This window comes from Dendropsophus ebraccatus, chromosome 5, assembly GCF_027789765.1.
Source record: "Dendropsophus ebraccatus isolate aDenEbr1 chromosome 5, aDenEbr1.pat, whole genome shotgun sequence".
Lineage (NCBI taxonomy): Eukaryota > Metazoa > Chordata > Amphibia > Anura > Hylidae > Dendropsophus > Dendropsophus ebraccatus.
Genome location: NC_091458.1, coordinates 145,459,423 through 145,531,307, shown reverse-complemented (window position 1 = coordinate 145,531,307; position 71,885 = coordinate 145,459,423). Strand labels below are relative to the sequence as shown.

General features: G+C 44.2%; 1 protein-coding gene across 3 annotated transcripts; it reads right to left on the bottom strand.

The window, feature by feature from the left end:
• Positions 1–33,287: 33,287 nt before the first annotated feature.
• Positions 33,288–55,401, bottom strand: SFPQ (splicing factor proline and glutamine rich). Of its 3 annotated transcripts, XR_011363225.1 has the most exons (12): positions 54,427–55,401; positions 53,997–54,185; positions 48,952–49,253; positions 48,749–48,844; positions 47,987–48,183; positions 47,585–47,669; positions 47,342–47,462; positions 47,152–47,197; positions 46,953–47,071; positions 34,386–34,437; positions 33,450–33,514; positions 33,288–33,339 (listed from the first exon to the last, which is right to left on the bottom strand). XR_011363225.1 is itself a non-coding variant. In XM_069971555.1 (10 exons), the coding sequence occupies exons 1-10, from the start codon at positions 55,318–55,320 to the stop codon at positions 42,955–42,957; spliced, it is 2,199 nt and encodes a 732-aa protein (XP_069827656.1). In that variant the 5' UTR covers positions 55,321–55,400; the 3' UTR covers positions 42,301–42,954. The 3 variants fall into 3 exon arrangements, 2 of the variants coding, with proteins under 2 accessions (XP_069827656.1, XP_069827657.1); XM_069971555.1 differs by lacking the exons at positions 33,288–33,339; positions 33,450–33,514; positions 34,386–34,437 and adding an exon at positions 42,301–43,104 and having other exon boundaries at positions 54,427–55,400; XM_069971556.1 differs by lacking the exons at positions 33,288–33,339; positions 33,450–33,514; positions 34,386–34,437 and adding an exon at positions 42,301–43,104 and having other exon boundaries at positions 47,348–47,462; positions 54,427–55,398.
• Positions 55,402–71,885: the final 16,484 nt, after the last annotated feature.

Sequence of the window (71,885 nt, the reverse complement as noted above, 5' to 3'; positions counted from 1 at the left end):
AGTCCTGGACAAAGCCAGGCCCTGGCTTCGTTCTGCAGGAACTTGGTTTGCTGCATCCTCTCCCTCTGGAAACTGAGATTAGGCTGCCCCCACTTTCTCCACCAGTCTAACTCCTCCTACAGGGGTATTATTAAAACCATCCTGTGAGTGGTGGGGCTGAGTGTGGGTGAGAGAGGGAGAAGATAGGATACATAAGAAAGAGCACCTGTGAGTGGTCAGCATATAACACATGGTACAGAAAAACTTAACCCATGACCTTCGGTTGTGCAGGAGAAATATAAATTCTAGTTAAGGACCCCATACACCTTAGACTCCAGGCAGAACCCACTGGTCGCGGTGAGTTTGGCCATCAATCTAAAGTGTATGGCAAGCCCTTAGCAACCACTGACAGATAATGTCATTGGCGATAGTGGTTTGCCATGATGAAAAATCACAGTTGACGTTTTTGTTTAGAGAGAAAAGCTGCAGTGAAAGCTCTTTTGCTGCAGCTTTTCCCTCTCCACATAGAGAAAACAGGAACGCTTAGCCATACTGAACAATCCTGTATGTGGGAGAGACGGGCAGCTGGCGGAATAGAGAACTGGCCGCTCATGTAAATAGTGTCCCTGGCCCTCTGTCTCTGCACTCTGTGATTACGGGAGAGTCATTCTGAGGTCAAGTTGCACTACAGAGTACAGAGGCAGCCGGCCAGGGACGCTGTTTACATAAGCCGTCTTGAAAGGAAGGGGGAAATGGAGAGAACAGCTCACACACAGTTTTTTGTGTCTTCAGCAAAAAGCAGAAGGCTCAAAACTGGGGGAAGGAGACTGATAAAAATAATAACATATATAGAACAAATTGTTAGTCTCCAGGAAGGGGCGATGATTTAACATGTATTTTATTTGACGGTAATACCCCTTTAGGCTATGTGTACACAACATACAAACAACAGCCATTGTTTAGCAAGTTCCTACGATCAGCATTGCAATGTCAGCTGTAGGAACATTACTTTAAGTCATTATTGATTGATGGCCTGTTTGGGTGTGTCCTGTAATAAAATTTCATTGACTTCAATCCAAGTGTGAACAAGTTAGAAAAAAACTGTGTGTGTATGATCACCCATATTTTGCATCAACTTCAATGGAAAAGATTTCCAATGGAAAAGTTGTTTTCCGAAAAAGTGGAACTCCGGGCAAAATCTATTTTTTAATATGTTATTACATAAGCAAAGTTAGACAAATTCCTAATGTACACTAATTATGGGAAACGTAGATATAATGCTACTGCAATTTAGTAGAACAGGAAGGATTACATTTCTCTTTAAAAAAGTGACACATGCCCGGGGTGTATGTACCTAAAGGGTCCAGCAGGGGGCGCAGTATATCTGCATGCCTCCCTCCCTCTTTGTGCTGCCCGGTGCCCGCTCATGTGCCTTCCTCCCTGCTGCCCACTTATGTGCCAGCCTCATTCCCTCCCCATGCTGCCCGTTAATGTGCCAGCTTCCTTCCCTCCCACCCTGTGCTGCCTGTTGCTGTGCAGCAGGATGAGCGCTCCTTACCTGCTTTCCTCTATCAGTCTCTGCTGCCTCTCACCCACTGCAGTAATTGATCAGCGTGAGAGAGGCGTCAGGGACCGCTAGAGAAAGGGAGGGAGGGAGGCACATGGGCGGGCACCGGGCAGCACGGGGAGGGAGGGAAGGAGGCAGATAGGAACAGGATAGATGGTAACTAAAGAGTTCACCTGCTGCATGGGAGAGGGCTGGGGACAGGGATGATTGCAATACATATATTTCTGCTTAGACTTCTACTTTATATTTCTCCATATACTGCACCCCCTAGTGGACACTTCAGGTACATACACCCGGGACATGACATCATGTTTTGGTTTTTTTTGAGAAATTGAAGCCTGTCCGATTTACTACATAGAGGGAAATAGCACTATATGTACATTTCCCATAATTAGAGTATATTAGCATATAGGGGATATGTACCCCAAAATTCATTATGTAATTTCTGCTGCTGTTAGGGCACACAGCAGGGCTCAGAAGGGGAGCAGCACCATTTTTAGTAAGATTTTGCCAGAATGGTTTTATATATTATATATTATGCAATTTCTCTGAAAATATGCCAATTCAGTGCATCCATAGAAAATAACATACATTTTCAAATATTATGTGATTGACAGCCAGCTCCTGCCATCAAAACATTTAATGCAACATGGTGGAGGTTGTTATCCTTGTGAGGCTGTCCAAAAATTACATTAATTATCAATGTAGGCAGCTTCTGGGCAGCCTCACATGCATTACCATGCTGCATTAAATTTAACTACCTGGTGGGGGTAGTAATCTATGTAAAGCTGTCCAAAAACTACATATATGATGAGTGTGAACTTTAGTTTACTTCAGTCTTCAGTCTGATCCTGGCAGCTTAAAGGGGTATTCCCCCCAAAATTATTTTTGCATTAATACGCTGCCCACCCGTAGCTTTCCATCTTTCCAATATACAGTTAGTATGGATTCTGCACAGTTTTGCGGTTATCCAGCTGCATTCACCCCCACGGATTGCATAGAATCATCAGACCTCAGTCCACACCGACACCGCTCCCTGCTCCTGGCCCCCACCCTCCGTGTCGGCATCACGTGTCCTCAGTCCAAGCAGTGAAGTGACTGAGAACACTGATGTGGTGGCTGCTGTTACAGAGGGAGACAGTGATCAGCGCAGCTGTGACAGCATCCCTCTCTAACAGCAGCCGCCTGGTCACCCCCTGTGTCCAGAGCCTCCGACACCGTCCAGCACTCACCCGCAGCACACAGCCCCCCGCCCCACAACCAACCGCCCCCCCATCACTCGTGGCATCCCTCACTCACCCGCAGCATAGCCTCTGCACTCACCCGCGGCAAGCTCCGCCCGTGGCAAGCTCCGCCCCCGCAATCACCAGCGGCAAGCTCCGCCCCCCGCAATCGCCCGCGGCAAGCTCCGCCCCCGCAATCGCCCGCGGCAAGCTCCGCCCCCCCCCCCAATTGCCCGCGGCAAGCTCTGCCCCTCGCAATCGCCGCGTCACCGCCAACTCAGCCCTGCTACACCGTCACCGCCAACTCGGCTCTGCTACACCGTCACCGCCAACTCGGCTCTGCTACACCGCCACCGCCAACACAGCTCTGCTACACCGTCATCCCCAACTCAGCTCTGCTACAACGTCACTTCCAACTCAGCTTTGCTACACTGACACCGCCATCTCAGCTCTGCTACACTGTCATCATCTCCTTCATTGTCTCAGCTCTGCTACTTCACCATCATCAGGCAGAAGCATTGCATGATGGGAAATGTAGTTTCCTATCTTGGATATAGATCGGCTTTTAGAAAAACTTGTAACTCAGGAACGGCAGCAGCTAGAAAGATAGGAAACGGCTCAAAATACTCAGAGGGACTTGGTGAGTAAGGCCAGCTAGGTTTGGGAGCATTTCATTTTTTTAGCTCTTGGGGGGAATACCCCTTTAACACTGTAGATGTCGCAGGACAGAATATGGGGCTGCAAACCTTGTTTTTCTTTACGTTTTTTAGTTTTGTTTTTTAAATAGTAAAAGGAAAATAAAACTATACAAATGCAGATGTGCCAAACAACGATGCAACAGTATATAACACTTAATGGAAGTTGAAATATACCATCAGTATGGCCTTCAAATGAAGTGAACGTGCCATCAGGTACATCACTGCTTTTTTGTACCTTAATTGATCTGCACCAGCATGGGAATGCCAGTGGCAGGTCCTTTTTTTTTTTTTCTTTTTTCTTTTAACATGTCACCCTTTTCCCACACTCAATGCCAGTCTTTTCCCGAGCACCACCCGAGGCACTGGGGGCAGGCCCACCCCTCTGTGACGCAAAACTATTGATTCTAATGGAGCCGCGTCACAGAGAGGAGGGGGTTTGTCACACTGGGGGGCAGTAGGCCTGCCCCATGTGCTCTGGCCTGGTGCTCGGGAAAAGGGCAACTTTTCAAAAAAAAAAAAAAACTGGCCACTGGCATCCCTGTGTTGATGCTGATCGATTTTGGTGTGGTACGTTCACTTTAAATATCCACATGGCCCTTGGCAGAAAAAGTTTCCCCATCCCCGCAATGAGCTAACAGGGTATGACTTGGCATCCACTTCAACCGTAGGCCACCAAAGATAATGACATTGACCCTATATAATAAACATGGCTTGATCAGACCTAGGGCTAGGTTTCCACATTCTGAATGCTTTGGCAAAGGAAATGATCAAATAAAGCAGAATTCACTACAGCAGATATTGCATGTTGGCTGGTGGGATTTCAGTGCCATTTACTGACTATTTAACGTACCAGATTACTAGGATCAGATGCTTATAATTCTTTTATATGCAAGTTATAGGTTTGCTGTTCTTTAACAGGTTTTCCCTCACCCCATTCATTAGTATTTGATGCCACTGAAATCTTAATTCCCACTTGTCATTTTCATTAATTAGTCATTGATGCCATCGTTAGGATTACGACACCTAACACTTCCTCATATATCAGTTTGGCAAAGAACAATCTACACAATGTATAGGGTTTCAAAGGACTTGAAAGATCCAGATCACGCACCTTTAGGGGCATGTTCACATATATCAACTATATATAGTTGCATCAGGCTCTGTTTTTTTTTTTTTTTTTTTTATAAAAACTCTGCACAACTGACGATAAAAGTGCATCAGTTGTCATCAAACTTTTTAACCCTGTTCTACTGAAAAACCATGAGTTGTCATTAGTCGTCATCAGTTGTCAGTTTTTACCATCATTTTTTTTCTGTAAATAAAGAATAGAGAAACGCGCAGCTGTAGTCCAATCGTTTGGCATTTTATTACCGGTGGCTGAAGAAGTTGGATGCAGCCCCTAGGAGTCTGGGAAAACACAGATAAAGCCGTAGGTCGTATGCATGTTTCCCAGGATACTCCTTAGGGCTACATCCAACTTCTTCAGCCACCGGTAATAAAATGCTGAACAACTGGACTCGAGCGTGCTCCAGTTGCCCTCATCTCTAATAAAGATCCCTTTTCCCAAGCAAATTTTTCTGTAGATTTCACCGAACCTTCTCAGTATATGTTGCCATCCGGTGAAAAGTGTATGCAAATGGCAGATTTCTTATTAAAGAAAAACTATGGTGAATTCTGCAGCCGTATTAACGAAAGCATACACTGGCCCCCAAATAATCCAAATTAAATGGTTTAAACGGCACCTACCCGCGCCTTCCTTGCTGGCAAGCAACCAACCAGCCTACCTGCTTGGTTGCCTGCCTGCAAATGAGCTGCTAGCCTTTCTGTCAGCTGTATATGTCAGCACAGCCTGGATGACATCACCCGCCCTGCCCTGGCAGGCTAGTGGTAAACAACTTTGTTGCCATGGCAACAGGCTGCCAGAGACAAACAAGTGTTTACCAAACAAACTTCCATTAGCAATACGCTACCCAACCAGTTAGACTCTGCTCCCTGGTATGACCAAGTCAAAGTGTCCTCTAGGTCTTCAGCCTTTATATCCTGCTCCATGTTGCTCCAAAAGCATGGCCCTGTTATGGAAACTGGCTGGACCTGAGAGCCTGACAGGCAATCTATACGTAGTCAGCAGGCAGGGTCATCAACAGGAGAATCAGAATGGTACCAGGGGAGGTCAGGTCCTAAAAACTTATAAAAGAGAGGCACAGCCCACAGAGCAGAGAACATGATAGGCAGCTCTGTTCTCCACACACTGTAGGTAGCGGTCTTCTATGTACACAGCAGGGGAGTGATGGCGAAGTGAGAGGTAGTGCAGGAGTCTGAGGACCCCACACGGCCAACTGGCCAATCCCAGATCTCACCCGATACTTGCTTATGCGGATGTCAACTTCTAGTCTGGACCAAATCCTCTGATCTTCAACGGAGACAGGAGAGAGAGAGAGAGAGCGGTGTCTCTGAAGGCATCACGGCACTGCCAGCTCAGAGCATGAGGAGACTTTCAGGGTATAAGGCCCAGAAGCTCCAGAGCAAGAAACCGCACAGGCAACCATTCAATCCACGCCCTCCGTTTGACACGGTTTAAAGCGACTCTGTACCCACAATCTGTCCCCCCCAAACCACTTGTACCTTCAGATAGCTGCTTTTAATCCAAGATCTGTCCTGGGGTCCGTTCGGCAAGTGATGCAGTTATTGTCCTAAAAAACAACTTTTTAACTTGCAGCCCTGTGCCCAACGGCATGGGCTTGGAGTATCTGTGCCCTAACTATGCACCGCCCTTCCGTCCCTCCTCCCCACCCTCTCCACCATTTTTCCTATTCCTCTGCAGTGAAAACTACACAGGTGTCTTAACGATCCAGCCCATGTGCCGTGCTGACACAGGCGATGAATAGGAGATAATCTGCCTGGAGCATTCCTAATGGTGAGGAGGGTGGAGAGGAGGGACAGCGATGTTGTGCCAGCCTAATGCATACATAATCTAGGCCACGGCCGTTGGGCACGGGGCTGCAAGTTTAAAAGATGTTCTTTAGGACAATAACTGCATCACCTGCTGAACGGACCCCAGGACAGATCTTGGATTAAAAGCAGCTATCCAAAGCTACAAGTGGTTTGGGGGGGTCAGATTGTGGGTACAGAGTCGCTTTAAAGGAGTTATCTAGCGCTACAAAAACATGGCCATTTTTTTCCAGTGTCAGCACCCTTGTCCCCAGTTTGGGTGGGGTTTTACAACTCAGTTCCATTAAAGTGTATGGAGCTTAATAAAGCGGTCAAATTAGGGAACCTGATAAGCCTGCTTGAAAAGATATGTTTTGAGGGCACGTTTGAAGCTTTGGGTACTGGAGGTGAGGCAATGCATTTCATAGAACAGGTGCAGCTTGGGTAATGTCCTGAACGGGGGTAAGAGGTGCGGATTAAGGTGGATGTTAGTCTTAAGTCATTAGAGAAGCTAAGGCACGGGTAGGACGGTAGACAGAGATGAGGGAGGAGATGTAGGGAGATGCAGCACTGTGGAGAGCTTTATGAGTGAGCAGGAGGAGTTTGTATTGTATCCTGGGCTTAATGGGGAGCCACAACAGTAAGGGGAAAAGAAGATTAGGTGAAGCCGGCAAATGATACACTTAAAGGACAACTCCGGCGGGACCCCCCCCCCCAAAAAAAACACAGACACACACAGACACCATACTCACCATCCCTCCGGTGACGATCGCCACTCCATTCGCCCGCCGTCCGCCTCACCGTCACCTGCCTCCACCGTCCAGCGATGTCTCTTGCTTCCGGGTCCATGAGAGAAAAGGCTGCCAGTGCGCTTGCGCACCGGCAGCCTTTTCGTTGGCTGGAGCGCATCACATGGCTTCCAGCAAGCTCAGCCAATCAGGGCTGAGCAAGCTGGAAGCCATGTGATGCGCTCCAGCCAATGAAAAGGCTGCTGGTGCGCATATGCACCAGCAGCCTTTTCTCTCCCATTCACTCTCAATGAAGACGCCGAGGAGGAAGAAGACCCGGACCGCCCCCCAGCTCTGACGTCACTCGACACCAGAGAAGAGGACCGTGACGACCGTAATAGGTAAAGTATATATTCTTTAACTTCCGGGGTGGGGGGTCGGGGGTCGGAAAGTGGGGGAAGGGGGCCAGACCGGGTATTTAACCACATTACAAAGTTATATAACTTTGTAATGTGTGTTAAATAAGCCAAAAAAATTTTTCACCGGAGTTGTCCTTTAAAGAGTGGTTAGAGATGTAGGAGGAAAACCAGGAAAGAGCAGAGTCCTTGAGGGCAATAGAGCGGTGCGTGGAGAGGAGGAGCTTGTGGTCTACTGTGGTGTCCCACTACGGGTGTTGGTTACACCCTTCATAAAAGCCTGTGCTTTTAAGCTTAAGTGGTGATGTAGTAGTACCAGTGTTTTGCCACAAGATGTTGCTATTGTAAATATGTATGCTTAGTAGTTGCACAGCTGTAGTACTCAAAGGGTTATTGTTTGTTTCTGTACCACATGGATCTGTACACCAATGAGAGTTCTTTCTTCTTCTCACCTATCATCTCTCTCTTTACTACTTCTTATGCACTCCTCACCCACTCACAGCACAACTTACAGGGGCTGTAGGAAGGAAGTCACATGGGTAGAGGAAGTGTAGAGGTCTTTTGCCTTTAGACTCTGTAGAGTAAGGACACCAGCCAGAACGCTCTCTACAGAGGTCCAGTTGGGCCCTGGCTTCTGCCAGGTCCCCAGTCTAATGGTGCATTTACACAGGCAGATTTATCTCTAAATATCAACAAAAAACGCCCTAAATAATTAGTCCTATAGGCAAAAATGCAAATCAACACAGAAAAAAAGGAAGTCTATCCAAGAGATCCCGAAAAGAATTTTTGCTGGACAATAAATAATGTATCACAATAAATTTTTATTAATTCATGATTAAAAACACATTAAAAAATGGAGACGAAAAAACAGTACCATACACAAAATAAGGAGAGGGGACAAATAAATCAGTATATGATAGTATATTGCACAAATTCACAGATCAGTTACGTGATAGTATATTGCACATATTTACAATAAATAAATAAATATATATATATATATATATATGTGTGTGTGTGTATCAGTGCAGGCAGATACCAGTAGATGACTATAGAGCCAAAAATTAAATGGATAAAGTCCTATACACCAAAAAATGATTGAATCAATGTGGGCAGAATCACAAGTGTGAAAATAGGTATACTAGCAAGTATGTATCAGACCAAAAAGGTTCCAATAAAAATCTAATAAGTGCCACTACAATCCCACAAAAGAAAAAATAATAAGTAAGAGGAAAAAGAAAAAATATATCTATATATACTACTGGTAAATGCACATGCACAATGTCCCCCCTACCTACTCACCCTAAGCACGTTTCGCGAACCTTTTTGGTCTGATACATACTTGCTAGTATACCTATTTTCACACTTGTGACTCTGCCCACATTGATTCAATCATTTTTTGGTGTATAGGACTTTATCCATTTAATTTTTGGCTCAATAGCCATCTACTGGTATCTGCCTGCACTGATATATATATATATATATATATATATATAATGTGTGTGTATATTTATTGTGAATATATGCAATATACTATGTGTGTGTGTATCAGTGCAGGCAGATACCAGTAGATGGCTATTGAGCCAAAAATTAAATGGATAAAGTCCTATACACCAAAAAATGATTGAATCAATGTGGGCAGAGTCACAAGTGTGAAAATAGGTATACTAGCAAGTATGTATCAGACCAAAAAGGTTCGCGAAACGTGCTTAGGGTGAGTAGGTAGGGGGGACATTGTGCATGTGCATTTACCAGTAGTATATATAGATATATTTTTTCTTTTTCCTCTTACTTATTATTTTTTCTTTTGTGGGATTGTAGTGGCACTTATTAGATTTTTGTTGAAACCTTTTTGGTCTGATACATACTTGCTAGTATACCTATTTTCACACTTATGATTCTGCCCACATTGATTCAATCATTTTTTGGTGTATAGGACTTTATCCATTTAATTTTTGGCTCTATAGCCATCCACTGGTATCTGCCTGTACTGATACACACACACACACATATATATATATATATATATATTTATTGTAAACATGTGCAATATACTATCACGTAACTGATCTGTGAATTTGTGCAATATACTATCATGTACTGATTTATTTGTCCCCTCTACTTATTTTGTGTATGGTATTGTTTTTTCGTCTCCATTTTTTATGTGTTTTTAATCATGAATTAATAAAGATTTATTGTGATACATTATTTATTGTCCAGCAAAAATTCTTTTCAGGATCTCTTGGATAGAATTCCCTTTTTTCTAGGCAGATTTATCTGACAGATTTTGGAAGCCAAAGACAGGAATAGATTTGAAAAGAGGAGAAATCTCTGTCTTGCCTTTATGATCTGTTCCCTGTTTATGGTCTGTTCCTGGCTTTGGCTTCAAAAATCTGTCAGATAAATCTGCCTGTGTAAACGCACCATAAGTTGTGGTCTAGACGCAGAACACATGTACCTAGACATTGTTTCTTCTCAAGCAGCCTCACTCAACACTATGCACTTGTCCACTAGAGAGGACAAGTCAGGGATCATCCTAACCCACGCCGTGGACCAGGAGAGACACAGAGCAGGACAGTATCCTTAAAGAAATTAAAGGAACTGATCCGGATAGAGCAAAGTTGCTAGAAGCCTATGAACTCTATCTCGCAGCGTGGGTGTAAGCATTCCCTCAGCATTCCGCTCATCCCAGGTAGCAAGGTATGGGGCTTGAGTCACTCTCTAGGATGGGTCACTCGACACTGGTGGGCAATAGGTGGTGCAAAGACCAAAGAGTCAAGACACAGGCACAAGTATTCTCTCTCTTCTGAAGTATTCTTCTATTTCTACCTCCGAAGTTACGGCAGAGCACAGTACTACATTGGGTTGGGACTCTCTCGACATCCTCCTCTCTCCTCTTCTGATCCTCTATTTCACCTCTCATCACGCAACTCAGTCAGCACAACTGTATCACTCCCTATACTCTCAGTGCAGATCTGGATAAAGTATTAAACGTTTTATCAAGTGTAAAGTATTATATCAAGGCAAAGCTGTATGACTTACTGCCTACCTCAAGTACTGTCAAAGTAAAAAAGATTCAGCACAAAATAGAGAAATGAATGGCACTCACCAGTCTACGGATGCAAGGCATTAATAAAGTGCATTACAAAGCAGGGAGGGAAGAGCAAGATCTAGTACATGTTACATTGACGGCCCGTTTCACACCTATCCAGCGCTTTGTCTGGCTGTGTCATCATTGACACAGCCAGACGAAGCGCCGGATAGGCGTGAAACGGACCGTCGCTGTAAGATGTACTAGATCTTGCTCTCCCCTCCCTGCTTTGTAATGCACCTTGAAGCACTTTATTAAAGCCTTGCATCCCTAGACCAGTGAGAGCCACTCATTCATTTCTCTATTCTGTGCTGAACTGTACCGAGTAAACTTTTCTGTACAGTGTGCACCCCGTGTCAAGTAATATCAGTGTGAACCAGGCGTAGACCCCACAACCAGCACCAACACAGTACACACACACTTCTTGGGTCATCTCCCCTTTCTGTTGGTGGCAGTGCCAATAGTCTGGGTGGGTCACTACTCCACTCCGGACCACCGTGATAAGTACTCAAGGGACCCCACAACAACCCGGCAGGTCACTGACCACAGGGGAACAAGGTATAGCCAACTCATTAAAATAAAAGCAGGTGTGCCACCATACCTGTGTGCCCAACCGGCACTGGTGTCACGACAAATTACCATGACTGGGCAACCACCAGGCTCGGACTGGGCCACCGGGGAGCCGGGGGATTCCCCGGTGGGCCCCTCCCCCTTCCTGCCTGTTGGTGGGCCCCTGCAGAGCAGCGTTAGGCAGTGTGTGCTGCTGTCATCTGACTGGGCCCTGGCTGATGTTTCCCAGCCAGATGACAGCAAGTTCCAGGGCCCCCTGATACAGGCAGATCCGTGGGCAGCTCTCCTAGGGCCCTCAGTGGGCCCCTGCACGCTGGTTCTCCTCACCCTCCCATAGATGCCGTTGTCGGGATGTGCAGGAGCAGGAGGCTGCAGCTGTGACAGGAGCTCTGGCTGCTCTTCTCCTCACCAGCCTCCTGCTCGGACAGAAGGGAAAGAAGATCTTATCAGCAGCGTCCAGGAGGTCGGATGTGGCTGCTGAAGAGTCAGGAAGAGGTCAGTCAGCTCCCCCTCCCCCTCCCTCCTCTGCTGTCCTGGGGTCCGAAGAGAAAAAGCTCCACAGGTATGGTGGTAATGGAAGGTCTGACAGGAGGTGCAGGGTAACTATACTGTATGTGTGATGTGTGACTGACTCCGCAGTGTGTGTATATGGATATAATAGTGTGTGGGGTACAGTGTGTATGGGGTGCAGTGTGTGTATATAGATATAATAGTGTGTGGGGTACAGTGTGTGTATATAGATATAATAGTGTGTGGGGTGCAGTGTGTATGGGGTGCAGTGTGTGTATATAGATATAATAGTGTGTGGGTTGCAGTGTGTATGGGGTGCAGTGTGTGTATATAGATATAATAGTGTGTGGGGTACAGTGTGTGTATATAGATATAATAGTGTGTGGGGTGCAGTGTGTATGGGGTGCAGTGTGTGTATATAGATATAATAGTGTGTGGGTTGCAGTGTGTATGGGGTGCAGTGTGTGTATATAGATATAATAGTGTGTGGGGTACAGTGTGTGTATATAGATATAATAGTGTGTGGGTTGCAGTGTGTATGGGGTGCAGTGTGTGTATATAGATATAATAGTGTGTGGGGTACAGTGTGTGTATATAGATATAATAGTGTGTGGGGTGCAGTGTGTATGGGGTGCAGTGTGTGTATATAGATATAATAGTGTGTGGGTTGCAGTGTGTATGGGGTGCAGTGTGTGTATATAGATATAATAGTGTGTGGGGTACAGTGTGTGTATATAGATATAATAGTGTGTGGGGTGCAGTGTGTATGGGGTGCAGTGTGTGTATATAGATATAATAGTGTGTGGGTTGCAGTGTGTATGGGGTACAGTGTGTGTATATAGATATAATAGTGTGTGGGGTACAGTGTGTGTATATAGATATAATAGTGTGTGGGTTGCAGTGTGTATGGGGTGCAGTGTGTGTATATAGATATAATAGTGTGTGGGGTACAGTGTGTGTATATAGATATAATAGTGTGTGGGGTGCAGTGTGTATGGGGTGCAGTGTGTGTATATAGATATAATAGTGTGTGGGTTGCAGTGTGTATGGGGTGCAGTGTGTGTATATAGATATAATAGTGTGTGGGTTGCAGTGTGTATGGGGTACAGTGTGTGTATATAGATATAATAGTGTGTGGGGTACAGTGTGTGTATATAGATATAATAGTGTGTGGGTTGCAGTGTGTATGGGGTGCAGTGTGTGTATATAGATATAATAGTGTGTGGGGTACAGTGTGTGTATATAGATATAATAGTGTGTGGGTTGCAGTGTGTATGGGGTGCAGTGTGTGTATATAGATATAATAGTGTGTGGGTTGCAGTGTGTATGGGGTGCAGTGTGTGTATATAGATATAATAGTGTGTGGGGTACAGTGTGTGTATATAGATATAATAGTGTGTGGGGTGCAGTGTGTATGGGGTGCAGTGTGTGTATATAGATATAATAGTGTGTGGGTTGCAGTGTGTATGGGGTACAGTGTGTGTATATAGATATAATAGTGTGTGGGGTACAGTGTGTGTATATAGATATAATAGTGTGTGGGTTGCAGTGTGTATGGGGTGCAGTGTGTGTATATAGATATAATAGTGTGTGGGGTACAGTGTGTGTATATAGATATAATAGTGTGTGGGGTGCAGTGTGTATGGGGTGCAGTGTGTGTATATAGATATAATAGTGTGTGGGTTGCAGTGTGTATGGGGTGCAGTGTGTGTATATAGATATAATAGTGTGTGGGGTACAGTGTGTGTATATAGATATAATAGTGTGTGGGGTGCAGTGTGTGTATATAGATATAATAGTGTGTGGGGTACAGTGTGTGTATATAGATATAATAGTGTGTGGGGTGCAGTGTGTGTATATATATATATAGTGTGTGGGGGTACAGTGTGTATATATAGATATAGTGTGTGGGGTGCAGTGTGTGTGTATATATATATATATAGTGTGTGGGGGTGCAGTGTGTGTATATAGATATAGTGTGTGGGGTGCAGTGTGTGTATATAGATATAATAGTGTGTGGGGTGCAGTGTGTGTATATAGATATAGTGTGTGGGGGTGCAGTGTGTGTATATAGATATAGTGTGTGGGGTGCAGTGTGTGTATATATAGATATAGTGTGTGGGGTGCAGTGTGTGTATATATAGATATAGTGTGTGGGGTGCAGTGTGTGTATATATAGATATAGTCTGTGGGGTGCAGTGTGTGTATATATAGATATAGTGTGTGGGGTGCAGTGTGTGTATATAGATATAATAGTGTGTGGGGTGCAGTGTGTGTATATAGATATAATAGTGTGTGGGGTGCTGTGTGTGTATATACTGTAGATATAATAGTGTGTGGAGGTGCAGAGTGTGTATATAGATATAATAGTGTGTGGGTGTGCACAGTGTATATGTGTGTGACTGAGTCTGCAGCGTGTGTATATAGGTATAATGTGTGTGGGTGCAGTGTATATATGTGTGCGGAGTCTGCAGCATGTGTATATAGGTATAATGTGTGGGGGTGCAGTGTATATATGTGTATGTGTGACTGACTGCAGGGTGTGTATATAGGTATAAGGTGTGGGGTGCAGTGTATATATGTGTATGTGTGACTGACTGCAGGGTGTGTATATAGGTATAAGGTGTGGGGGTGCAGAGTGTATATATGTGTATGTGTGACTTACCCTGCAGGGTGTGTATATAGGTATAAGGTGTGGGGGTGCAGAGTGTATATATGTGTATGTGTGACTGACCCTGCAGGGTGTGTATATAGGTATAAGGTGTGGGGGTGCAGTGTGTATATATGTGTATGTGACTGACTCTGCAGGGTGTGTATATAGGTATAAGGTGTGGGGGTGCAGAGTGTATATATGTGTATGTATGACTGACCCTGCAGGGTGTGTATATAGGTATAAGGTGTGGGGGTGCAGAGTGTATATATGTGTATGTGTGACTGACCCTGCAGGGTGTGTATATAGGTATAATATGTGTGGGTGCAGCGTGTATATATGTGTATGTCACTGAGTCTGCAGCGTGTGTATATAGGTATAAGGTGTGGGGGTGCAGTGTATATATATGTGTGACTGACTGCAGGGTGTGTATATAGGTATAAGGTGTGTGGGGTGCAGAGGGTATATATGTGTTTGTGTGACTGACTCTGCAGGGTGTGGATATAGGTACAATATGTGTGTGGGTGCAGCGTGTATATATGTCGCATCATAAGAGAAAGACCTGTCATATAGAGACACCAGCGCTCCACCAATAAATGTAGCAGCCAAAAAAATCTTCATTTTAAATAGTACACAACATGCAAAAACACCAAAAGATAAAAACAATAAAAATATGATAAAAACCAGGAGGACAAGATGTAACAACCGGCCCCTCAGACCAACCAACCCTAGTATGAACAGGAGAAAAATGGGAATTCTAATGTACTACTCCAATATGTGTGTAACCAATACAGCAATGTAGTGCTGGTGTGTGTGTGTGTGTGTATATATATATATATATATATATATATATATATATATATATAGCAATGTAGTGCTGGTCTATATAAGCATATATGTACCATGCAGCCTATAAACAGGATACATATATGCTTGTATAGGCCAGCACTACATTGCTGTATTGGAGTAGTACATTGGTAATAGCATTGGTCTTGTTTTTTTGGATTTGTTCAGTAACAGTGTGACTGTATGGTCAGAATATAGCAACAAGATTATATATATATATATATATTATGTGTGTGTGTGTAATTTTTTCTGTTATATCCCCTATTAGTGCTGGGGTCACTTCCATACACTCAGCCACCACAGAACTATTCTGTGTATTCTGGTCTCCCATTCAGCATCCAGTGTACAATGCACCCAGGATCCTCCTACTACAACAGCTGCAAACACTACAACTCCCAGCATTTACTGACAGCACACAGTCCTCAGGAAATGGTGGGAGTTGTAGTATATCTGAATAGAAAATCCCCAAATAGCTGGTGCTGTAGAATTATTGATGGATCTTCAGTTGTTAAAGGATTCTCCTCTCTGGAACTACAACTTCCAGTATACCCTGAGAGCTTCATAAGTGTAGGGCATTCTGAGAGTTGTAGTTTGACTAGTTGTGGACACGGATCAATCAGCATAGAATTGGGTCAGCACTCTTAATGGTTCTTCATTGGTGGGCCCCCAGGATCATTTCCCCTGGTGGGCCCCAAGTAGCCAGTCCGACACTGGCAACCACCACAGGACTGGCGTCACCATAGCCATCTGGCAAGTGACCAGCCGTACCTCCAGACCGGGGGTCACCACACTAGTGTCAAAAGCCGCAGATAGATACAAGAGAATGAGCAGATAAATGGTCACCTTTAGATTTGGGGGTGAGGAGATTAGAGACTTTAGTAAGGGCAGTTTCTGTAGAATGGAGAGGACGGAAACCAGACTGAAGGGGGTCAAGAAAAGAGTTTTCAGAGATGTAGCGGGTTAGGCAGAAATAGACAAGGCGTTCTATGGGTCCTATTCCATGGAGCGATAATTGGCCTGATTCGGCCGATTAACGCTCCGTGGAATAGAGAAAACGATCAGCCGATGATCATCGGGTGATCGTTTATTTAGATTCAAACCTAAAATCGGGCCCTGACCTTGCATCGCTGCGTGGAATAGCGATGCGCGGCGGGCAACCGATGATTTCAAAAGCACCATGCTTTACCCAAGCATGTTGCAGGTCTTCTCCTGCGCTCTTCTTCCTCACGGTCCCGCATGCAGCAGCAGCTTTGGCCTGTTTTAGCTGACAGACTACTCAGCCAATCACTGGCCAGGACCACCGCAGCCAGTGATTGGCTGAACGGTCTGTCAGCTCAGACAGGCCGTGCCGAAGCTGATGCTGCTGGATCGGGAGGAAGAAGGAACGCGGGAGAAGACCAGCAACATGTTTAGGTAAAGTATGGTATTTAAACAAGGGCTGCAAGGACATCAGTAACGATGTCCCTGCAGCCCTCGCTAAATGATTATCGGGCCATGTAATAGGCCCAAGTAAATGAGTGCCGATCTAGCAGATCGGCGCTCGTTTACATTATTGATCGGGGCCCCATCAGCCCGTGGAATAGGACCCTAAGAGTTTAGAGAGGGTCTACAGAGGGTTTTTTTCAGTAACACAATGATGACAGTGTGTGAGAAAGTTGAGGAAAAGATGCCGGAGGAAAGAAAGGTTTAAGATTTTAGTTAGGTAAGTAGTGAGAGCAAAAGAGAGACTGGACAAGGTGTGAGGAATTAGGGTCACTAGGGCAGGTGGTGGGGCAAGTGGAGGAATCTGTTTCAAAGGCTGAGAGGGATGAGGAGAAAATGTGAGGGAATAGGAAAAACATTACTTGGGGACTAGGAGATGATCTCCTGACGGATGGTATCTAATTTGTCCTTGAAGTAGGATGCTAGGTCTTCAGCGCACAGGTTAGTGATGGGTCTCTACCACTTTGATCTCTTCTCTTTCCCATAACCCAAAGTTCAAAGTAGGATTGCAGAGAACAGCATAGTAGCTTCAACTTATGTCTGCTGGTGTCTTGGATTTCCTCCACAGGCGTTCAGCACACCTAGAGCACCATCTAAGAAAACGAGTCCTAGATGTGTGCCAGGGTTGTGGCTGTCTGTGTCAGGGTGTTAGGGGTATAGGGGGTGCAAGTTTGTCCACTGTGGTTTTGAGGGGGCCAGCCGGATTAGGAGAGGAGAGGGAAGAGATGGGGGCATTGATGACTGTACACCAGGGGTCTCAAACTTTGCTGTTGCAAAACTACAATTCCTATCATGCCTGGACAGCCAAAGCTTTAGCTGTCTAGGAAAGATAGGAATTGTAGTTTTGTAACAGCTGAAGGGCCTGAGTTTGACTACAGTGCTGTACCCTGTCTAAGAGTTGTTGGGTTTAATGGTATGGAGGTTCCAGCATGTTAGTGTAGTCGGGGTGTCAAGAGGAAGATGAGAATTTATGACCATAAAGGAGAGGAGTTTTTGGTCTGAAAGCTCAGTGGTAAAGTTAGTAAAGTGGAAAACTGACCAGGTCCAGGGTATTCCCCTACCTTGTGGGTTGGAGAGTTAGAATGAACAGTACATGGGTGAAGGAAGGAGAGAGGGGCTGATGCGGACAGAGTCCACATGAGGGATGGGTGGGGGGTAAGTATGTAGACATAAGATTAGCAGGTATAAATAGCATGATGCAGATAGCAAAAAATTAAGTGGTCAGTAGGTCTATGGAATGCATTTGCAGAATTCAAAAGACCAGTGTGCTCACTAATATAGGTCTATGGCTTTAACTCCAAAAGGCCAAAGTCAGGCACCAGATGTCAATTTGGGAGGGGCGATTAGGGATGACAGTGAGGGGTCAGAGCTAGAAGGATATTACAAACAAGGCCAAATGAGGGATAGTAAAAATCATTGAGGATATACTAGACACAAAACAGGAAAGCAGATTATAATGAGTTAATGCAATAAGTGTGTACTTCGTAGAGGTTCTCACTAAACGGCGCTGCACTGCAGGTACCTGGCTACTGTGCTGCTATATAGATCTCGAGGGTTCCGAGTCCTCTATGGTGATGTGAAAAAACAATAGCAAATAATGGTGATCTAAAGCGCTGTAACTGGTACAAGGGTGTTATATTCCAGAACAATATATATATATGTGTGTCCTACGAGAGAAGGGACCAGCAAAGTCAGATGGATGCTTGGTGTATAAATGTGGTATTGTCTTGATAACGGTAATATCGGATATACTGGTATTGCACGTAGCAATGCACACTTGTACTGGTAGGTTTAATGTTGTGGCCCATATGGGCCACCCTCTGTCTAAACACTTCGTAGAGAAACACTCTGGATCATTTAAAAATACACAATTTGCAGGTATAGAGATAGTGGTCCCGAATTGGAGAGGTGGGAATTTTATTGAACAGATGTCAAGGGCAGAAACGGAATGGATCTTTAGGCTCAACAGTCTTATCCCTCATGGTCTAAATGCGGATCTAGAACTGTTTGCGTTTCTAAATTAAATTGGTTCGCAAACAACATATCATATTTTAAGCTTCTGACAAAAGAGTACACATTTAAGTATATGATAACTGCATTTTATATACTAGCAACTATGTCTTTTTACCCAGACAGTAAAAGACATAGGTAACACATTGAGATATCGTAGCGCAGCACAAACAACAGCGAACACCGATGAACACTACTTACTCCAACATGATTGCAACAAGAAGAGGAATGATAGGTGGACTAGTCCATATAAGGAGGAAGCATAGGAGCCTGTATCATCTCTGACGAGGGCGACCGCAAGTTCGCTGAAACGCGTTAGATGTCTTTTTGCCACACATCGGCCTCCGTATCCACTACAGTGACGTCACTCAAACGTGGACTCCTTTGAACTCACTCCACCGCGCCGGGTGTTAGGTAGCAGCAGAGCCGCCGGCCGGGGCTCGCTCCCAACCCTGATAGCAAGAACTTTCCTTTCTACACTTTACAAGATGGACTCTACAGCAAGATTACCATAGAAGGAGAACATGGTGAACAACAGGTAGGACACTGCCGCAACATTAAACCTACCAGTACAAGTGTGCATTGCTACGTGCAATACCAGTATATCCGATATTACCGTTATCAAGACAATACCACATTTATACACCAAGCATCCATCTGACTTTGCTGGTCCCTTCTCTCGTAGGACACACATATATATATATATTGTTCTGGAATATAACACCCTTGTACCAGTTACAGCGCTTTAGATCACCATTATTTGAGATTATAATGAGTGGCGATAGTGGTGCAGTGGCTAACATACCAAATACACAAAGCAGATACAAATGGCAGTGCCTGTTAGGATGGGAGTAGTAGTGGCATAGTTGCTAACATACCTGTGGACAAAAGATCTGGAGAAATGTCCCCCTTCCAGAAGCCCCTCCCACATATTGGATTGGCTTGATGGGCACTTTTTGCATACCATACGGTCAATTTGCTCCCACAACAGCTCAATGGGGTGGTGATCTGGTGACTGTGCTGGCCACTCCATTACAGATAGAATACCATCTGCCTACTTCTTCCCTAGTTCTTGCATCATTTGGAGGTGTGTTTTGGGTCATTGTCCCATTGCAGGATGAGATTGGCTCTAATCAAGCACTGTCCACAGGGTATGGCGTTGCAAAATGGAGCGATAGCCTTACTTATTCAAAATCCCTTTATTGTAAACAAATCTCCCACTTTACCAGCACCAAAGCAGCCCTTAACCATCACATTACATCCACCATGCTTGACAAATGGCGCCAGACACCATTCCATTATCTTTTAAGTTCTGCTCCTCACATATGTTCTGTGCAATCCAAACACCTTAAACTTTGATTTGTCTGTCCATAACACTTTTCCAATCTTCCTCTCTCCAATGTCTGTTCTTTTGCCCATACTAATCTTTTCCTTTAGTTAGCCAACCTAATATTGCTGTTTCTCTGCCACTCTGCCCTGAAGGCCAGCATCCCCGAGTCACCTCTTCACTGTAGACACTGGTGTTTTGAGGGTACTATTTAATAAGGCTGCCAGTTGAGGACCTGTGAGGCATCGATTTCTCAAACTAGAGCCTCTAATACTTGTCTTGCTCAGTTGTGCAGCGAGGCCTCCCACTTCTCTTGCTACTCTGGTTAGAGCCTGTTTGTGCTCTCCTCTGAAGGGACTAGTACACACCATTGTAGGAAATCTCCAGTTTCTTGGCAATTTCTCACATGGAATAGCCTTCATTTCTCAGAACAAGACTAGCGTTTCACATGAAAGTTTTTTTTGGTCAACAAAATGTAATGCTCCAAATTCTCAACTAGCTCATAGGAAGATCACTTTTTTTAGCTTCTCAGTTTTCAGCTGTGCTAACATCCAAACATCCAACAGCCTCCTCACACTGACCCACAAGAGGCTGTAACCCCATAACACACCCATGTCTGGTTGTGCAAAAGTGTAGCCCCTGAATCAGATTGCTCTGACAGGAAAGTTTATTTAATAAAAAAATAAATAAAAAGGAACCCATCAAGTGTTTCATGCTGCCTGAAGTTTGGGCAGAATGAAACTAGTGACAAAGTTGGAGTTTACCTACTGCCTACTTAGTAAAGAGCAGTACTTGTGTTACCAATTTAAAAACCCATGTATTCTTAGATTTTATACAGTACAAAGTGAAGCACTTTGCTCAGCCATCAGCATGTCAGCCTGCAGCCTATGAATGCCAGTGCTGTTCCACTGTTCCTGGTAAAGCTGCATCCAGTGCTGGAAACTCCTCCCAGTTTCCCAGGACTAGATCTAGCTTTTCCAGGAACCCGGAAAAGAGCAGCACAAAGTTCAAAGGAAGGGGGCTGACAAGCCAACAGCAGAACCTAGCAAAATGCTTCACTTGTACTTTAAATTTGCTCATCTCTAGTTGTAATTCTTGTGAACTGTATTAAAATGGGTTGGCCAATGTCTAATAAAATTCTGGTGTATGTTCACAGTAATGTTATGGCTCCTGCTTAGTGGCCCAGGTTTGACATACAAGACTAATTCCCCCATGTTACCCAGTCCTTGCGAACAGCAATCCTGTCCATAAGATGGCTGAGCATGAAGGAGCTTGTGACCTCCTTTGGAATCCTCCATAGACCTTATACCAGCAGTGGAGGAACACCAAAAGCAGCATGGTCACCTTATGGGTGGATGCAAAAATCAGATGTAATGGATTTGCTTAATCAGTCATTTGAAATAAGTCACTCCAAATATAAGAAAAAAAAATTGTTCTTTATTTAGAAAATAGACGTTGCAGAACATTCAATCACACCAGTTTAACTCCACAGCGATGTACCTGTTCTTTCATCTTCAAGTTACTTTCATAGTGACCGTGCAGTCTGGATGACATTTAGCCTATAAAATGGAAAGAATTTAATTTTTAATGCACTCGGAAATGTTTAAATAGGATGCTTACACACTGAGATTTAACCCTGTCATCTATAGCAATTGCAGCTTTTAAGGGTTAATGAGCTCACTTCATAATACTATAGCAAAACCATGCATACATGGCACTTCAAACAATGCACAGGACAGTACACTGTAGCACACATGGATGAATATCATACTTCAGTGCACAAGATGTTGGATAGTAAGGTAACCTCAGTTTTCAAGTAAGGCAATCCGAATAGTGACATTTGGTCTTTCCCTGAAGGTCAAAGTAAAATGCATTTGGATTACCTCACTTCAAGATTAACTTTTTAACCCCTTTATGACCAAAGGTCATTGATGTACAATGTCCAGGTCAAACTGAAGCAGTTCTTTTCTCAACTCCTAAGAGTCATAATGCTTTTATTTTTTCATCAGGGGTCTTTGGGGAATCTTTGCATCACGATCTATAGTTTTTTAAATTGTCTCATTTGTGTAAATGGAAGTTTTTTTTCTGATCTATAAGTTAAAAGCAATAGCAATCCTGGTCTTTATAAATCCTCCCAATGCTATGCCACTGTACTGTCAGCGCTCTTCCCAGCCTGCCTGAGACAGACTAAGGGCCCTATTCCACCGGACGATTATCGTTCAGATTATCGTTAAATCGTTCGAATCTAAACGATAATCGTTCGGTTGAAATGCAGTAACGATTAACGACCGAACGAGAAATCGTTGATCGCTTTATAAGACCTGGACCTATTTTTATCGTTGCTCGTTCGCAAATCGTTCGCATTGAATAAGACATCGTTCGGTCGTTCGCAATAGATACGAACGCAATAGCGAAGAAATACGGAAGAAGAAACGATCGCAATTACGATCATAAGTAACGATTATCGTTCCATGGAAATGAGTGAACGTTTTCAGGTCTTTCGCAATAGCGGTCGTTTGAGATCGTTAATCGTTAACGATTATGCTAACGATAATCGTCCGGTGGAATAGGGCCCTAAGACTGCCAGATCTGACCAGACAGGTAGGTAGGTATCACTTCTCGGCCTGTCAGGGAAAGTTATAGGTCATACTGCAGGGGTCAGTGACCTTTACTTCTAACACTGGATCTTACACACAGCGTTTCACCCCTTCCCTCCCGGGCTTTTTGTTTTTGAGTTTTCTTTTTTCCTCCTCGTGCTTAAAAGTCCATAGCGATTTTCTCTCCTACAGACCCATATGAGCCCTTATTTTTTGTGTCAATAATTGTACTTTGCAATGACAGACTTAATTTTTGCATAAAATATGCTGCAAAACCAGAAAAAAAATTATATGTGCAGTGAGATTGAGAATAAAGCGCAATATTTTTTATTTGGGGTGGTTGTGTTTAAACCATTCCATTCGCCCTATGGTAAAACTGACTTGTTATCTATGTTCATCAAATTGGTGTAATTACAGTCATATGTGTCATGGCCGCGGCGGCGTCCCGTGCTCCGGGCCGCCGCCGCGACCGCCCTCTATCCCACACAGCTGCCGGGGTCCCTGTGCAGGGATCCGGCGCTGCGGTCTGTTCGGCCCCGGGGGGCGCCTCACCTCGTCCCGCTCCGGTCTCCGTCTGTGCCGGCCGGCGCGCGCGTCCCCGCCTCCTAGGGCGCGCGCGCGCCGGCTGTCTCAGATTTAAAGGGCCAGTCCGTCCCTAATTGGTAGTTGCACCCAATCACTCCCTATAAATCCCAGCATGCCCTGTCCCTCGTTTTGGAGCCTCTATATGCTTCCCATAGCGTTTGGCCCATCTCCCTGTTGTTCCTGACCTTAGTCCTTGTTCCTTGTTCCTGTCTTCAGTCCTTGTCCCTAGTCCTTGCCCGCTGCCTTCCCATTGTTCCTGAGTCCTGTCCGCCACCTGCAAGCACGTCTACTATCCTCTGCCTGCACTCCTGCCTACTGCTCCTGCCACGCCTCGCCTGCCGTCACTAGCAACCAAGCCAGGGGTAGCAACCTGGGGGTCGCCTGCCGCAGCAAGTCCATCCCGCCTTGCGGCGGGCTCTGGTGAAAACCAGCGGCCCCTTAGACTCCGCTCCCTGGTGAGGTTAGTGCCATCGCTGGTGACGGTCCAGTGGATCCACTACTCCAGGCGTTACAATATGTAACTTGCATAACTTATTTGATGGCTTTAAAAAGTTAGAATCTTTTGAAAAAAAACCTAAATGTTCCTTAAAATTGCTCTATTCCCATCCTTATAACGCTTTTAGCCTTTGGTCTATGGGGCTATAGGTGTCAATTTTTGCGCCACAATCTGTACTTTCTGTCGGTGCCTTACGTGCATATATGCGACTTTTCGATCACTTATCACAATTTTTCTGGATTTGATTCGACCAAAAAAGCTCAATTTTGCACTTTACCGAGCGAGATCAGAAATGTAATTTAATAGTTTGGGCGATTATGCACATGGCGATACAATTTTTTTTTAATGATTTCTAAAATCTTTAATAAAAAGCTTTTTTCCACATACATTAATTAGAAGCCCCCTGGGAAACTTCCATATACACAGCACTGATCTCTCATAGAGAATAATGCTGTGTATATAATACATCACTGATCCATTAGATGAGTGCTCTATTACTCTGTTCTGCAGCAGACCAGGAAATGTTTATACATGCATGGGGCGTCAGCAGTGGGAATATATACAGACAAATGGCTGATGAAGAGTTTAATAAGCTAAGTGTACAGAGCTCCCTTCATAAATTCAACCATTTTGGGTCTGAGGACATATGTTATTGTATTATAATGATGGATACATTTGTATGTCAGTTTTGTATGTTGTTTAAATAAAAATAAATAAAATAAATAAAAATAAAAAATACAACCATTTTAAGAACAGAACCAAGTTCCCTAAAGGAGTTAGACCCAACATACCTTAAACAATAAGACTGAGTAGTTTAAGTCAGCCGATATCTAGACTCCATACCTAGAGATACACTACCGTTCAAAAGTTTGGGGTCACATTGAAATGTCCTTATTTTTGAAGGAAAAGCACTGTACTTTTCAATGAAGATAACTTTAAACTAGTCCTAACTTTAAAGAAATACACTCTATACATTGCTAATGTGGTAAATGACTATTCTAGCTGCAAATGTCTGGTTTTTGGTGCAATATCTACATAGGTGTATAGAGGCCCATTTCCAGCAACTATCACTTCAGTGTTCTAATGGTACAATGTGTTTGCTCATTGGCTCAGAAGGCTAATTGATGATTAGAAAACCCTTGGGCAATCATGTTCACACATCTGAAAACAGTCTAGCTCGTTACAGAAGCTACAAAACTGACCTTCCTTTGAGCAGATTGTGTTTCTGGAGCATCACATTTGTGGGGTCAATAAACGCTCGAAATGGCCAGAAAGAGAGAACGTTCATCTGAAACTCGACAGTCTATTCTTCTTCTTAGAAATGAAGGCTATTCCATGCGAGAAATTGCTAAGAAATTGAAGATTTCCTACAACGGTGTGTACTACTCCCTTCAGAGGACAGCACAAACAGGCTCTAACCAGAGTAGAAAAAGAAGTGGGAGGCCGCGTTGCACAACTAAGCAAGAAGATAAGCACATTAGAGTCTCTAGTTTGAGAAACAGACGCCTCACAGGTCCCCAACTGGCATCTTCATTAAAAAGTACCCGCAAAACACCAGTGTCAACATCTACAGTGAAGAGGCGGCTGCGGGATTTTGGCCTTCAGGGCAGAGTGGCAAAGAAAAAGCCATATCTGAGACTGGCCAATAAAAAAAAAAGATGGGCAAAAGAACTCATTTGACAGAGGAAGACTGGAAAAAAGTGTTGTGGACAGATGAATCCAAGTTTGAGGTGTTTGGATCACAAAGAAGAACGTTTGTGAGACGCAGAACAAATGAAAAGATGCTGGAAGAATGCCTGACGCTATCTGTTAAGCATGGTGGAGGTAATGTCATGGTCTGGGGTTGCTTTGGTGCTGGTAAGGTGGGAGATTTGTACAGGGTAAAAGGGATTCTGAATAAGGAAGGTTATCACTCAATTTTGCACCGCCATGCCATACCCAGTGGACAGCGCTTGATTGGAGCCAATTTCATCCTCCAACAGGACAATGACCCTAAACACACCTCCAAATTGTGCAAGAACTATTTACAGCAGAAGCAGCAGCTGGTATTCTATCATAGGTAATGGAGTGGCCAGCGCAGTCACCAGATCTGAACCCCATTGAGCTGTTGTGGGAGCAGCTTGACCGTATGGTACGCCAGAAGTGCCCATCCAACCAATCCAACTTGTGAGAGCTGCTTCTAGAAGCATGGGGTGCAATTTCTCCAGCTTACCTCAACAGATTAATAGCTAGAATGCCAAAGGTGTGCAATGCTGGAATTGCTGCAAAAGGTGGATTCTTTGACCAAAGCAAAGTTTGATGTAAAAACAATGTTATTTCACATACAAATCATTATTTCTAACCTTGTCAATGTCTTGACTCTATTTTCTATTCATTTCACAACGTATGGTGGTGAATAAGTGACTTTTCATGGAAAACACAAAATTGTTTGGGTGACCCCAAACTTTTAAACGGTAGTGTATACATATATATATGTGTGAGTATATATATATATATTGGGGGACATAAGGAGTGCACACTGGAGACATGGATTTTGGTTTGGCTTAGTGTATTATTCTAGTTTAAAAATAATAAAACATGTTACACTCAGCTAGTATCATTAATCTTCTTTTGCTATAAATTAAATAAAAGACACCTTGAAAATGCAACATATAAGTGTCAACAATCTCAGTGTACCAGCGCTGCGCTGTTATCTAAAAGCTTTGGCAGAATGCCCAACCACATGCAGCAGCTGTGGCCTCCATCATCTCATCCCTCTGGTAACCTTGAATTAGTTAAATCACAGATTATAAGAGCAAAAACTTCTTAGAAACTCTTGTGTAATGAAAATACCAGACACTAGGACACATACTCATAACTCAGTAAAAAAAGAAACTATTTGCTCAGAACTTGCTCTCATACCATCAGGTTAATAAATGCAAAATAATTGTTAATCTCTATAGGAGATTCTTGTGCCCGCCACCCCCCCTAAATGACACTAGTGAAGAAGGCGGGGCTAAAATGACCGGAAGTAAAATGGCCACCGGACTAGAATAAACTAGACATAGGGGTGTGGCTTTGGCCGTGGTTTTAAAACGTCACCATTATAATACAGATGTGGATGATATGGGTGATATGGGGAGTGGTTGGCTCTCTGTCGCCATCTTTGGGGGCCGACAATGACGTCTACAGAAAAGTGGCGTACATAAATACATGTTTTATTATCAGGACAACAGAAAATTATCAACATTTTGTAACATGTTACATAACCACTTCCAAAGGGAAACACCAATTTTGTTAAACCGGCTGCAATACAACAGTATAGTGTAGGGGAGTACATTAACAATTCTGATTTTTTGTCTCTCTAACTCTGTTTGCATGTGATCTGTCACTACCTTTGTAGCCGCTAAAAGGATCATCTCTACCAACTTAGATTCTCCACCAGGGCATTGCTTGTGATACTGCAGCCCACAGAGCTGGTTGATGACCTTGTACAAAACAAATAAAAAAAAAAAACTTTTGTAAGGCTGATTATGTGCCAAATCATTGTATGCTGCTCAAACTCTTCCAGCATGTTCATTAACCTCTTCAGCTCCCTTTATACTATACCTAGCAATGAGCTGGACTGTTCTCCTTGCCTGTCTCTACATCATCTGGCTAAGGCATAGGCAGCCAGCACCGTAAAGGCAAGGAACATCTGAAAAGTGACATCGGGCACCTTCATACTACAGAGGTTTACCATCTCTACTTATATGGCAATGTACACCATTTGAATTTAGGCTGCCCACCTCCAAAAAGGCGTTGGTCTTTCTAGCGGGTCAGGGGCACTTGAATCAAAGTAACTACTTCAAAAGCTGACCAAAGGCAAAATTCCGGCAGAACATAGGGTCTATATGCCACTATTGGGGGTAGGTTGGCTTCTGCAAGATCTGGGGTTTGTATACAGATATAAACTGTACAATAGTAACATAGTTAACATGGTGTAACAATGACGTGGCTTGGGTCTGCTATACACACTACAATATTCTGCCTCATCTACATTTTGTTGGCCACCGGCACGACATGTCTGCTCCACACCCTCCCCTCTTAGAACTCTAATCCTTGATTCCCCCTTAGTTGTCTAAGCGTCTTCTACCCCACTATGGATAGTACTTAGATTGATCCCTAAGGTTCCCAGAAATTCCAAGGACCCATTTGCCCCAAATGTTACATGTAGGCCTGGTTAGCTACACACAAGGCAAAATTAACTGTGCACAGGAGTGTGAAGTTTCCCAGGTATTGGTCAGAGAGCCAGAGGTTGGTGGGGCTAAGGCATGTGTCTGCCTCCATACCAATTCCTTTTTTTAGTGAATAACTGTCTTTTCCTTGCTCATCTAATCCTTAGGTAGTGTATTGGGGACTAGACCTAAACCTTAAGTCTTGACAAGCACAGCTGCTATAGGCCCAGCCATCATAGTGACACACTATAGCGACGCACTATAGCAACCTACTGTCCCTCGTTGCTAATTCCTCCTAGGGGGCCAGGGGGGATTTCACAGGTCTTTTGACCTGCTCTCTATTCCAGTACACGCACATATCCAAACCAAAGGGAGAATATAAGTAATGGGATCAATACAAGTATTGTTCCTGCTACTTGAGACAGAGATCACTTATCAGGAACCTGTTCACTCAAAAAGTTATGTGCCTACTATTTGTGACCTTGCAACTTCTCTCAATGTTATGCAGTATTACAAGGGGTAAGCATTAATGACAGCCTCCCCGAAAGGACGTAGAAGTGATCACGTTCGGCAATCCCTTTCCTTAACTCAGCATAAATCTAGCAACAGCTTATCTTAATCACACAACAGTTTGCGACTGCAATGCAACACCTTGTCCTATCCTGGGTTGTAGAGTTCTTTGTCTAACAAATTAGACCCGGAATTGCAAACATATAGAGAACACAGGTGACGGGATCTAGATAGATCCGCTACTCTGATGCACAGAAAGTACGTAAGAAAATTAGTTTTTCTTACCTGACCAGATATATCTGTGCGTCCGATGACGGATGAACTACCACATCCCGTCTATCCGTGCTCTGATTTGCAAGTGGCCAGGTCCCCGTTCGGACGCCAAAATGATAAGGTAAACTTTAGATGTTGTCCTGACTCTATGGAGACAGGTCAGTACCCAGGTATAGGATGGTTTTCAAATTGGAGTTAGCAGCTGCAGTTCTGCTTACAACTTAAAAATCACAGACACAGACAACTCATGTACGCATCAGTAACGCAAGTTTGGGAAGCACCCCCTTTGTTAATTTGTGTTAACTTTTATATACTGAATATGGGGCGGTACTACTCATGCAGTGTATTCACATGAATTACATAAACATTCAATACAGGCGGGGTTCAAAGTCACAAGACACATACATGTCACACTCCGATAGGTCATTCTATAAATGGTCAGCAGTTTCCTGTTCTGCGCAGTCAAGTTGGCACAATGTCTTGTTTACCATAAATTGTTTATATATCAGTCTCTCTCGCTTCTATATTGTGACTGCAATGATCAGTTCAAGGAGCTGTGCTCATTGGCCTGCTGCCAGCATTCCTTTCCTTCTTCCAGACCATCTTTCTGTTACCCCTTGATCACACTCTAATCACCTTCTAATTCAGAGGCCTCCAATAGTATATAGCCCCCCTGTGCTCCCCCCCAATAGTATATAGCCCCCTGTGCTCTCCCCAATAGTATATAGCCCCCCTGTGCTCTCCCCCATAGTATATAGACCCCTGTGCTCTCCCACAATAGTATATAGCCCCCCTGTGCTCTCCCCCAATAGTATATAGCCCCCTGTGCTCTCCAATAGTATATAGTCCCCTATGCTCTCCCACAATAGTATATAGCCCCCCTGTGCTCTCCCACAATAGTATATAGCCCCCCTGTGCTCTCCCCCAATAGTATATAGCCCCCTGTGCTCCCCAACAGTATATAGACCCCTGTGCTCTCCCCAATAGTATATAGCCCCCCTGTGCTCTCAATAATATATAGCCCCCCTGTGCTCTCCCCCATAGTATATAGACCCCTGTGCTCCTCAATAGTATATAGCCCCCTGTGCTCCCCAATAGTATATAGCCCCCTGTGCTCCCCAGTAGTATATAGCTTCCCTGTGCTCCCCCATAGTATATAGCTCCCCTGTGCTCCCCATAGTATATAGACCCCTGTCCTCCCCATAGTATATAGCTCCCCTGTGCCCCCCCATAGTATATAGCCCCCTGTGCCCCCCCATAGTATATAGCTCCCCCTCCCATATAACATTGAAAAAAAACAAACACTGTTACTCACCTAGGTCCGTGCGTTCTTCTTCTCTTCCCTCTTGTGGCCGCACTTCCTGCGGTCACAAGAGGCTGCACTCCCCTTACCCTCGCGCCGAAGCTCCAGTGACGTCAGGCGCTAGAGGGAGAGTGCGGTCTCTTGTGACTGCAGGAAGTGCGGCCACAAGAGTGACTGACAGGGAGGGAGCCAATGGCCCTATCTCTGTCAGTGTCGCTGCTGCTGAAGCGCCGCAGCAGCAGCGGACGGGGGCAGCCTGCAGGGGGCGCCATGGAGGGGTAAGTAGATTACTCATCCATGGCGCTCCCCCGACAGGCTGGTGGCCGGAGCCCTGTGCAACTGCATTGGTCGCACATAGCAACGGCCGGCCTGCTGGGGGGGGGCCCCTTTAACCAGTGGGCCCGGTGCATGTGCACCATGTGCCCTCTGGTTGAAGCGGCCCTGACCTAGCCTTATCACACCCCAAGTAATCATATACCTCCTCATGTATTCAGATACTATCCTCCTCATGTAGGTCCCAGGGGGCGGAGGCCAGGGTTGCTGGAGGTCTGCAGATACCGTCATGGAATTTTTTTTTTTGGGGGGGGGGGGGACATAGCTGTCTGTGCAGATTCCAGGAGAGCAGGGAAGATAGCTGACTGCCCTGAGTGTCTGTCCTTCCCCCAGCAGCATCTCCTGTCCCCCACACAGAACACTGGTGAGCTGCTGCTGGGGGAAGGAGGCAAGAGCAGCCGCAGTGACCAGTGCCGGGACATTGCCGAGTGATAGCTGTGTACCGCAGGTTGAGAAACCCTGGTCTACAGTGTCAAAAGCTGCAGATAGACCCAGGAGAATGAGCAGAGAATGGTCACCTTTAGATTTGGCAGTGAGGAGATTAGAGACTTTAATAAGGACAGTTTCTGTAGAACGGAAGATGGAAACCAGACTGCAGGAAGTCAAGAAGAGTGTTTTCAGAAGTATCGGGTTAGGTGGGACTAGACCAGGCATTCTAAGAGTTTAGAAAGGATCTACAGAGGTTTTTGTTTCAGTAAGAGTGATGGAGTGTTTGAAAGTTGAGGGAAAGATGTTGGAGGAAAGAGGTTTAAGATTTTAGTTCAGTAAGTAGTGAGAGCAAGAGAGACTGGACAAGGTGTGAGGGAATATGGTCACTAATAAAGGTGGTAGGGCGAGTGGAGGAGTCTTGTTCAAAGGCTGAGTGACGAGGAGGAAATAGGATCAACATTGGTGATGGTATCTATTATGTCCTTGAAGTAGGATGCTAGGTCTTCAGCGCAGAGGTTAGTGATGGGTGTCTACCACTGAACTTTGGGTTATGGGAAAGAGATGAGATCAAAAGTAGGATTGCTGAGAAGAGCATAGTAGCTTCTAAGCACAAACTTATGTCTGCTGTTGTCTTGGATTTCCTGCACAGGCATTCAGCACACCCAGAGCACAGTCTAAGAAAAGTCCTAGATGTGTGCCAAGGTTGTGGCCATCTGTGTCAGGCTGTTAGGGGTATGGGGCATGCACCTTTGTCCAGTGTGGTTGAGGGTGCCAGCCGGATTAGGACAGGAGAGGGAAGCAATAAGGGGACCGATGACTACACCAGGCATCTTGCATCAGTTGGAGGTGTGTTTTGGGTCATTGTCCCATTGCAGGAAGAAATTTGCTCTAATCAAGCACTGTCCACAGGGTATGGCGTTGCAAAATGGAGAGATAACCTTATTTAAAATCCCTTTTATTGTAAACAAATCTCCCACTTTACCAGCACCAAAGCAGCCCTTAACCATCACATTACATCCACCATGCTTGACAAATAGCACCAGACACCCTTCCATTATCTTTTCAGTTCTGCGCCTGACAAATGTTCTGTGCAATCCAAACACCTTAAACTTAGATTTGTCCATCCATTTTTCCAATCTTCCTCTCTCCAATGTCTGTTCTTTCGCCCATATTAATCGTTTCCTTTAGTTAGCCAACCTGATATTGCTGTTTCTTTGCCACTCTGCCCTGAAGGCCAGCATCCCCAAGTCACCTCTTCACTGTAGACACTGGTGTTTTGAGGGTACTATTTAATAAGGCTGCCAGTTGAGGACCTGTGAGGCATCGATTTCTCAAACTAGAGCCTCTAATACTTGTCTTGCTCAGTTGTGCAGAGAGGCCTCCCACTTATCTTGCTACTCTGGTTAGAGCCTGTTTGTGCTCTCCTCTGAAGGGACTAGAACACACCATTGTAGGAAATCTTCAGTTTCTTGGCAATTTCTCACATGGAATAGCCTTCATTTCTCAGAACAAGACTAGCGTTTCACATGAAAAAGTTTTTGTGGCCAACAAAATGTAATGCTCCAGATTCCCAACTAGCTCAAAGGAAGGTCAGTTTTTTAGCTTCTCTAAACATAACAGTTTTCAGCTGCTAACATACTTGCACACAAGGGTTTTCTAAACATCCAACAGCCTCCTCACACTGACCCACAAGAGGCTGTAACCCCACAACACACCCATCCTGCATGTCCGGTTGTGCAAAAGTGTAGCCCCTGAATCAGATTGCTCTGACAGGGAAATATATTATAAATTTATATATATATATAATTTATTTATTATAACACCCATCAAGTGTTTCATGCTGCCTGCAGTTTGGGCAGAAGAATGAAACTAGTGACAAAGTTGGAGTTTACATACTGCCTACTTAGTAAAGAGCAGTACTTGTGTTACCAATTTAAAAACCCATGTATTCTTAGATTTTATACAGTACAAAGTGAAGCACTTTGCTCAGCCATCAGCATGTCAGCCTGCTGCCTATGAATGCCAGTGCTGTTCCACTGTTCCTGGTAAAGCTGCATCCAGTGCTGGAAACTCCTCCCAGTTTCCCAGGACTAGATCTAGCTTTTCCAGGAACCCAGAAAAGAGCAGCACAGAGTTCAAAGGAAGGGGGCTGACAAGCCAACAGCAGAACCTAGCAAAATGCTTCACTTGTACTTTAAATTTGCTCATCTCTAGTTGTAATTCTTGTGGACTTTATTAAAACTGGTTGGCCAATGTCTAATAAAATTCTGGTGTATGCTCACAGTAATGTTATGGCTCCTGCTTAGTGGCCCAGGTTTGACATACAAGACTAATTCCCCATGTTACCCAGTCCTTGCAAACAGCAATTTTGTCCATAAGATGGCTGAGCATGAAGGAGCTTGTGACCTCCTTTGGAATCCTCCATAGACCTTATACCAACAGTGGAGGAACACCAAAAGGAGCATGGTCACCTTATGGATGGATGCAAAAAGATGTAATTGATTTGCTTAAATCAGTCATTTGAAATAAGTCACTCAAAATAAGAAAGATTAATCTTTATTTAGAAAATAGACCATTTGACAGCCGACAGTCCTGAAAGAAAAAAAAAAACGACAAAACTCTTAACGCATAGCACATCTGGTTTACAGCGGTCTACATTGTAGAACAGTCAATCACACCAGTTTAACTCCACAGCGATGTACCTGTTCTTTCATCTTCAAGTTACTTTCATAGTGACCGTGCAGTCTGGATGACAATTCCATAAAGCCTGTAAAATGGAAAGAATTTAATTTGTCATGCACTCTGAAATGTTTAAATAGGATGCTTACACACAGATTTAACCCTGTCATCTATAGCAATTGCAGCATTTAAGGGTTAATAAGCTCACTTTATAATATAGCAAAACCATGCATACATTGAGGGGCCCTTTGCACATCAAACAATGCACAGGACAGTACACTGTAGCACACATGGATGAATATCATACTTCAGTGCACAAGATGTTGGATAGTAAGGTAACCTCAATTTGCAAGTAAGGCAATCCGAATAGTGACATTTGGTCTTTGCCTGAAGAAGGTCGAAGTAAAATGCATTTGGATTACCTCAAAGATTTAACTTTTTAACCCCTTGATGTACAATGTCCAGGTCATACTGAAGCAGTTCTTTTCTCAACTCCCAAGAGCCATAATGCTTAGGGAATCTTTGCACCACAATGTATAGTTCTCGAATTGTGTCATTTGTGTAAATGAAGATTTTGGTCACTTTTTCTGATCTACAAGAGCAATAGCAATCCTGGTCTTTATAAGTCCTCCCAATGCTATGCCACTGCAATGCCCCCACTAAACACCAGGGATGAGGCTGCATATAGTAATCAAATGCAGCTGTCAACTTTGACAGCTGCATCTGATTACTTAATTAGCGGGCACAGCAATCGGACCGTGCCCGCTAATAGCCGCAGTCCTGGGCTACAAGCAGCACCCGGGACCACAGCCCGGCTCTGAACACCCCTAGGCGGCCCAGGACGTACCTGTACGCCCAGGGTCGTCTAGGGGTTAATAATCCCAAGTGTACAGAGCTCCCTTTGTATATTCAATGATTTTAACAGAACCCAGTTAGTAAAGCAGTTAGACCCAACATACCTTAAACAATAAGACCAAGTTGTTCATGTCAGCCATTATCTAGACTCCATACCTAGAGATAAGTAGACAGCAAACAATGAATATGTGAAACTTTGAAACTAAAGAAGAAGTCCTGTAAAAAGCAGTTTAAGTGTTTTCTTCAAGTGACAATTTGGGGCATAGTAAGGCCTTGTGACTTTGGTTCAATTGCTCAACTTGTGAATAAGTGGGACAGGAAATTACTGAGCACAGCCAAACTGCTGCATGTATAATAGTATCCATTTACAAAGTTATACATTAATTCTGTATAACCCATTCATTATAGAGATCAGCAGTATAGACTGAGCTGTTGCTGCAGTTTAGTGCATTCAGTTGAATACCTCCAGCATACACTAAATATAAAATGGGAAACAAAAAGCCAATACAGCTTCTATCACAGGTGTCAAAGCCTGCAGCTCTCCAGCTTTTGCAAACTTCAATTCCCATCATGCCTGGACAACCAGATAAGGTTATAGCTGTCCAGGCACAATGGGAGTTCTACTTTTTGCAACAGATGGAGGGCTGCAGATTTGACACTGTTCTGTATTAATGTGAATGGAATGTATGTATATGGGCTACAGAAACTAAGGAATGAATGTCACTATTGCCATTACTCCATACAACTTCCTGCCTCAACCAGTTTATGTCATTAAGATAATAACCCCCAACAAAACCCCATTACATACCCAGTTCCCTTGCTACGTAAAGGTACAGTGACATCCTTAAGATTTAGCGTGATTACATTGTAATCATTAAGTCTGCACCTTTAGGCAGCATCTGTATTCTGATATAACACTTCTGATGTGTGTCCAAAGGCATCATTTACCAATACTTAAAACACAGTGCAGCACTTTATCAAGTTGACCTACATGTTATATGGTTTCCTTTTTACAGCTTATCAGTTGCACATAAGGTCTTCCCATCCACACCACACGCGGAAATACCCGAGCAGTATTACAGGTGCTGCTCCTCTAGACTACCGAAGTTAAACCATGATCCATTCAGATACCAGAATTGTATGCACCAGATTACAAAACACTGCATCAAGGGAAGCCAATACTGTCTAACATGAACGTTAACAGTAGAAGAATGACGAAAACTAAAGTCCACATGTACAGGAAGATCAGGTCTGCACGCACAAGTGTAGTGTGTTATGTCAAGTTACGATCCTTCGATTTCCCTAATGTATGCTTAATGCACACCAAGCCTGGCACTAACCAGGGGTATTTAATAAATCTTTAGAGAATACCTGAACACTGCATTTTAGGAGGAGCTCAAGCTTTATAATGCATCATGTTCCAGTTCAGTCCACAAGCTGTAGGCCTGGCTACAGCCAGGGAGGTTTAGGCATGGGCTGTTGACTATAGAGCAAGTCTTCTGCTCTGTCACCTCAACACCACATTATCATTCCTATGCGCCATGAAAGTGTCTGAAACCACACATGCACTCAATAGTCAAGATTAAGGGAGAGTGAACTGGCTCTGGTACCTTACAGCCGGTGTTCACAGCTGACACTGCCTGGCAGACTCAGTCAGGGCAGCAGTTTCAAAATATCGATCTTTAATACTCAGTCCCAGCAACTAGCCATGGGGTAGGAGCAGTCACACTGCCTCTGCCCTCTTCTCAGCCACTCATGTTTGATTGGCAGCCCAAGCCCTGGGAACTTAAAGAGTCACTGTGGTTTTTTGTTTTTTTTTGCAGAAATCAATAGTCCAGGCGATTAAGAAACTTTGTAATTGGGTTTATTAGCCAAATCTGCCATTATCTGCATGTAAAAAGCCTTTTTCCCAGGTCCCCCCCTCCTTCCTCTTTTTCATCCACTCCAAAAAATCTGAAAATTGTGACTTGTTGCAGGAGACGTACCCTGTCTGCTCTAGGGAGAGGGGAGGGGGGAGGAGGAAGGAGGGAGTTAGCCGGCAGCAGAAAGCAGATAAGAGGATTACAGGCAGGGAGCTGGGTGACAGCTGTAATCCGAGCTCAGACAGGTCACTGGTGACTGTCACAGGAGATATCCTGTGAGGGATTTGTAGATTAACTCTTTGTTGTCCTGTTTTGGTCTTTTCTTTAGCTCCCTCCATAGGAGAACAATGAAGACAGGGGGGAGAGCTTCAAACTGCTTTTTCATGATAAAAATGCATTTTTCAGATAATAAACCCAATTACAAAGTTTCTTAAAATCGCCTGGAATATTGATTTCTGCAAAAATAAATTTCACGACAGTGACACTTTAATGTAAAGCTCAGCGCCCAGGCTGTAAATCAAGCATGAACAGCTGGGAAAAGGACAGAGGTAGCACGACTACACGCCATCGTGGTTATGCACTCATGCCTACATACTGAGCGCCAGAACGGACCATTAAAGATTAAGATTTTGAAATTGCTGCCCCGACAAACTGCATTGGAGAGCTATTTAAAAAAAGGTACAGGAGCAAAGTCTCCGGTTCCTTTTAAAAGACATTAACAGCAGGGCACAAGAATCTAAAAGAATAAAGGTAGTTTTACCTTCGTCGTCAGCATCATTTTCTAAATCCTTTATTTTATTACTATGCAAACTAGGCAATTAGGGTTAATGCACTGGGTACTACAACCCTACCAGTCTGGCCTTACTTATAACCCAACAGCAGGTTGGAGTCTAACCTGCTGTTTCCCTTTAAACAGAAAACACATTAGGTAGTAGCACATCTTTAAGGCATCTACAAGCAACATACCCTTAGGAACCATAAACTGCCAAGAGGTTCCCTTTACTATTGACAATTATTGCAGTCATTGAAAAGCTATTGTCCTGAAGCATTCAATACTGAGGCTTCATGTCTCCAACACTTATTAGGGGCAGGTAACACCAAGATTCAACATTTCAGCCTGCCTGTTTTTACCTGCATTGAAACACCCGAAATAAAGTAAAATGTTAAAGTGGAAGACAGAACTTGTGTGGAAATTTTAAGCAATCTTATATTATTCAGTTTGTGAAAGTGGTCTGATTCTTTAGGTAGCCCGGAAAAAACAAACGCAAATCAAGTGTTTCAGGCAAGAAAACAAAACCTGAACCTGTCTCACGCTAGACTATAGAAATCTATTTTAAGATGCTATCAGGAGCTGCAGTATTGAATTGGCAGAAGTGGAATTTCTTTTTGGACTGGGTTATTGGGTAGACTGGGACAAGTTAGCCAAATTGTGTCCCAGTCCGGTCACTGATCGGCTGAGCTGGCAATCTGGGTATGTGACTTTGCAGCTGGAGAAGCTGCAGGAGGCCAGCAGCTGACAGACCCAGGTTTAGTAAGTATACTTTGTTTATTAGTGTTCCCACACCTCTGTCTTCATTTAATTTTTTTTTGTTTTCACAGGTCTTTTCCTTTAACTATTAGTTGATCTGGGAATACCCCTTTTAAGCGATGACTTGCGTCGCATAGGAATCTTGCAAAATGCAAGATTAGCAAGCTTGCATGAATTCAAATCCTTCTGCCTGGAGAAGGTGGATGCAGCCTGAAGATTGCCTGGAAAACATGGATACATCCATCTTCTCCAGGCAGTGGGATTCAAACACCTACTGTTTGGGTTTGCACTAACATTCATAAAAAGTGGACTTTCCCATTCCTGTAAGATAACAGCTCTGACATACACTAGTTGTACAAATGATAGAACATCTAAGTTCCACTTGTGCCAAGGATTGATCAGACTGAATAGTGCTGGAGAAAAAGCAGTAAACGGGGAATTTGAATACAGCCCAGAATAAAATAAAAAAAAACTGATCACATTTCCCTATATAGGAAAAAGTCTTCATTCTCTAGTTTTTAATTACTTCCTGTTGACCAAAACATACTTTGAAGGATCAGTTTATCAAGAGTGACGGCTTTACAATTTTCTTTCTTACCATCATGGTATCAAAGCAGACCTTACCCAATGCAAAGCAAATATTCCACAAAGTTACCAGACACCTAACTTACAGTTACAGGAATACGGATGCCCATCCCAACATTGATTTTTTTTGCCAATTACAGAAGCAATGAAATCCTGTAGGCAAGTAAATGCCTGCTGTGATATTTAGCACCATGCTTTGTAGTGCATGGAGACACTCATACAAGTGCTGCACTGCATTTCATTCAACAGAAGTGTTATTTCAGAATTTTTTTTACATAGTATTTCACCAAGGTAGAGGATTTCTTATGTACCTACCTGAACACGGTCAGCACTGAGAATCTTGAAGCGGCACTACTACATCCCGGATCCTACAGTCCTTTGGTAGCACTATGTTCCTCAAAGTTACGCACTGCAGAACTGCTTGCTACAGTCGGCCACTACGCTTGTACGTGCAAATGAAGTGGCTAACACACGTTCCCATGCCTCTGGCTGCCAAGATCACACAGCTGAAGTACACATCTTTGCCAGGATTAAGTGGAGAAGACTTTAGCAATGAGTGTTAGTCAACTAGCTGATTTTAACTTGTTGCTAAAACTTGCTTTAAATAGCAAGAAGAAAACTTTCTATTAAGAAAAAAATAATCTACGTTTGCTGGCTAGCAAGTTTGCTGCTGGAGTTTTTTTTAAATGGAAGCCCCCATACCTCTAAAAAGTGACAAAGTTAAAGAGTCTTGATTACCAGCCATTTTCTGTTAGCATTATCAAGTTCCAAAATATCCTGGGTGAGCCTGCATTGAATATTTAATGCTCATAATGGAAAGAAGTTTTACATACAGTCTTAACTTCATCGCCCCAGGAAGAAAAACTGAAAGTCAGGTTGTGACAGATTCAAACATCCACTGAGTAACACAACTGCAAGTTTGCAAGTTAAACCCCAGATCTTACAGGAAAAGTTTAACTTGAAAAAAAATAAAATACTTAAGCTAAAAAAATTAAAGCCAGTCCAGCATTTAGCCAACTGCTACAGGCCCAGTTTAGACTACCCCTGGTGAACACACGGCAGCGCACATACATATAGGCCCAGCTCAAATTCTCAACTACACAATGTGGTAAATCCAGAATGTAAGCTGCTGTGAAAAGTGGGGGGCCTGAACATAGACATCAGGGAAGAGCCGGCATCTTATCAGGACCCTTTATTTAAAAATAAAAATAGGCCTTTGTTTGTGTTAATAGTAACATTTATTCCAGCTGCCCTTTATAAAAAAAAAAAAAAAAAAAGTACTTCATACACAAATTTGCTTTCTCATCTGGGTGCTGCATTTTAAACCTCCTGCTTTACTAAATACAATTTACATGGAATGCTACCAGATTTTTCTGTCCTGGTGCATTTATGTAACTTGGGTTTTGGAAACTGCTCAAGAGCCACTCCAATCCTGTAGGTGTGAACGCACCCTTAAAGGGGTTATCCAGTGCTACAAAAACATGGCCACTTTTTCCCCTTCTCTTGTCTCCAGATTTGGGTGGGGTTTGGAACTCAGTTCCATTGAAGTAAATTGAGCTTAATTGCAAACCACACCTGAGGGGAAAAAGTGGACATGTTTTTGTAGCGCTGGATAGCCCCTTTAAGCTTTTCTATGTTTAAATCAACATACATATGGCCACTAGATGTGTCCCTGCACTGTGGATGTGTACAGCTACTGCACATTTAGTAGCAAAGAATACTAGGGGTGCTTGCATTGTATGGTCAGCTCTCCTGTCACAGCACCAAAACCTCCAACTACACTGACATACTGACTGAATTACATAACAGAGCATTGTCTCCTGGTAAGTTGTTGAGCAGATTAGTCAAAGTTAATATAATTAGCCTAAGTTATTTCCCCTCAGTTGATATGCAAGGAAAGACGTGTTCATCATGCAGGTTGTATAAGTGCACAGAGGACAGGGACTTTTCTGTTTAAAAAAAACACTAGCTGCATGGAACATTTTGGCCATATGTATAAAATTTAAACTAAAAACTGCTTGCCATTACAACCCCAGTCAATTTCTTAAAATATTTTTGCGACAGGTACCCTTAAAAGGCTTTCCCAAAAGTCTAACCAAGAATGGCTTTGCCTGCTTAAAAGTACGCTTGCAACCATACACTGGATATAATGCAAACTAGTTAAGGCCATTCTGAACAGAAAAAAAAAAAGCCTTTAAACATTAATGATGAGAAAGTGCCTACTACCAAGACATCAATGTTGAAGCTTTATATTTTTTCCAAAGACACTGAAATTTAAAAGGAAACAGAATTAACCTTTGAGAAAAACAAAGTTGATGTGGCCGTGTCCTAAATTACACAAATCAAAATAGTTCACATAAGTTAGTCCTGATTCTTTTTTGCATTAAGATACTACTACAGTAAATACTACTATAGCTTGCATAGAAAAATTGTGACCCATGCGATTTTCATAAGGTTCAAGCTTTAAGGATACAGCCAGACTTCAAAAAGTACTTCAGGTCACTAGAAATTTGCTATGTGCCAATGAGTATCAGCTGAAGCATTAACCATTCACTCAACAAGTTCTAAGTGCTAGATTACCGGAGTCTAAAACAGTGCTTCTCAACTCCAGTCCTCAGGCCTCACCAACAGGTCATGTTTTAAGGATTTCCCATAAAAAGATCACCTGTGCTAATACCTGATGCACCAAGTATAATTATATCACCTGTGAAATACTAAGGAAATCCTCAAAACATGACGTGTTGGTGAGGCCTGAGGACTGAAATTGAGAAGCACTGGTCTAAACACTGCTTAGCTGACTCCATCAGGACCTGGCTAAACCAAGTCACATGCTTGACAGCAGCTCTATAGAAAAAGCCTCCCAGACAATCTCAGCCTCCAGACTAGAGTGGCCTGCTTCCCCAAACTGGTGGGGACCCAAGCAGGAAGACTCACATCAATCTAACATTTACCACCTATCCAGTGAACAGTATAATAATGCTACAGTCTGAATTACCACTTTGTCCATACACGTTTGTTCTTTATTTGACGGCAATATGGCCCAGAGATTCTTTGCCGGGTGGTTTGGGAAGATTGTGCACCCACAAATCAACTTCTCTAGTGAGACTTACTGCATTAGCCCAAGAATTTTTATCACAAACATCCCTTTAAATGCATACCCATTCAGGACTTCCAAATACTGATTACAACACTACTGTTCACTAAAATGACCACCATTTAACATTCTTAAAAAGGGGCATTTCTATCTGTGATAACTAGGGTACGCTGGCACTTTGGAAGTCTGAAATGTTGGACCCCTATGCCGCTAAGGTACTGCAGTTTCTATAGTCTTTTCAGGTACAACAGCAGCTGCCCATTCAAGTGATTTCTAGCTATGAATTTAGATTCAACACAGCCCTGATTCAATACAGTTGTCCCTTTATTCTCAGCATTGGTAAGATGTTTGGTATGTAAAGTGATCAGCTACTGCTGGGACATCCTATCAACTACACACTTTAGTAAAAAAAAAAAAATGCTAATACCATCCTGCAACCTACTATATATGCTTGAATATATCCTTTAAGTATTTGAAGTCCTGTTAGTTTGTTTTCCCCACTCACACCGCACAAGTTTGTACTCCCTAGCATTTAATTTCCTGTTCATTATGGTTATATACACTGCTACAATGCTATAGAAACTTTTTTGGGAGCGGTTCCCAGAATTTTTACATGGGGGATGGGGAAAAAAAATATAGAGAGAGCTAGCCGTGTGATGCAGCTGTGGCACAGTATCAGGAGCATACCTGTAGTTTTTAAAGTGGGTAAAAAATAAATAAATATACCATGCACAGCAAGTCATCTGCAAAGTCAGCCAAGACTTGCACAGGACAAGTTTGCTGTTACATACAGAAGCATTTCCCCAGGTCTGCCAAATTCTGAACCTATGAAAAGTTACTTCAGAAACATTACTGTTACTTAAACAGAAGAGATGTTTACTCTGCTGTATACAACTCCCTGCCTTGGAAGTCCTATTTCAGTACTGACCATAGGGTTACCCAACACAATAAGCATTCCACATTTTTTTTTATTTATAAGTTTTTTTAATACAACGGATTACAAGGACATTTCAAGGAGCTTCTACTCAAGTCACAATACTCAAATACATAAAGATTAGTGTGTTATTAAATCATGCCCAGAACACTGAGCAGATAAACCACACAAGATAGAGAATGAAACCACCATCTTGACAATACCACAGACAGCCACGTTTGTGCTGCACAGAATGTTTTATATGCATGGTTTGGGGCTGCCTATCTGGCTTTACAGTTCGTCACTGGATGTATCAGAGGCAAAGTACTTCATGCTGCGGGGTTACTATGCAGCTATCAAGGTTTTTTTTTTTTTTTTTGCAGCTCCCGAGATCTGTTATCCCAGTCAACTGATGAAAACCTATATGGCATCATCCAAAAAGCATTGTGTAGCAACCAGTATAGCTCAAGCACAGTTAAAAAAATTATATATAAAAAGGGGAGATAAGGGGAACCACATAAACTGCCATAAAACAAATGAGAACATGTCACAAATGAAATCTGTATATATTAACTGGCTTTACAAATAACTGGGTCAAGCAGAGGCATCCATAAAAATGTTACCTTCTCGCTAAAATGCAAGTTAAAAAAAAATATATTAAACAAAAAAAAAAGGACTTCAGGGAATCTGTTCAGAACCTGGGTTTTTTGTTTGGCCCTTCATACTCGTCTCTCCCCCTGCCATAGCCTCCGGCAGCTGCTGCAGGAGGTACAGCCCCAATCCCTCTGGAAGCCTGTGCATTGGGGGTCCCTGCATTTCCCTGGGCAAACCGATCATTACGCTATTGAAAAGCAAAGTTCCGGTCATTACAGAAGTCGTCCATGTGTATAGTATGGTTATTTTTAGAAGGGTCCGTAGTCAAGGTTCGTCGATACAATCATCAGTGAGCCGATCCACAGGTACGAGGAACATAGAAAGGAAAAAAGGGTAATTTGCAAATTAGTTAAGTATCACACATACCATGAGATACGCTCCCACAATTGATAAAGCTCATCTGTTTCATACATCTGTTTCATACAGACTTCTAGTTGTGCTCGACAAAGCACATCAAATGAGCAGCTGGGAAGTTATGGTGCTAAAGTCAAGATGCAAAGGTACTCCTGTATACAGGCAGAGTACCATTTGTCTGAATAACACGATTTTACATGGATGGAAACGAACATGAAACCAAGTTTATGGCCCTGACTGATGACTAGTAAAGTACTAGAAGCTACTGCATGGCCATACAGAATTACACCATTAACATTGGTCACCATGAACAACTTCAACAGGTCATTTATCACTTCAGAATACCAACATGTGGAACTCTGACCATTGAAAGTTTACAGTATATAAAAGTTCTGCTATTGCAAAAGCAACCAACGTTGCTAACCACATATACCCAAAGGTGTCTAGAGCAGTGCTTCTCAGAGACAACCCTCCCAGGGAAGGGAATTCAGACAGAAGTGATCATATAATGATCACTTTTATAAAGGGGGGGGGGGGAGATGCATGTTCTCTGCTGAGGAGTTCAATAGAAGCAGCGAAGCTGTAAAGCAAGTGCTGCCATTTTGCCAGCTGAACAGGAAATTATATACATGGATGGAATTAAGTGGTTGGGGTGGCCTTAACACTCAGCTCAGATATTTCAAACACAGACTATTGTACTGCTTTAAGGAGGTTTGCAAGGACATTTTTATATTAACTAGTCTGGGTGCTGCCATTTTTAACCCCTTTATGACCAAAGGTCATTGATGCATGATGTCCAGGACACAATGAACCAGTGTTCCTCCTCTAAGAGCCATAATTTATTCTTCCCCCAACAGTGCTGGTTGGGGGCCCAAAAAAAACAAACAAACAAAAAAAAACAGCAACACTGGTTACCCCCCACCACACGGAAATATGGTTATATTTTACTAGAATGGACAATTCCACACTACAATACCAAATGTTTTACACATTTGAATACTAGAAAAGAGGGCAATTTAAACTTACTGGGGGAGTGTCATTTTTTAAAACTTTTACACTTTATAAGCCCCCCTAGGGAACTTGTAAGAAATCATTCTATCGCATATACTGATCGTAGCACAGTTCAGTTTTATCGGAGCAGACTGAGAAGATTGCTAATCTGAAGGGGGTAAGTATGAATAATCCCTCTGCCTGCCAGGGAAAGTGATTGGACACCCGCAGTCATTGCAGGGCTCCCAGTCAGTCAGTAACAGGTACTCCCCCTGAAACCCCAATTACAGCAATTAAGGGATTAATAGGCAGGTGTGTGATGGCAGCAGCTTGTCATTCCCAGCTCTTGGCACATTGCAGGGTTGCTCACACAGGCATGTACTTTTATAAGTAGCACCCAGACTAATTTTATATAAAACAACGTACCTGTAAAACCACTCTGATGTTTTACTATGTTCGAGACAAGTGAAGGATAACATGAGCACCATTTATAAGCTATGGCTTCGCCTTCAACTGTTGACTATCAATAATAAACGCCAAGTATCTGACGTATCTAATCACAAGTGCATAATCACCACAAAACAGACTAAAATGATACAAACCTACAGGCAACAGGCACACTAAAATATCAATAGTAAGATTACAGGCACAATTCACTGCTTAAAGTGATTGTGAGTAGGAGCTGGACATGAGGTGCATGTATACTAAGTCTTCTGGCTAGGGTGCTCACAACTATGAAAAACAGTTTTGTAATACTGATATGGAAAGAAATAAGATAGCACTCCAATAAATTTACTATTGAGTGCCATTTTGTCACCCTATCAGTATTAAAACCATTGTCTAACCAATTATTGGTATACAAAACCAGGACCATTGCCACCGAAATCACTGGGCAACCTCTCAAACCTCCTGTAAGGATTCCCCAGATTCCATTTAATAACTAAGTTATATGACATTTCCACGTTTATCACAAGTTTAAGGAGGAGTCTGCCCAGTGAGTAGGGGCTATGATTCTGCACACAGGACCTAGCCAGTTTGAATACCAGTTACATAATATTTTTAGTGTACGTTACCTGGGGATTTGCTGTGATATCAGGACGACTCTGGTTTGTGATTTTTGTGCATTTGTAATTAAGTACTGAAGCAATTCTGCATTTTTTTATGCAGATGCAATCTTTGCGTCTTTTGTTTTTGATATTTGACCACTTGTAGTTCATATGAACTCTGCAGAACTACAGAAGGTGCCCACTCCGTGATGTTCAACTGTTGAGGTCCCGGCAGAAAGTTTGAGAAGTCCTGACCTACAGAACTTTGATTCAACTTTGTCAAATCAAGTGGCACCCAACTTTAAAGCTCATACCTACAAAACCCAAGGCCATTCATGTGGCCAAGTGATGTAGTCTGAAGTGTGAGGGCTGTTCTCAAGACACAAAGGGTCAACACATCTTTCATGTTTGTTAACCATGGAAGACTTCATTAAGTTGATTCTACGTGACAATCTGTTTAACAACATGGCATTCAGCCTAGGCCACAAGCAAACGGATGATTACCAGCCAATCACCTGAATTATTCTTAGTTAAACGTTTTAGAATACAGAAATACCCTGAGTAGGATAACTATTACCACAAACTTATCTAAACCAAGTCTGCAGAAAAGCAGACCATCTAATATAGCTATGTAATAGCATAGCTGGGAGTGAAGACTACATGTTTTACTGCAGCCAATTTTAACATCTTTATAGTCATCAAAATTGGGGGTTGGGAAGACTGAAGGAGCATCCAGGGCATTATACTAATATGCATAATGGTATTAAAATTTTTTGATTGTGACTTTTGGCAGATGCTATGGTAAGTGACAAAGGCAATCTCTCCTGTAATACCACTTCTCCAAATGCTATCGTTATAGAGCACAAAAATGTCACACTGCTATACGGATGTCAATGCAGAAAAAGTTTGAAAAAAAAAATTCAGGGATATGCCAGAGTGTTTCAAATTGTTTAAATATCAATGACCATTCATGACAGGATGCTTGTCATGTCAGGCAGTCTTTAGTAATAGCTAACAAACTACTTAGATGTATGTAAATTGCTGCAATCTGCACTTAATGACCTACAGGAGAATAAGGATTCAGTCGATGGCAGAAGTAAGAAGTTTGGCCAGAATAGTTTAAATAGTTAAAGAATTAACACAGGCCAATAGGAGGGTGAACCGTTTGTTACTGAGCAAACTTAACGTCTAGTGTCAAGAGTGAGAGAAGCCCATGTAGTCCAGTAAACATGAGAAAGCTGTTCACGACTCCCTCTAAAATAAAGGTCTGTCCTTTTCAAGCAGACTTGGCTTAGGTGCATATTCAATTCAGCCAAATACCTGCCTAAGCTTATTCCGATACTCTGGACCATACTCTTTACAATGCATTAAGACTAAATATAAAGCTGAAAGCAAAATCTTAGATTAAAGTTGAGAATAAAACTCACTAGATACAAGACTCCAGAAATCTGTAGTGAAGAGGTGTCAAAGCAACGAGACTAAAATGGATGCTTTTGTATTTGACAACTTCTAAAAAGGCATAGACATTACATTTGTGGTTGAGCATTTTGTTGCCAAAATCCTCTAACAACCACAAGTGCAACTGCTATTAGTCTCTTGTGTCTCATGAACATGCTAGTTATCAGATCACATCTGGATACATTACCATGTCCCCTGCCATTAGCGATGAGGCAATTGCTGCCTGGGTCACACCTGGGCTGCCATCATAACCCATGCCAGGTGCCCCAAGGGGTGGGTACTTCTGTGCTGTTGCACCATAGGGATCTTAAATAAAAATCAAACACATTAGGTAAATGCCAAATGCATGTTCCAGTTTACTGAGCACAAAGCAAATGGTTTCTCACCTCCCATGGACATAGAGTTTGCTCCCATGCGCATCTCCCGCTCCCTCTGTAAATGAATTAGGTTTATTAGAGGAATTTAGGACTGAGGTAGAGACATAGGGCCAGATTTATCAAAGTAAAATAGAATGTGGGGTCATCTGCCCAGAGCTCTGGTTGCTACGGTATGGTATGATATAAGTTTGGGCCATACACTCACTGGGTCCATGTATCCCATACGGTAGCCCTCTTCTCTCTGGCGCCTCATCTGCTCTTCCATTTCACGCTGACGAAGCATCAACTCTTCCTCTCGTCTGCGTCGTTCCTCCTCTTGTCTGTTAAAAAGCGACAAACATTTGTTGTGAAAGCTAATAAGACTCTGCATAGGGCATGGGGGGTGTTTAAAAAAACAAAAGCTAGCAACCCCAACTAGCAGACGGCAAAAGCCATGTTTTACCTTAGCTGCATCTCCTTTCGCTTCTGCATTTCTTGGTTGTGTAGCTCCTCCATACGTCTAAGCTCTTCCTGTCGTCTTAGCAGATCTAAAAACAGATAGTGCTTGATGACATGCTGAATAGGTTTTACTACACAAGGCAGCAAAGGGCCTTATAAAAGCATACACAAGGCCATCAATGAATATGTTCTGGTTTCCCCAGTAAAGATCTAGAAGCATTTGCATTCTGTTGTGGACCAGAAAATTCCAATTTTATCAAATGCAACTACACGTCAAGTTTACCAGAAAGTTTAAAAATCAGAATATGTCACCACTCCACTATATAAAATGCATCATACAGATACCTTTGGGGGAAGTCCACTGTACTGTAACTACCAGCATCGGAAACTAAACTGGCATACTAACCTTGGCGAAGCAGGTTGGCCTGATGTTCGTGGAAAGCATCTTCCATTTCACTTTCAAGCTTTTCTTTAGCTTCCTTCATGTTTTTCTCCACTTGCTGCCTTTGCTGTTTTTCCATTTCATCCAAAGACTTCCACCTCTGTGAATATTCAAACTCAAAGGAGCCATGTTGAGCAAACCGAGGCGGTACCTCTCGCTCCCTATTGGCAAGAGATTATTAGTGTTAGGATAGTTTAGACATCTTTTGTTTTGATGCACAAAACAAGGGAATTCTAACAGACTGATTACGGAGAATTATACATGACCACATGGAATCCAGCAATGTTCCTTTTAAAAACCTGACATCCACATTCAAGAGGTTGAAATCCCAGCTATGCTAATGTACAGTGTAGCACCACTTCCCCTGCCTGCTCATGACAACTTATTATGTAAGAGGCCAGGAATGACATTACTGATCCAGCCCTTTATTAGGCAGCATCATAAGCTAGTAGGGAGCGTGGTGCGCCCGACTAGAGTATAGTATTTGGAATTGTGTAACCTTTTGTGGACTAAGATTTTTAAAAACCGGAGCCCTTCAAGGTGGTGCCAAAATTTATGTTAGATTCACATGAGAAAAAAAAAACAAACAAAACAAAAAACAAACAACAAACTTATGTAAACTGCCTAGAGCAACCAAATCACAGCTTTTAGCTCAAATAAAATCTGGAGCTGTGACTGGTTGGTATGGGTAGTCTACATTAGTTTTACACAGTACTTCAGACTTACTTTTGATATAAGTGGTTCTTCTGGGCAAGTTTCTCAGGAAGCCCATCCTCATCATCATATTGCTCCAGAGGTTCCACAATAACAGGCATTGGTGTCCTAAAAGTCAATGCAACACAAGTTAGATATACTGGAAAAAAAAAAATAAGTGCCTAAAAAAAAAAAAAAAAAAAACACATCCTCAGCCCGTTCACAAGCAAGCTTACGTTGTCAAAAGAAACACTCCTTCTGTGCATCTTTCAAATGCCTTTCTGGCAGCTGGTTTGGCAGCAAACTCAACAATTCCTTTTCCAGTGGATCTACCACGATCGTCCACTATAACCACAGCCCTCTCAACTGGTCCAAATTGGCTGAAGGCCTCTTCTAAGAGCTCATTCGATACATATGGAGACAAGTTGCGCACAGAAAGCGCGGCAGAATGGGTGGCAAATCGTACTCTGAGTTGTCTACCCCTCATTGGGAAGTCATCCAGCTCTGCCTTGGCAATCTCAGCCAGTGCTCTAGTTTCCTAGAAAGTAAAGAAAGAAATGCGACGTTAGCAGAACAGTAACTTATCCTGTATTCATATTAAAGCAGACCATATGTTGAAGATGTACCATCAGGTACGTCCTCTAGTCTGACCCAGGAATAGAACGGTGCCATCATGGAGAAGCCGGTGCCGCGGTCCGTTTTTTTTTTATTTTACTGCGGCCCGGTTCCAGTGTACGGCGCAGTTCTATCCACGGGAACAGAGCCGGGGCTGAAGCACAGGAGATGGGCCAGGCCACCCCCAGTGGGAGGGAATTCCCTTGCTTCTATCATGCGGCTCCATTAGAATCAATAGAGCTGCGTCATACAGGGGTGGGGAGGGCAGTGTGTCCATTTGCAATTAGTACAGATTGGCTCTTTCCTTACTTCTCTGGCTGGTCACAGCCTCACACCTATCCCACCAGTTAGACAGATGGCAGAGAAGTAAGACCTAGTGGCAGTGACTAAAGCTTTTTGATGGTAAAAGTATTGACTTGGGCTCATTCACAAGTTCCGTGTAATTGTCCATGATCGCGAATCTGACTATGGACAGAGTATTCAGACAATGCATACCGGTAAATATAGGACATGTCTGATGAAATCAAGGCACATATTAGCCAATAGAAGTCTACAGGAGCCATGTTTTTCCTGATTGTCACATCATGGCACATCAATTCAAAGCAAACTAAACAGTTTTTTAACCAGTTCACCACATGTGGATACAGATGCAATTATGGACCAAATTACATGGATCAATAGCAGACCAGGAAAAACAAACTGGATGTGTTAATAGGCCTTACAAATCACAAGGACAACGGCTATTTGAATTATACATTTTTCAAAGTTTGCCTTTTCAGGTTAGGCCCAACAATCACCTGGTCCCATGCTACGCCACAAGTTTAAAGGGGTAGTGCGGCGCTCAGAAATTGTTCACAGAACACACATTACAAAGTTATACAACTTTGTAATGTATGTTATGTCTGAATCGCCCCCTTCCCCGTGTCCCACCAACCCCTCCCGTGTACCCGGAAGTGTGTGGTGCAATATACGTTACCTGATACGTGTCGAGGGCCGTCCGCCATTTTGTGCCAAACGTCATCTTTCGACGCACGGCCAAATCCCTGCCGCCACCCCCCCCCGTCCGCCGCGTCACAACTGTGCTCAGCCGCGATTGGCTGAGCACAGTTATGCTCAGCCAATCGTGGCTGATGACGCGGCGGAGGGGGGGCGGCGGCAGGGATTCTGCCGTCCGTCCGAAGATGACGTTTGGCACAAAATGGCGGACGACCCTCGACACGGATCAGGTAATGTATAATGCACCACACTTCCGGGTACATGGGTGGGGGTGGTGGGACACAGGGAAGCGGGTGATTCACAGACATAACATACATTACAAAGTTGTATAACTTTGTAGTGTGTTATTCTGTGAATAATTTTTTAGCGCCGCACTACCCCTTTAAGACAAGAATGTGAAGTATAACACGGTTACTCTGTTAAAAAGTAAAATTACTTTACAGGAGTTGAGACTGGAGGTTACTATTAGAGATGAGCAAACCTAGAGCATGCTCGAGTCCATCTGAACCCGAACTTTTGGCATTTGATTAGCGGTGGCTGCTGAGGTTGGATAAAGCCCTAAGGCTATGTGGAAATCATGGATATAGTCATTGGCTGTATCCATGTTTTCCAGACAACCTTAGAGCTTTATCCAAGTTCAGCAGCCGCCACTAATCAAATGCTGAACGTTCAGGTTTAGATGGACTCAAACCCGAACCCGGTTCGCTTATCTCTAGTTACTCTTAAAGGTGGCCATACACTATCAATAACTGATGGCCCAACTATCATCCGGCTGCCTGTTCTCTACCGCCAAACCGCTTCCCCACACACAGGAAGGTTAGGCACGGCAGAGCAGTTACACACAGTCTAAAGTCACGATGTAAAGCTAAAAGGACAATGCAGTGATTGTGGAACTATTGCAGATCATATACATGGTTTCACTCAAGATTTCACAACCATGTATAGATCCATCCATCTGAAGCCTCCAGACCTTAGGTTTACTGTTTGAGGAGATAACCTAGCTACGTAGCCATTTCATTCTGGCAATCCACACAAGTAAAACATGATGCTTCATAGCAGCCACACTGGTAATTCTCTTCAAGTGAATCTGTCAGAATCTGTCAGCTGCATACTTTAAAAGTAAAGTCTTAAAGTGTCACTGTCGTGAATTTTTTTTTTGCAGAAATCAATAGTCCAGGCGATTTTAAGAAACTTTGTAATTGGGTTTATTATCCGAAAAATGCATTTTTATCATGAAAAAGCAGTTTGAAGCTCTCCCCCCTGTCTTCATTGTTCTCCTATGGAGAGAGCTAAAGAGAAGACCAAAACAGGACAACAAAGAGTTAATCTACAAATCCCTCACCCCTATCTGTTCTGACCATCACCAGTGACCTGTCTGAGCTCGGATTACAGCTGTCACCCAGCTCCATGCCTGTAATCCTCTGTTATCTGCTTTCTGCTGCCGGCTAACTCCCTCCTTCCTCCTCCCCCCTCCCCTCTCCCTAGAGCAGACAGGGTACGTCTCCTGCAACAAGTCACAATTTTCAGATTTTTCAGAGTGGATGAAAAAGAGGAAGGAGGGGGGGACCTGGGAAAAGGCTTTTTACATGCAGATAATGGCAGATTTGGCTAATAAACCCAATTACAAAGTTTCTTAAAATCGCCTGGACTATTGATTTCTGCAAAAAAAAAAATTACGACAGTGACTCTTTAAATTCTCTTGTGTACTGTGTCAGAGCCTCTCTGCTCCCCATTACATCCCTATCCCTGCTTTAGTGATAGTAAGCACCCAAATGGGATTCGGGGATGGGGAGTGAGGAGACATTCCAGCTCGGAGCAATCAGAAAGCCTCTGACATTCCTTTTGTAATGTACAACAATGCTTTTATTATGGGCAGACTGATGGTCAAGGAGACACATGGTACCTTTTATAACAGCCAACAGTGTCTGCAGTCTGGAACATTATTATTGGTAATCTTTTTATCCAGCTTCCCATATGGTGCCCCATAGGCTGAAACTGAGCACAATGACAAACTTATGTTCTATCTGGCACAGATTTGCTTTGTAAAGAAAAGGCTGCTTGATGGATGACTGCAATATGTGAACAAAGCCTGACAAACACCCAGTCCCCAGAAGAGACTGAAGGATTCTGCTAGTCTCAACAGAGGTCACAGCACTGCTGCAGTCAGTGATGGGCTGAGGGGGCTGCCAATACCGAGAAGAGTCTCAGGAGAAGCCAGAGCATTCAGTGGGGGCCTCGAGGGAGCATGTTACACAACAGGTTGTTTATCACTTACTATACAGCCACAGCACTATACAAGTCGTTAATGTAGACTATGGGGAAGGATAAGCCGCCAGACTATGACATAAGTTATTTGGTGTTGGAGAGGGATAACCCATTATACCTAAAACCTGTCAGAGTACGGACATTCCCACACACTTTATACTAAATGGCCAAACCCATCGACTTTAGTGTATGGGAACCTTAAAGGGAATGGGTCGCCTATTACCAATGAGACAGATACTGAAAATTGCATATCTGTTTCTATTTTCTTATTAAGGGTGCCTTCACACCTACCGTATCGCTGCGGATCCACAGTAGATTTAACTAAATGAATGAACACAGCATCAAATCCGCTGCGGATCCGCAGCGGATTTGACAGTGCGTATTTAATGCTGTGTTCATTCACTTAGTTAACTCTTCTGCGGATCTGCTGCGGATCCGCAGCAGATTTTCTGCTGCGATACGGTAGGTGTGAAGGCACCCTAAGGCTGAGTTCACACTACCTTTTTCACATCCGCTTTTTGCAAAAATAAATAAATAAAAAGGGCGCATCAGTTTCCATTATAAAAAAAAAACAACCTTGTTATTCTTAACACAAAAATAAGGTTGACTTTTTGTGTAGGTTAAAAAAAACTGATCTATTTTGATCCTTTCATAATGGAACAGAATGAAAAAACTGATCAAAAGGGATGCACACAGTTGCTTGGGGAAAAAACAACAAAAAAAAAATGATTGCAATAACATAGTGTGAACCCAGCCTTACAACGAGAAAAAAAAATATATCACATTATAGTGGATGCCAACTTGCCGTAACAGCATTAAAGTGATTGTACCATTAGGCCAGGGCTGGAGCACTAGAGGCGGGCCAACACCCCCACCCCCAGTGGTAGGAAACCCCCACCCCTCTATGACACAGTTCCATTGATTCTAATGGAGCAATGTCATACAGGGACAGGGTTTCCTCCCACTGGGAGTGTGTTGGCCCGCCTCTAGTGCTCCAGCCCTGGCCTGATGTACAGTCACTTCAGTGACATGCTTTACTACAGAGATGGGGAACCTCCAGCCCTGTAGCTGCTGCAACTCTACAATTGCCATCATGCCTGGACAGTGGAAGGCTCCCCATCCCCATACTGTATGTATATAGACAGTGAACATCTCCAGACTGCATCCTTCCTATGGGACACTGCTAAGCAATAAGCTCCATAGCCCCAACCTATCAGACAACAGGAAGTCTGCACTCAGTAGTACCCCTAGTGGCCATAGGGAAAACGGCAAGATGTCAGGATTGCTGTATAATAAATGGACAAGAAAAACCCTTAATACACATTTTTAAGAAAAATCTAATCTAAACCGTTTTCTAATAAGACATACAACTCCCTGGCAGGGCACATCAGGTATATACACTCACCAGCTTGATGAAGCCGAAGCCTTTGTTCTTGTTGATGAAAACCTCCCCCGGTTCCCCGTATTTGGAGAACAGGTTCTTGAACTCTTCATCGGTGATGTCGGTCGGCAGGTTCCCCACGAAGAGGCGGCAGCGCTGGGTGTAGGTCTTCTCCCCGGGCCTCTTCAGTAGGGACAGCGTGGCCCTGACCCCCTGCGGATGACAGAACAGTTACCGGCCGCCTGTACAGCGCACTGACAGCCCGCCCTGCCGCGCTGCACATGAGGGGGCGGGGCCTTCACCCAAAATGGAGGCGACACAAAAGCCGGCACAGCCCTGGCGGCCATCTTACCTCCAGCCTTCCCTCACAGGCCAAAGTACAAGATGCCGCCCGCTCCCCCCGCGCGCGCGCACGTCTACACCACGTTACACACTCGTTACCGTTAACACTTACATCGTTCCAGCCGCCCTCGTCCCTCACGTTGCTCTCGGTGGCCTGCTGCTCGTGCTGAGGCGGGTGTGACTGGAATCTGGACTGGTGCGGCCTCTTCTGGCCGGGCTGGGGGTTGCCGCCGGGCCGCTGCCTCTGCTGTTGGTTCTGCTGTTGCTGTTGAGGGGGTCCGGGCTTCTGGTGCTGTTGCGGTGGTCCCGGCTTCTGGTGCTGCTGCTGTTGCGGTGGTCCCGGCTTCTGCTGCTGAGGGGGTCCGGGCTTCTGCTGCTGCTGGGCCTGCGGTTGAGCTGCGCTTTGTGAGGCGGGAGGTGCGGCCTTAGGCGGCGGCTGTTGTTGCTGCAGCGGCGGTTTCTGGGCCTGGTTCTGGACAGGCTGCTTCTGTGAGGCGGGTGACGGCTGAGGGGTGCTGGCGGGCTTCTGCTGAGGGGACGGCGCCGGCTTGGTCTGCGGGGAGGCGGCGGGAGTCTGAGGGGCCGCCGGTTTCGGTGCTGGGGGTTTGGCGATGGGGCTCTTGGCGGCGGGGGGCTGCGGGGTTTGGGGGGGCTGCTGCTGCTGGCTCTGAGGGGTCTTCGGGGGCTCCTGACTCGCGGGTTTCTGCTCCTGGTTGTTCTGTGCCGGCGGCTTCTGCTGTTGGTTCTGGTTCTGCTGCTGCGGCGGTTTCTGCTGCTGTTGGTTCATCGGCGGTTTCTGTTGGTTCTGGTTGCCTCTATTATGCTGCTGCTGCTGGTTAAGGTGACTAGAAGGGCCGCGGTTGTCCATGTAGCCGTGTCCTCCGCGGTAATTCGGCATGCCGCCCATAACTCCGCGGCCGCCATTACCCCGACGGTAAATGTTCATCCCCCCCATTCCTCCACCTCCGCCCATTCCGCCGCGGCTTCTGAATCTGTCACGGGACATGGTTCTCAGAGATTCTGCTCTCACGTTCGTCACAGCAAAATGGCGACGCGGACGAAGACAGCGAGGAGGCTTTGTCCTTTGCTTATGTAGAAAGCGTTTGTTTACGCCCCCTTTGATATCAGCCAATAAGACAGCCCCGACTGGCTAACCCTTGACACTTATTGGTGGGAGAGCCTAGTCACAGGAACGGGAAATGGGGCATCATGAGCGAAACGCTGACGGTGATTGGACCCTGCGGTGATTGACAGAACGTACAACCAATGGGGGTTCTTTCATTTTAATTTCTGCCACTGGGTCATGTAGGCTGATGTTTATGTGGATGAATGAACGGAAGGGGGTCGTGTTTATTTGTTCTTGCGTGTGTGGCTTATCATCCGTGTATCTCATCATCCGTATATATAATTATCCGTGTATCTTATCATCCGTGTATACAATCATCCGTGTATCTCATCATCCGTATATATAATCATCCGTCTATCTCATCATCCGTATATATAATAATCCGTGTATATCCATTCAGAATCAGATACAAGCAGACAACTACAGGCTACTAAACCTTATTTAGTTTCGGTGTTGATAACTGTGACCAATGGTGCTCGGTTACAATAGGCTGGGGGACAGATGGCATCTAAAAGCCACTTCCTCTTTCTGAAACAATGCCTATGTAAATCAATGCTAGGTTACAATAAAAAGAGAGAGAACAAAAAAAAAATATATATATATATATATATTATAAAAAGATTATATATATATATATATATATATATATATATATATATATACACACATCTATATGCAATAAAAAGAAAAAAAATATGTGTGTGTGTATATATATATATATATATATATATATATATATATATACATATAATGTAAAACATCACATCATATGAAAACCAGCTGATCGTTGGTGGTGTGACCACTGGGACCCCACTGATCAGAAGAACTGGGGTACAGCACCTCAGCAATATTCAGAATAGAGAGTAATAGGAGCCGTGACCCAACACCCAAACTGTCGTTACCATTACACAGAGAACAAAGGATCTCTTGTCTCCCAGCAGTCCAGTCTGTCCAGTACAGTCCAAACTGCCCTATCCTGCGGTAGGAGATAACTTTTAGGCCTCATTCACACAATCAGTGATTTTTTAGGACAGTATAATATGTCTGTAATCCACAATAAATTTGTCTGTTGAGCATTTTTTGTAGATCTGCAAAAAAAAAAAAAAAAAAATGGGAGGGTAATACTTTAAAAAAGGTGATCCTCATTTTTTGCGGACATTAAGGAGGTTACATCTGTAACCATAGACTTCTATTGGCTAATTGTTCAGCAATTAAGATTCACACTAGGACATGTCTTATTTTTTTGGGAAGCGGATTGCAGATCCGAGGAATGACGTGGCAACCACTGGACAGCTATACCACCTTGTAGACTCATTAAACATTTGGTTTTCCTTTATTAATTCCCCTTAGGGCCCATGCACACAGAGCAAGAGCAGCGGCACTGTCCACCGCGGAATGCCGCCAGCCCCCGCGTCATAATGACAGTCGATGGGAGGCTCACGCGGCTCCTTTCTCGGCGCTGAAGAATGAACATGTTCATTCTTCAGCGCCGAGAGATGCAGCACGCGATGCTCCCATAGAGTGTTTTTATGACACAGAGGCTGGCGGCATTTCTCGGTGGACAATTCCAAAGCTCTTGCTTTGTGTGCACGGGGCCTCAAAGTCCCAAACATATGAGTGGATGAAGGGGAAAGAGGAGCTGAACATGTCTGACCCTTTGTTCAGCTTTCATTTTACAGCTTGCTCTTGAAAATTGAAACCTAATGGTACTTTTACACGGAGCGATAATTTGCCCGATCGCACGATTAACGATTTTGAATGAACAATGTTTTTTTTATAACGATCAGCGTTTAGACGGAACAATACACCGTATTGGAAAATTCGCTATGCGATCGTTTTGTGATCGTTTAAGCCTATTTCACACATAGGTACATAGGTGAAATCGTTGAAAGACTGTTTACACTGAACGATCTGCAAATTTTTTGCGAACGATCAACGATGATTTGTGAACATGTTGAAAGATCAAAATGAACGATTTATCGCTTGTCGTTTGATCGTTTGCTGCGTTTACACGTACGATTATCGTTCGAATTCGATCGTTATCGTGCAAATTCGAACGATAAATTGTTCCATGTAAAAGGACCATTAGACTGTGATTGGTTGCTATTGGCAAATCAAAGTCAAGCGTTTATATTTATGGTGGTATCAGAACAAGGGCATTAGTAGTAGTAGGGGTATAGTAGATGAGGGGTGTAGTAGTAGCTACAGCAGTATTGCAGATGAGGGGTGTAGTAGTAGATGAGGTGCGTAGTAGTAGCTGCAGCAGTATTGTACATGAAGGGTGTAGTAGTAGGAGCAACAGCGGTAGTATAGTAAATAAGGGGTGTCTCAGTAGCAGCAGTTTTGTACATGAGGGCAGGGCAGTTTCTAGGTCATTTTAGCTACAGGGCGAATGTGAAAAAAAGCGCCCCCCACCCCCCCCCCCAAAAAAAATAAAAGGTTTGGATACATGTACATTTTTTAAACGTCCCTATTTCCAAATAATACAATTTAGCAAATAATACTCTGAAAGGCACATAATGTGCCAATAAGATAAATTATAAATAAAATAAATACTGACACACAGGCTCCAAACAGGAATACAGGAGCACACAGGCTCCATACAGGAACAATACAGGAGCACTTAGGCTTCGAACAGCAGCAGGGAGCGCACAGGGGTCTATATACTACTAGGGGAGTGACAGGGGGTCTATATACTACTGGGGGAGTAACAGGGGGGCTATATACTACCGGGGGAGTAACAGGGGGACTATATACTACTGGGGGAAGCGCACAGAGGTCTATATACTACTGGGGGAGTAACAGGGGGTCTATATACTACTGGGGGAGTAACAGGGGGGCTATATACTACCGGGGGAGTAACAGGGGGACTATATACTACTGGGGGAGCGCACAGGGGTCTATATACTACTGGGGGAGTAACAGGGGTCTATATACTACTGAGGGAGTAACGGGGCTATATACTACTGGGGGAGTAACAGGGGGTCTATATACTACTGGGAGAGTAACAGGGGGGCTATATACTACTTGGGAAGCGCAACCAGTAGCGGTCTTGGGCACCACGCATACCACGCAATTGCATGGGGCCCCCGACATCCAGGGGGGCCCTGCTCTGGTGCCCAAGACCGCTGCGGCTAACTATGTGCGCTCGTAACGAGCGCACATAGTTACAGGCAGCAGCGGCACTGACAGGGCAGGAGCCATTGGCTCCCTCCCTGTCAGTTACTCTTGTGGCCGCAGGAAGTGTTTTCCCTGCGGTCACAAGAGGCTGCTCTGTGTCTCTGGTGCCGGCGCTCGAGGCGTCACTGGAGCGCCGGTGCCATGACAACGGGAGAGCGGCCTTATGTGACCGCAGGGAAACACTTCCTGCGGCCACAAGAGGGAAGAGACGAGAAGAGGAGACGCCGGACCCAGGTGAGTAAAAATGTTTTTTTGGTTTTTTTTTTTTGTGTGTTATATATTGGGGGCCTATATAAAACGGGAGGAGCGCACAGGGGGGCTATATAAACGGGGGGAGCGCACAGGGGGCTATATAAACGGGGAGCGCACAGGGGGCTATATAAACGGGGGGAGTGCACAGGGGGGCTATATAAACGGGGGGAGCACACGGGGCTATATAAACGGGGGTAGCGCACAGGGGGGCTATATAAACGGGGGGAGTGCACAGGGGGGCTATATAAACGGGGGGAGCGCACAGGGGGGCTATATAAACGGGTGGAGCGCACAGTGGGGCTATATAAACGGGGGGAGCGCACAGGGGGGCTATATAAACGGGGGGAGCGCACAGGGGGGCTATATAAACGGGGGGAGCGCACAGTGGGGCTATATAAACGGGGGGAGCGCACAGGGGGGCTATATAAACGGGGGGAGCGCACAGGGGGGCTGTATAAACGGGGGGAGCGCACAGGGGGCTATATAAACGGGGGGAGCGCACAGTGGGGCTATATAAACGGGGGAGCGCACAGGGGAGCTATATAAACGGGGGGAGCGCACAGGGGGCTATATAAATGGGGGAGCGCACAGGGGGGCTATATAAACGGGGGGAGCGCACAGGGGGGCTATATAAACGGGGAGAGCACACAGGGGGCTATATAAACGGGGGAGCGCACAGGGGGGCTATATATACGGGGGGAGCACACAGTGGGGGTCTATATAAACGGGGGAGCGCACAGGGGGGCTATATAAACAGGAGAGCACACAGGGGGGCTCTATATAAGTGGGGGAGTGCACGGGGGCTATATAAACGGGGGGAGCGCACAGGGGGGCTATATAAACGGGAGCACACAGGGGGCTATATACAAGTGGGGGAGCTCACAGGGGGGCTATATAAGGGGGAGCACACAGGGGGTATATAAAACTGGGGGCAGCACACGGGGGGTATATACAACTGGGGGGAGCACACGGGGTATATACGACTGGGAGAAGCACACAGGGGGTCTATATAGTATACTGGGGGAGCACACAGGGGGGCTATGTATAACTGGGGGATCACACAGGTCTATATATAACTGCGGGAGCACACAGGGGGGTCTATATACCACTGGGGACAGCACACAAGAGGTATATACTACTGGGGGCAGCACACAAGTGGTATTTACTACTGTTGGCAGCGCACAAGGGGTCTATATAACTGGGGGCAGCACACAGCGGTCTTAATTACATTGGGACTGCACAGAAGTGCCTATATGCCTCACTACTATACTGGGGCACAGAACATACCTAATTATTAAGTGGGAGCACAGGGACACCTTTAATCTGTGGGGGCACAGAGGGGCGTAACTACTATATAGACATAGAGGGGACCTAACTACTGGATGTGTTGGAGCCTAAAATATTTCTCTGACAGATTCTGGAGGGAAGATTACCAGCCGGGAGAAGACTTCAAGGTGGCCCAGGCTGGATGGAGAGAGAAAGGAAAAAAAGTAAAAGACGCTGATCAGAGAAGACGCCTCCTGTAAGTCACTGGATGTAACTGCACTCTGTTATAGGGTCTGTAGTGATAGGGGTCATGGTGTGGCAGTATTATGTTATGGCATCATTGGTAATATCTTCCTGTTTTGTTCAGAGCAGTTTTGAGGTGATATGTAATCTCTGTATGGTGGTAGGAGGGTTATAAGAGGACTACTGGGGGGGGGGGGCAGCGCATGTTGAGGAGGGGGGGGCATGGGGGGGCCCCAGACATGACTTTGCTTGGGGCCCCAGAAATGCCAAGACCGCCCCTGAGCGCAACACGTTTACTACTGATGTTCAGCTCAGACCTTCACCTGACAATAGACCCCAGTAAGTGGCTCCTCACTAAAAGTTGTTGAATACCCCTGACATAGAATGTGAACTACAACTCCTAGCATGCCCTGACAGCTATATACCTTCAGTAACTGCTGGGAGTTATAGATCTCCCTACAACATCCTTTTTTATTTTCATTTAATTGGGAGAACTACAACTCCCAGCAGTTCCTAAAGGTTTCTAGCTGCTAGGGCATGAAGGGAGTTGTAGTTCCCAATCTATGGGGTTGGGTGTTACATAGTTCTGGAAAATTCATTTACATGATTAAAAAATGTAACACCCAACCCCATAGATTGGGAACTGCAACTCCTAGCATGACCTGACAGCTATATACCTTCATTAACTGCTAGGAGTTATAGTTCTCCCTACAAAATACATCTATTTTTATTTTGTTGGGAGAACTACCACTCCCAGCAGTTCCTGAAGGTTTATAAATGACAGTGTCAGGGCATGGTGGGAGGTGTAGTTCACAATTTTTCATTATAATCTATTTTTTTTTTTAATACTAGGGGCCCAGCTTCCACACTTAAAGCTTACGTTACAGTTTTCTTCATTTATACTTATTTTTACTACCTGCTGCTGCTCCTGTGCAGCCTTTCTCTGCTCCTCACTACAGGCCAGGCGGGAATCTGCAAATGGCGGCAAAGAAAAAGATCAGGGGCGGGGGGCGGCGCTGGAGAGAAGAGGGGGGCCCTGGGAACGTGAGGGCGGCGTCTGAGTAGTAAGGGCAGCACTAGGGATGTGAGCCGGGAACCGTGGAGGTGACGTAGGCACGTCACAGTGGGCGGGGGATGTAGCCAGGCATAGAGGGGGCCTGGACCGGCCCAGGAGGCCAGCAACTTCACCTCACAGCACCCTCCACCTCACACCTGATCGCCGCAAACCCCCCCCCCCCCCCATTAGTGCTTTCGGCTGAGGGCGGCGATCACATGTGGCATGCGGCCCTGCGGCAATCAGGTGTCCCGGGAGGGGCGGATATCACATGTGCCAGGGGGCGGCGCTGCGGCAACCAGGTGTCCGGGAGGGGTGGATATCACATGTGTCGGGGGGCGGCGCTGCGGCGACAGGTGTGTAGCAGTATTTTCTATGATGGGATTAGTAGTAGTAGATGAGGGATGTAGTAGTAGCAGCAGTATAAGAGATGAGGGGTTGATAGCAGTATGGTAGAAGAGTGGTGTAGTAGTAGTGGTATGGTAGATGAAGGGTGAAGTAGTAGCAGCAGTATTGTACATGAAGGGAGTAGTAGCTGTAGTAGATGAGGGGTGTATCAGTAGCACCAGTATCTAACCCGCTTTCTTCTCTAGTGGCACCCTGGCTCTGGAGCCACTCTCCTGCTCCTCCCTCTTCTTCTGGATATGATACTGTGGTCTCCTCTGGCCCGGCTGCTGCTGGAGGATCTCCACCTCTGTGTGCAGATGTTGGACAATGCAGCGTTGGATCCAGCAGAGGGGTGGTTACCCTGTCGGGGCTCTTCCAGCTGTAGCTCTGGGCCCGACCAGACTGCGATACCCTCTGGTACCAGGATGACTATGTCACCTACTAGCAGCTGGAGTCCAACAGTAACCAAACCACCTCGGCCTCAAGTTCCACTGCTCCCCCTGCAAGACAAAGCACACAATTTTTCCCCCTTCAAATAGGAATAACGAGTTTCAATGAAAAATCAAATTGTAAGCCCCCTTAAGAGGCGAATTCATCACATTAATTTGATTGAGTGTCCAACCCTAGGATAGCTATATGTTAATTCACGGCATGTTTACATCTGTGGGGAAGGTGTTGCAAGTATCTACTACTGTTTCAGTATAATAATGTTTTGATGGTTATCAATAGTTGGTCAAGTAAGGTGCATGCCGTGGGTTTGTCTATGTAGTCCGGCCGTAGTTGTGATAAGAAGCCGTTATTGCCCTCCCAGTGTGGGTGTTGAGGAAAGAGTGTGTGCCCTTACCCAACACAGAACCATACCATCTGAATTTGCCTCACAGTTCACACACAAAGGGAAACAGAACACCTGGACAGTTCTACCTCAAGATGTCCAAAATCCACCCAGTATGTATAAAGCAGCCATGACAAGCATATTGGCTCATTGGAGTACCCCTGACCTTTAAATTGTACTACACCTGTACATGGACCACCTATTGTTATGCTGTCCAAAAAGACCAGTACATCCAATCTTCATGTCTTTGTTTATCCTCCTGAAAAATGGCTGCAAGGCATCTGGAAAGAAGCCTCAGTTTTGATGCACTGGTGTCTGACCTCTGACAGAAAACAGGTGGAGCAAGACATGCCTGTCTCCAAAAATGTTAATAGCCTATACTCTCTTCTGGGCCTAGTACCATATTGTTGGCCTTGGATATGCAATGCATCTCTTCTGATACAGCCACTTTATGATTGCCTCAAGTCTGCACCATTTCAATTTAATGAATTAGCTCTTGGAAATTTCTGCGCTCTAAATTTAAAGGGGTAGTTCCATCTCAATAACTATATCTAAAACATTAGGTAATTAAAAGTTGAGATACTTAACAATTTGTTCTCATTACCTTGTTAGCTCTTGCTCCCTGCTAGGCCCTCTGATGTGTCTCCAGTGTTTATAGCTGCTGTCTAGTTTCCCGTTCCCAACCACCTCTGTGTTGTCAGCAGTGACCGGGCTGATGACCCCTGACCAGAGATTGCATTAGTGTGTATACAGGCTCTGGCCACCTTAAAGCAACTCTGTACCTACAATCTGACCCCCCCCCCCCCAAATCGCTTGTACCTTTGGATATCTGCTTTTAATCCAAGATCTGTCCTGGGGTCCGTTTGGCAGGTGATGCAGCTATTGTCCTAAACAACTTTTAAACTGGCAACCCCGTGCCCAACGGCCGGGGCTTAGATTGTCTATGCATTAGGCTGGCACAACCTCTCTGTCCCTCCTCCCTGCCCTCCTCATCATTAGGAATGCTCCAGGCAGATTGCCTACTATTCGTCAGCTGTGTGAATACTGAACATGGGCTGGATTGTTAAGGCAACTGTGCAATGTTCAGACAGGAGAAAATGTTCCAGTGGAATTCCTAATGATGAAGAGGGTGGGGAGGAGGGATGGCAGGGTGGTGCAAAGTTAGGGCACATATTAAGTTTAAAAGTTGTTTTTTAGGACAATAACTGCATCACCTGCCGAATGGACCCCAGGACAGATCTTGGATTAAAAGCAGCGATCCGAAGGTACAAGTGGTTTGGGGGGGGGGGGGGGGGGGGTCAGATTGTGGGTACAGAGTCGCTTTAACTGCAGTAATCGATCACATTGAGCTCCTGGCTCTGTGGATCTGTCATAGTTGTTGTAGCTGAGCTGAGCACAGAACAGCAGAGCTTATCACAAAGCAGAGTACAGGCCAGCAGCCATGATGGTGGCCCTAGAGCTGCTGGTAAAGAGAACCAATCACAGTGAAGGTGCCTGCCCACCGAGGAAAACCAGGAAGTGAAGGAATCTTAAAGTGTATCTGTCGTTAGAAAAACTTTTAGGCTATGTTCACACAACGTATTGAGACCAGCGGTTCCGCATCAGCGCGCGCCCGCATCAGAGCTTCCCCCTGTACACAGTAAAGCGAGCGGCCGGAGCCACTCGCTTCACTGTGTGAACTGACAGGGTTTCCTACGGCCGCAATTCATTGAATTGTGGCCGCAGAAAACTGACATGTCAGTCATTTGCGGGGCCGCACGGGATCCCGGCCGGAGCCATTGAAACTAAGGCATTGTTCCACCCCGCAAAAACTACGGCCGTTGTTGCCATCGGCAACAACGGCCGTAGTTTTACGTAGTGTGAACATAGCCTTAACATGTAATAGATACATATCAAAAGTTTTGATCAGTCCGGGTCTGAATGTTCAGACCCATAGCGAATGGGAGAGAGGAACATGTTGCAGTGCGTCCTCTCCATGCTCGTTCTCCCGATTGGTACGGGTCTGAACACAAACTGAAAACTTTTGTAATGTCTCTGACGTGTCAAAAGTTTTTTGTAACAATAGTGACACTTTAAAGCAATGTGCAAAGGTAAAAAGAGGAAGTGGGAATAACCCTTTAACCATTGTCTCGTCACCAGCTTTGGGACTTCCTAACTATGAGAAACCCTTCAGGTTGTATTGTTCAGAAATATCCAGTGGCATACTATTCTGTCAGAGTTAACCCAGTAGCCTGATCCTGTGTATGTGCCATTGTGGTAGTACAGGAAATGCTTAAAGATCCGAGATTAACTACTTAGTAACAGTCCAGGCACCTCATTACATCACTACTATTCTTACTCGAGTACAGCCAGGAAAGGGAGGAGGTAGGGGGTCCCTGAAAAAATAAGCCAGAATTAGAACAACATGATTTCTTAGAAACATAGGAGATTGTTGGCAGAAAAAATCACTTGGTCCATCTTGTCTGCCCTCTTTGTATTTCCCTTCTTATTATCTTAGGATAGAAATATGTTTATCCCAGGCAGGTTTACATTCAGTTACTGTAGATTTACTTACCACATCTGCTAGAAGATTGTTCCAAGCATCTACTACTCTTTCACCAATGTAATATTTTGCTTCTGATCTTTCCCCCAACTAACCTCTCACTGTGTCCTCTTGTTCTTGAGTTCAGTTATTTTCTAAAAACACTCCCCTACTGAACCTTATTTAGTCCTGTAACATACTTAAAGGTTTCGATCATGTCCCCTCTTTCCCTTCTTTCCTCCAGACTATACAGATTCAAATGCTTAAGTGTTTCCGGATAAGTTTTATGACTGACACCCTGCACTATTTGTAGGTGAGGTCTCCAGAACTGGACACAGTACTCCAGATGTGATGTCACTAGAGCTCTATACAGCAGGATCAAAATCTCCCTCTTCCTACTGGTTATACCTCTAGCTATACAGCCCAGCATGCGATTTGTTTTAAGGCAGGAATCGCTGCCCCTAAATCCTTCTCTTCTGAAGTTTTTGCCAACACAGTACTGCCAATATGATACTCAGATAAAGGATTCCTCCTCCCCAAGTGCATTATTTTACATTTGGAAACATTGAACTGCAGTTTCTATTGTTTGGACAACTTATCTAGCAAAGCTGAATCATTTTCCATATTACTGACACCTCCAGGAATATCAACCCTGTTGCACACTTTTGTGTCATCAGCAAACAGACAAACCTTACCTACCAAACCTTCTCCTATGTCACTATCCTTACCTACCAAACTTTCTCCTATGTCACTTACAAATATATTAAAAAGTATAGGACCCAGAACAGACCCTTGTGGCACACCACTTGTAACCAGTCTCTGCTCGGAATATAAACCATTGACAACAACACTCTGATATTTATCCTTCAGCCAACAACAAATCCACTGAACTATCCAGGGATTAAGTTCAATTATCTCTAACTTCTCTATCAGCTCTTTATGGGGAACCGTATCAAAGGCTTTGCTGAAATCCAGATAGGCGATATCCACAGCACCACCTTCATCCAGGACTTTTATGACATAATCAAAGAAATCAATGAGAATAGTCTGACATGATTGGCCCGCAGTAAAGCTATGCTGATTTGGATCCATTAAATTGTTGATTCTCAGGTGATCCATTAGCTTTTATTTTTGAAGACTTTCCATTATTTTTACTACTACAGATGTTAAGCTAACTGGCCTGTAGTTACTGGGCTCTTCTCTATTATCCTTCTTATAGATGGGTATAACATTGGCTGTTCTCCAATCATCTCATCAGGGACATCTCCTGTTAGCAGGGATTGGTTATACAGATCTGACAGGGGGGCAGCAATCACAGATCCGAGTTGTTTAAGAACCCTGGGGTGGACACCATCTGGACCCATCGACTTATTCAACTTTAAATCTGAAACTTCAACCTCTGAAAACATTGAGGCTAAATCCATACAACTGGAGCCATTGCTGTGTCCAAGCATACTGTGATTGTGAAGGCCTCCTTCTGAAAACACTGAGCAGAAGCAGCTATTCAAATAGTCAGTGACCGCCTTATCTCCATCAATAAACGTATTCTCCCCATTACTTATTTTAGTAATGCTGCAGCCATTCTTCTTCCTGTCACTTATATATCTAAAGAAGGTTTTATTCCCCTCTTTTAAAGATTTTGCCACTCCTTTCTCTTTTGAGGCTTTGTATAATTTTATCTGTCTCTCTGTCAGCTACATTTCCATTCTCTTTATACCTCCTATTGGCAGCCTTTTTTCCTTTACAATGGCCTTAACCTCTCTAGTGAACCATAGTGGTTTCTTCTTCCTTTTTCTTTTGCTAATTTCTCGAACATATTGTCCAGTTGCCTTTAATATGGCTTTTTTTTTTTTAAGACCGCCCATTGAGAGCTCGCTCCCAATGTTTTATCCCACCCTTTTTAATTCATTATCTAAATAGTCCCCCATTGTCCTAAACTCTGTCCTCCTAAAATCCAATACTTTTGTTGTAGTATAGGATTGCACCAAGTAAAGGAAAGCACATGTCAATTCTTTGAACGGAGAGGCGTTGTGAGCAGAGGTATGCCAGCCCTCCTATTCAAACAGATAGCAGGCAGGATTCGGTGCCAAGTCCCTGTGGGGGTGCGCTGGGCACTCCGCTGAGAGTAGTGGTAGATGGTAGTACCGGGTAGGATCCCGGGCAGCTGCCTGCCAGATGTTAGGTCATGGTTATGGCACGAGGGGATACAGCTAACCAGCAGGAACCTGACCATGCGGACAGGGACGATTCTAGCTTTTCTGCTGCCTGAGGCGAAAATTAAAATGGCGCACCCCCCCCCCCAACACACACACACACTTCCCCACACCAGAAACAAATCTGTAGCAACTATTCCCACATTACCCTTTAAACTGCTTACTTACCAGGCAAAGTGTATTCAACTTTTTCAGTAAACTTCAGCAAATCTTTGTAACCATATTCCAAACACAGAACGATACGCAACTATGAAAAAAGAGAGCAACAGTTGCAATATTGATCTTAAAACAGTTATTAGACATGTTTGAGACATTTTAAATAACTGTATGTACAGGAGTAAAATAAAATCCGTAAATTACCAGGGCAAAGTGTATTCAACTTCTTCAGTTAAGTTATTTTATAAAGTACCCCAAACCAGTGGCGTAGCTATAGGGGTCGCACGGCCCCCCTTGCCACTTGTCTCTGAGCATCCCGAGAAGCTGCGGCCACGCAGCTTCTCGGGATGCACTGATCGCTTTGATGTTCCGTCCGCACAGTGAACATTAAAGCGATCAGAATACAGGAGCAGGACCTGTCAGCGTCCTGCTCCTGTATTCCCTCCCATAGGCTGCCGGAACTTCATACCAGCAGCCTATGGGAGGCCGGGACGTGACCTCTCCAGCAGGCGTGATCATGTGACGTCATCACGCCTGCCGCAAGTCCCGTCCCTGCGGCTCGCAAGATGGAGCCCGAAGAGGAGGAAGAGCTGCTGCCTGCAGCCACAGCGCGGATTAGGTGAGTAGGATGTTTGTTTTTTTAGGAGCACCTCTGGGGGCATTATTAGTATATGGGGGCACCTCTGGGGGCATTATTAGTTCATGGGGGCACCTCAGGGGGCATTATTAGTATATGGGGGCACCTCAGGGGGCATTACTAGTTCATGAGGGCACCTCTGGGGGCATTATTAGCTCATGGGGGCACCTCTGGGGGCATTATAAGCTCATGGGGGCACCTCTGGGGGCATTATTAGTTCATGGGGGGCACCTCTGGGGGCATTATTAGCTCATGGGGGCACAGCAGGGAATCCTACATACAGGGGGCACAGCAAAGAATCCTACATACAGGGGGCACAGCAGGGGATCCTACATACAGGGGGCATCCCACATTCCTACTCGCTTTACTGCACATAACACCAAACAGCGCAGTTACTTTGGGAGCCGACAGGAGGGAGAAAGGGAAGGAAGTTGCTAGAAATGTGCGGAGCCTAAATTGTTTGTCTCGCAGGTTCTGAAAAGATGAACCTTATCTGGAAGAAATCATCATGGAGGTCTGGGCCGGATGGAGAGGAAAAGGGAAAGTGACGCCTCAGATCAAAGAAGACGTCACCTGTGAGTCACTGTATGACACTTTTCTTATTTTGTAGAACATTATTTAGTAGGGGTGCTCCAAGGTGACAGCTACTACATTATCTGTACTCAGAGATATCATTGTGTTATCTGTGGTGTTACATAGGACTGCAGGTGACATCTACTTCATTATCTGTACTCAGAGGGTTATCACCGTGTTATCTGTGGTGTTACATAGGACTGCAGGTGACATCTACATTATCTGTACTCAGAGATATCACTGTGTTATCTGTGCTGTTACATAGGACTGCAGGTGACTACTACATTATCTGTACTCAGAGGGATATCACTGTTATCTGTGGTGTTACATAGGACTGCAGGTGATATCAGGTGACTTCACCAGGTTGCAGAAGTTCAAACTTCATCGTGCCCTGCTGACAGTTTATTATGGGAGTTGTAGTTTTACAGCATGTGGCTTTTCAGGTTGCAACACTACAACCCCCATCGTTTCCAACTGGCAGTTTATGATGAGAGTTAAAGTTTTTCATCTGGAGAGTCAAAGATTGGAATACAATGATTAGACAATGACACAGTACAGTCCATTAATTATAGGGGGCAGTAGTGCAGTCCATGAGGTGGAGGCAGTGGCAGTGCATTAGAACATGGTGGCACATTAGAGTAATTGGATATAACGTTAGATATGACTTTGCCTGATCGGGTGAGATGGGGGGGCCCCAAGCTAACATTTTGCACCAGGGCCTATCAGCCTTTAGCTACGCCCCTGCCCCAAACACATTGTTGTGTTCCCTAATTTGGGAAAATCATTCTTCTGCAGACTGGATAGCACAATCTAATATTTCATAGAAGAAATGCACCTTGAAATCTTCTTTTGGATCAGTGAGCTGCTCATCCTCTCCCTCGTAGTCAAATAACTTTTTTCTCCTGCGCTTCCTTCCTGGTTGGACAGTTGGAAAATCTCCATCAACGTTGATTTCTTCTGCCAATTTCTTTGCAGCCTTCAATATATTCTCAAATTCTGCATCACATCGAAGTTTTTGCAGGTACAATTTTGTTTTCTTCAATTGTTCGATGGCCCCAGAAATGTCAATTTCCACAGCTTGGAGTCTCTTACTAGTTAAATTAATTTCAAATAAAATGTCATGCCATAAGACCAGGCCACACAAAAATTTGTACTCTGTTAGATTTTTCTGGATGCCTCTAGCTTCTGCTATAGTTTTTGAACGAGTTGCTCTAGTTAAAGCATGATCCGCCACAACTGCTGTCAGGGCATCATCTATCTTTGATATTTGGTTCCGTACAGCCTTTACTGCGTCTATCCTGCTTTCCTAGCGTGTGGTACTTAACGGCTTCAGGGTTAGGCTTTGCGGTGAAGCTGCCAGATTTTGTTTTAGAATGTTCCAACGTTGGGTGGATGCAGAAAAAAACGTATAAATGTTCTGAATGGCATTAAAGAATTCCACTGCATCTATGCAGGTGGATGCAGCATCACTAACTACAAGGTTCAAAGAATGGGAGCTGCATGGTACAAAAAAGGCCCAATGATTTAGTTCCCGCACACGGGCTTGGACACCGTTGATTTTGCCTTTCATATTTGAGCTGTTGTCATAACCTTGACCTCGCATATCTTTAAAGTCTATTCCTAGTTTTTCCAGATGCTGAATGAGCATATTCGTCATTAGGGCACCAGTTGTATTTTCCATTTCAATAAGACACAAAAAGTTCTCTTTGATGGACACCAAAGCAGTATTATTTCTATCATCTTCCTGCATCCGAACAAAGCGCACAACTAATGTCATCTGTTCTCTGTGGCTAATGTCAGGAGTGCAATCTAAGATGACAGAGTAGTATTTTGCTAAATGCAGTTGTGCTAATATCTTCTGCCTTACTTGCTGCGCCAGTAACTGAATCATTTCATTCTGAATTGAACTTCCTAAATAATGATTGTGGGTTTCTTGATTGGTTACTCTTCTAACATGTTTTTTCTTGACCTCATCAAATTCACTTATTGCCTCCACAAACTTCAAGAAGTTTCCATTATTTCTTTCAAATAATTTGTTAGCTGTCCCGCGGAAAGCTAAGTTTTGTATAGCCAGTGTTCTGACAAGCACAACCAGTCTTGTTAAAACATTCCGCCAGTGCTGAGTTTCTGCCTCTATAACTTCTTTATTTTGGTCTTCAATTGTTAGGTTCAGCCGCAACCTTGTTTCTAGCTCTTTCCATTTCTGGAATGCTCTCTCATGGTACTCAGCTTTTTCATGAGTAGCCAAATTTCGCGCTAGGTTCTTCCAATCATTTGTTCCAGTTGAACATATGGCAGCTACAACAAAGTTAGTAGGAAAGATTTTGCAGCAAAAGCAAAACACCGCATCCTTACTCACTGAATAGACGAGCCATTGCCTTTCTGTTACTTCCTTGTTAGGTAGTTCACGACGGTAATGCCTGCGATCAAAGCTCCGTTTACCATCATCCTTAGGTTAGCTAAATCGCTTCACTTGCTGCGGACCATGTAATACAAGGAAATCCCTCAACAGCTTCCGGCTGTGCCTCTGTCTCCATCTCCGCTGCAGTACCTTCAGTTTGTAGTTCAGCTTCTTCTTGAAGCACTACTACATCCAAATTTGACACCGACATTTCTGCAGACATGTCTTCTGAACTTTGTTCTAGAGGAACGTGTGAAACTTCAAAAGATGGCAGTAAAGAACTACTTAATTCTGCTGGTGCAAGGCTGCTTGAAGAAGCACTTGTGCCAGGATCAGCGCTGCCAGAAATGCCAACATTTTCACTGTCCTCAAAAGAGGGTTCACGTTGTGGTTCTGAGGACAAAAACTTTAACATAGACCCCTTCTGTTTTGTGAGGGCAGAGAGGCGCTTTCTTCCATCAGACATTTTTTCCTGTAAACATATTAAGTTTTAATTAAGTAATAATGAACCACTATATATTTTTAACAAATTTTTAAGTTAGCTATACCGGTGACAAATGTTGACATGCCAGCAGTCAATATTGCACAGGCATACAGATATACCAGCATTGAATATACTGCATATATATATATATATATATATATATATATATATATACACATATATATATATATATATATATATACAGTGGTGCCTTGGATTACAAGCATAATTCGTTCCGGGAGGGCG

Excerpts from the sequence above, each read along its gene's own strand:
- SFPQ (XM_069971555.1), bottom strand. The coding sequence starts at position 55,320 with ATGTCCCGTGACAGATTCAGAAGCCGCGGCGGAATGGGCGGAGGTGGA. Across the intron at positions 49,254-53,996 it reads GCTTCGGCTTCATCAAGCTG|GAAACTAGAGCACTGGCTGA; the intron begins GTGAGTGTATAT and ends TTTACTTTCTAG. Across the intron at positions 43,105-46,952 it reads CGCTAATGGCAGGGGACATG|CGTAATGATCGGTTTGCCCA; the intron begins GTAATGTATCCA and ends GCTTTTCAATAG.